Source organism: Mixophyes fleayi, chromosome 4, assembly GCF_038048845.1.
Source record: "Mixophyes fleayi isolate aMixFle1 chromosome 4, aMixFle1.hap1, whole genome shotgun sequence".
NCBI classification, from domain to species: Eukaryota; Metazoa; Chordata; class Amphibia; order Anura; family Limnodynastidae; genus Mixophyes; species Mixophyes fleayi.
Window position 1 is genome coordinate 48135251 of NC_134405.1, and position 61729 is coordinate 48196979.

The window sequence follows — 61729 nt, forward strand, 5'->3', positions numbered from 1 at the left end:
CCATTTTCAAGAATATATAGCCTATTAAATTAGCAAAGTAAGGCAGTTAAGATATGATAAAATAGGACACAGCAAATACATGCACACATTCCTTTACACAGTGTTTTGGGAAAAAAGATCATACAGTACAGCTATTCAATTAGTGATACCACAGATCAATAACCAGCCCTACTTCATATAAAGGCTACAAGGCTGAGAGCAATAAACATTCCGCAAAACCACATATAATTAAAAGATAGTAGACCCATAGTATTCATAAAACTTAAATGCACTCGGGTGACGGGTGTTTGGAGCCTACACAACTGCTATGCATAGGGAAATTGAGTATGTTAATACAGGTTTTATTAGGACTCAAATAAATGGCCATACAACAAGTCCATGTGCAGGGTGGATGCTATAAATTTAGAACCCAAACACATGCAATTGACAGCGAAAGGAGGAGTTTATCCATACAGATCAAGATTCTATACAACAGACTCCTTTGTAAATGAAAAATAGGTAAAAAAAAAAAAGGGCCTGCCAAGAGAAGGAAGGTTGGGAAGTATGTATAATATGCAGACATGAATAAACTCTTCAACTGGCCCCCAGTAGTGTGGACTATTTTATAGTAGGTGGACATTAGAAGTGTGTTCTAAGAAATTTATATACACCGATCAGTCACAACATTAAAACCATCTGTCTAATATTGTGTAGGTGCCCCCCGTACCGCCAAAACAGCTCTGACCCATTGAGGTATGGACTCCACAAGATCTCTGAAGGTGACCTGTGGTATCTGGCACCAAAACGTTAGCACCAGATCCTTTAAGTCATGTAAGTTGCAAGGTATCGCCTCCATGACTATGACTTGTTTTTCCAGTACATCCCATAGATGTTCAATGAGATTGAGATCTAGGGAATTCAATACCTTGAACTCTTGAATTAATGAATGCCTGGACCCAAGGTTTCCCAGAAGAACATTGCCCAGAACATCACACTGCCTCCGTCGGCTTGTCTTCTTCCCATATACCTCCTGGTGTCATCTCTTCCCCAGGTAACCAACACACACGCACCCGGCCATTCACATGATGCAAAAGAAAACGTGATTCATCATCATACAGATAAGAACAATGGTACAGAGAAGCAGAATAAGAAACTCATTGATGCAATTACTGGAAAAAAATTCATGACATACAGAAACAATTCAGCATAAGACAAAACAGGGAGAGAGAGGAAGGCAGAGAATGCGCAGACATGAGACATAGAGGGCAGATATGAGAAACAGGGTAGAGGATCCAGCATGTGTGAGATTACAATTTAAAGGGAGGGTGTAAGGAGACACAAAAGGAGAAAATGGGATGAATAGGCATAGTGGGGTCTCACTATGGTACATTGGTCTGCAAGATGCTGAGTCCATGATGTAAAAAGGCCTAGATTGGTGCAGGGGCCTAGAAGGTGCAGGGGCTGATATGATGCCTGGGTGTATGTATAGCATAGTTGCCTACTCTCCCGGAATGTTCGAGAGACTTCTGAACTTTTGAGAGTTCTCCGGCAGGGCAACCTCCCGCATCCTGCCCACTTCGTTAGTGAAATGAGTGGGCGGGGCCAATTGTGTCATCCTGGCCCCACCCCCTGCTGTAATAGGCTGGAATTGTCATGTTTGACAGATAGGCGGGACCAGGATGACGCAATTGTGTGGTCACGTCCCCAGGACACGGCACGCCAGCCCAGATCTAATCCTATGGGCAGAGCATCACAGCATGCCATTGCTAGAAGGGGCGATTGCTCCGATCCTCCCCATTCCTCCGTTCCCTGGATCAGACACTGGCATGCAGGTCAGGAAGAATGTACAATAAGGAAGTGGTTTCCAAATCCAGTTCTCAGAGAGCTCTAACTGCATGTTTTCAAGATTACGTGAAATAATTAGTACCACCTACATCTGCGGATCTTTTAAAATGTGTCAGTCAGTAATGAATACAGCTGTGCCCCATGTACAAAGTAAAAAGAGCCATTATGGGCAACACAGTGGCCTAGTGGTCAGCACTTCTGCCTCACAGCACTGGGGTCATGAGTTCGATTCCCAACCATGGCCTTATCTGTGTGGAGTTTGTATGTTCTCCCGTGTTTGCGTGGGTTTCCTCCGGGTGCTCCGGTTTCCTCCCACACTCCAAAAACATACTGGTAGGTTAATTGGCTGCTATCAAAATTGACCGTAGTCTCTGTCTGTCTGCCTCCCTCTGTGTCTGTGTGTGAGTGTGTGTCTATATTAGGGAATTTAGACTAGCGTGTGACACCTCAGACGGGAGTTGCAATTTAAAGTCTATGATACTACAGTTAAAGGTTGACCAACAACATGGCAACTCATGGTATCCAAAGCTCTCAGAAAGAAGACAGCAACTGTATGTTAAGGAACATTAATGTGTGGGTCCAGTGTAATAGTGTAATAGTGCCTATCAAGCTTACAAGAATATTGGAAGAATTTCTGTAAGGGAATCTTGGCACACTGAAAATTAAGGCCTTAGCTAGAAGATATGTATGGTGGACTGGAATCAATGGTCAGATTGAATCAATAACTGTGAAGGATATCAAGAGATTCCAAACGCACCTCTACCAATTCCATTACACCATTGGGAATGGCTCTCCTCTACATGGCAAATAGTTCATATTGATTGTGCATTCATGGATGACATGTTTCTGATTGTGGTGAATGCACATTCTAAGTGGCCTGAAGTGCACAAGATGAAGTCTATGTTGTCTGAGAAAACTATTGCTGTTTTGAGAACTGCATTCTCTAGAAATGGGTTACCCAGACAAATCTGTACTGACAATGGATGTCAGTTGGTTTCAGGAGAATTCCACAGATTCCGGTAAAATAGTGGCTTAAAGTACTTCCCTTTAGCACCATACCACACCAGCCACAAATTGATTAGCAGAAACACTTGTTCAAACAGTCAAGAAAGTTATCAAGGTCAGGAGACCCAAGCAAATTACTGTAAAACACAAAATTGACATTTTTTTATTTGTTTATCGAAATAGTGAACATGCTACTACAGGGCAATCTCCAGCAATAATGTTCATCAATAGGAACCTGAGATGTACATAAAGAAGTCCATAACAAGAAATTCAAAAATATGTATCAAAAACAGAAATGTCAATGTTGGTTATGAGATTATCGTGAGGAAACCGGGGAAAATCATTTCAAGGTCTGATCCCTTAATGTATACTGTTGATGATGGAGACAGCTAAAGAAGTCGTCATGTAGACGAAATCCTTAATGCACAAGGGAGAGGTTACAAGCTCAAATGTCTAACCAATTCAAAAGAGCGGAAATGTTGTTGAATGAATTCAAGAGTCAAATGTAATGCTAGTCTAAATGAATAAATAACTACCGTATTTTTCGCTCCATAATACGCACCTGACCATAAGACGCACCTAGTTTTTAGAGGAGGAAAACAGGGAAAAAATTATTCTGAACCAAATCTCAAATCTCAAATATTCTGAACCAAATGGCACTGCTAATATGGCTATGAGTTTTAAAATATAGTCCAACAACTAATTCATCATACATAAGAGGTCAGAGAATGTATTATAATTACCACTTAGAAATTGCACTACCCATCAATAAAGTTTAACTTCTAAAAACCTATCCAAACTAAAATACAATTCACTGTCCCTCCTGTCTCGAGTCTATAGGGAGTATTTACTAGTAAGGTGTAAATGTGCAATGATGCAGCAAGCCATCTTTGAGGCACCTAGTGCACGTTCTGTAATAAAGGCAAATATCTTACTGATTGCTATGTGTAGAGGGAGTCCAATGGTTCCTATAGGGTGACCAAGATGCAGGGATCCCCGTTGAAACGGACAGTGCTATCCGCACTCACAGAGCAGGTTCCCAGTGGTGTTCTGGGGCCGATCAGCGGGAGAGACGGCGTGCGTTCCGCAGTGGAACGCACTTCACTTCCAGATTGACGTAGTGTTATTCTCAACACCACTGACACGTTCAGCGCTTACCACGTCACTAACATGCGCACACCACTGCAGAATGGAGACATCCGCCCGGCAGCAGGACGCTGGAGCGTCCCCACGGCAACCAGGTATTCTGTACAAGGCTTTTTTTTTAGTATTCGCTCCATAAGACGCACACACTTTTTTCCCCACTTTTTTGGGGGGAAAAAGTGCGTCTTATGGAGCGAAAAATACGGTATATTATAAATCACTATATTAAAGGAACTAAAAAATTTCTTTATATGCTACATTATATGTATAAGTTCTCCCATCAAAGTTACATTGCTGGCCATGGTCAACTTTAATTTTGGTAGATGCTTCGGGATAATGCAACGTAAAGCTATCCATGTGTAAAGACCGGTTCTGGCCAACCTTTTGAAGGGTTTGAGCTTGACTCTTGTTTACTGCCATGGCGAATGCGATAATTACGTGGAATTGCAAGGGATCCATCATGTTGATGTCCTTGAGGGCAGCCTCTTGGGATTTTTGTTGTAAACAAAGCGAGGATAAGTGAATAATGAAATGAGACAGCAGTCTGTTATTGAGGTCCCCCCACACGCTGATATACGTGCAAATAACTGTCACAGTTTCCAGACCACCCAGCAGGTCACATGTTCCAGGTCACCCAGCAGGTGCACAGGGAGAGTTCACTAAGGTGAAAAAAGAAAAAAATTGGGAACCTACCACAATCCGATGCAGCTTAAATATACCTCATACACCCATACACCTATACACTATACCATCTTTGACTGGGACTAATCCTTGCAGCTGTTTCCTATCCCGGGAAGGATATAAGATCTTATTCTGCCTGAATGAGCAGCACGGCGGCATAGTGGTTAGCACTTCTGCCTCACAGCACTGGGTTCATGAGTTCAATTCCCAACCATGGCCTTTCCCGTGTATGTTCTCCCCGTGTTTGCGTGGGTTTCCTCCGGGTGCTCCGGTTTACTCCCACACTCCAAAAACATACTGGTAGGTTAATTGGCTGCTAAAAAATTGACCCTAGTCTGTGTGTTTCTCTCTGTGTCTGTGTGTGTGTATGTTAGGAAATTTAGACTGTAAGCCCCAATGGGGCAGGGACTGATGTGAGCATGTTCTATGTACAGCGCTGCAGAATTATTGGCGCTATATAAATAAATGGTGATAAATAGTGATGATAAATACTCCCAGCATTCGGTATGAGTTATCTGTACACCTAATTTAGGATTTTTTTTTATGCTGTTTTTATTTTGACTCTGTGAGTGAATTTTACTATTAAAATCTGTTTGCCATACAATATCACACAAGGCTTTCTCCCCGATTTTTTCGTTGTCTTTCTCTAATATGATCGACTAATGAGGGGAAGAGAGCCATCCAGTCTTTCAACATCTACATAAGATAGGAATTCAAGAAATATTCTTAAGGCGTCTTTCTTTACTTAGTGAGTGTGATACTATTGGGGGCATCGGAATAGCTACCCCAGAAAAAATTGAACAGCACATATTATATATATTCTTTACTACTCTTGGATGCATTAATTTTCATTGACATTATCACGCTATTTTGATGTTTAGATTTGTTTCATGGTCTGCACTGGATATGTATATCCAATATAAGAAGAACACTTGGAGTTTACATCAACAATCAATATAAGTATATTTTTATTGATTATATAGATATTTGACATCTTCTATGGGGGATATCTGGAGAGTTCACTAACTGTCACAATTTCCAGAGCAACCGAGGACAATGGTAATGCACTGTTGTAAATAACGCTCAGACGTTTTGTGACATTACTCTGAAACGATGCAACTGACTACAACGTCAATATTTTTCTGCAAATCTATAAATCAAGAACTTTAATTTGGTATATGATGTACTCTGCTCAGAAAATGGAATCATAGAAATAAGTCATTCATAAAAATCGTACTTATACTATTAATACATAGATGTAACCCCAGAGACTTTACACCACCTACCCAACAAGAATGTGGATCTTCAACTGTACTTGAGAAAGTCCGAGTCCACAAAGGAAATACAACTTACAGAGTCCCATGACTCAAGGTTTCAAAACCGTTATCCTGAAAGGCAACAGAGACCTCCTAAAGAGCTCAATCTTTATAACAGCGGGGTAGATGTTAGGATTGTGTTCTAACAAATGTATTGTCACGGAGGAGGTATTAGCACCTGCAAGTATTGGCACAACTACACAAGGAGGCGCGGAGTCTAACACGCCGCCGGTTTTCACCAGGGACCCCCGCAAGGAGGTTTGGACTTCGCGTACTCACCAAAGGTACCTGTCTCTGGTGTGTGCCGCACCCACTCACTATCGTAAGTGGGGACATACCTCCCAATTTGTATGAGTCGGGACAAATGTCCTAATGGTGGGACATTCCCATAAAATCGGGACAGTTGGGAGGTATGATACACTACAGTGTGACTCCAAATTAGCAACAAAATCCAACATATGTCCAGCTGACTTTGTCAGAGGCTCTACCACTGATTAAATGAGAGACTACTGTGGGAGCAAAATTTTTAGGGGGGACAAATTGGCATGAAGGGCAATGTGGCCTAGTAGTGGGGCTGTATGGTATACAGAGCATGATAAAGCTGTACTATACCTGGCAAGAAGAAGATAATACTGTTTATTTTACTATCCCTGGCCTACCTTCCTTCACAAGCAGCAAGCTGTTATATTGGTGCAACTGTCTATGTTTGTGAATAAAATGCATTAGGCAATGTGTCTTGCTTTTACCCTTCCAAATATTATAACTTCAACTCCTTGTATATTAGTAAAAGCAAAGCAGAGGATTATTAATGGTCCCGTCCCCCCCACAGAACCCTTGAAATGTTTATTTATTTCAATATGTTTATCATAGGCACTCTGCCCATATTCAAAATGGTATCTGGGCGTTCCTGGCAAGGCTGGTCATAAACACATCACTGCTCTGTCTTCTTAGTGGTCGAATCTCTGTCTGATATCCTCCGTTCACCAATCAGCTTGTGCACGGCTACTACACAGCTGAAAGGGGACAGCGATTGGGCAGAGACTCCAGTGCACTGATTGGCTGTGATTTCATACTGTATTAGTCGTTTGACTGTGATTGGCCTACATCTGCTTTCCGAGGGCCGCGATTGGTCAGGAGAAGGAGCCAGTTCACGAAGTTTCTGGAGTGCGGAAGAAAGATCTGGAAGGTTCTGGAGGTGGAGCTGAGTCTATAGAAGAGAGGACTGTCACTGTGCTGGGACAGAGGAGTTCCCACCAGCGGTATACACAGGTATGTACATAGGGGCCAGCGCTGTACGTGGGTTACTGCTTCAATAATGGGGACACGTAAGAGGACATTATTGTCAGCACTGTATAGGGGAGAGGGGTCATGTACTGCATAATAGCCGAGTGATTAGGGGACACAGTCAGCTGGTGCATTGTATTCATTGTATTGGGGATACTGCTGTATAATGTGGGGGAACAGAGAAAGCATTATAAGGGTGGTAGATGTGCTAGGTGGTTGCTGTATGAGGAGCATATGTAATAATATTTTTTCATAAGGGGAACATTCAGGACTGAATAAAGTGGGGTCATACAGATAGGAGTGCAGAAGGGGGGATACAGTGTGGGTTTTATAAAGTGGAGCACACAATCAGATAACATGGTATATGGAGGCACAAGCATTGCTGTATAAAGTGGGGTACACTGTCATATATGAAGTGGTGCACACAATCAGATATGGGGGCACAGACAGGTGTGTATAAAGTGGGGCACACAATCAGATATGCCATATGGGGTCACAATCAGGGCTGTATAAAAGGGGCTCACACTGTAATATTGCTGTAGCTGGGACACAGTTGGATGTTGCTGTATAAAGAAATAACATGATTGCCTAGTTGCTGAATAAGTAGTAGGAGAGACTACTGGGAGATTGTGACGTAAAAAGGGATATTTGTGAGTACTGGGAAATAACTGTATAATGAGGGTTTGTACTTGACTAGAGGTTTGCTGTACACAGAAAGGCATACATCAGCGATTGCTGCATGTACAGATGGGCATACATCAGCGATTGCTGCATGTACAGATGGGCATACATCAGCGATTGCTGCATGTACAGATGGGCAGACATCAGAGATTGCTGCATGTACAGATGGGCATACATCAGCGATTGCTGCATGTACAGATGGGCAGACATCAGAGATTGCTGCATGTACAGATGGGCAGACATCAGAGATTGCTGCATGTACAGATGGGCATACTTTAGAACACTTTACAGGCGGATTTCTGTAAAGGAAGGAGTTCAGTGTAATGGGTTGTTCAATAAATGCTTTTGAAAGTCATGGATATATAAAAAAAAAGACTGCATGAGATATATACAGATGTCCATCTATAGTTGCAGCTATGAATCGGCGTGCAGGACAACTTGGACCTATAGGTATATAAATGAAATCCTCATTTTTGCTGTCATTCTCCACAAATTGTTTGTGTATCTCAAGCCTGCTTCAGTTTTGTGTTTCTAGCTATTTGATTGTCTAAGGTGTACACAGTATACCTAATTGTTTACCTTTGAAGTTGCTTTTGTTTGCTTATCCACCCCCAGGCACCCTATCAGATAGCTTGCTGGTTTCAACAGTCTTTAATATTTAGTATGTGCCGAAATGGAAACAATGGTGTATCGCTACAACATGCCTACTGTTATTGGCTGCTAGGCCAGTATAATTGAACTCTAGCTGCTTACACAGGAATGATGTGGATGGGAGATGCATTTATCTGTCCTCCCATGTGGTCTGCAATGGGTAATATGTTTTTACAGTGGGAGAATGTCAATGTTCCACCTATATGTGGAATAGGACAGGCTTTCATTTAATTCTTTTAAATGGATATAGACCTAGTGCTGATATGCCCCATATTGGAATGTGTTGCTGTCATCCAATACGCATGCAAATACCAGCAACCATTGTTAGAGATGTATGATAGGCAAATTCTTTTGTCCACCACTTGCATTATAGTCTTGATCATGATGTTTATTCTTCCTATTTTAAGAACTCTGTGCTATTTAGCTGTACTTGTTCTCAAATTATTGAGAAACTATTGAAAACACGTCATCAAATTAATACACTACTCTGGGTAAACTACCGGGTAAATTTTAAAAATAGAGAAGAATATATTTATTAATATACAAATTCTGTACTTCCGCAGTTGACTGTGCATTGATCTACCCGTGACCAAAAACCCAAAAGTATGGGAAAGGATTACTACAAGACTCTTGGACTAGTACGGGGAGCCTCTGAGGAGGATATTAAGAAGGCATACAGAAAACAAGCCCTGAAATATCATCCTGATAAGAACAAGGATCCTGGAGCTGAGGAGCGGTTTAAAGAGATTGCTGAGGCCTATGATGTGCTCAGCGACCCTAAAAAGAAAGAGATATTTGACAAGTATGGGGAGGAAGGTATGTATGTGTATTACAATCAATATGACTGTACCTTGTACCCAGATAGGATAAGGTGGAAATGAGAAGCAAGTTTGTATATTGGATAAGAGATTGTTGTGAGAAACCTAGCCATTCTAATCACATGGAACAGAGGATGTGTACTGGGTCAGGCTATTTTAAAAGTATATTTGTAGCATTAAAGAAAGAAAAGTGCAAATGTTGGTTCTATAAAAGAACATTTGGGGGTAAATGTATCATACTCAAGTTTCTTCAAGTCGCCGGAAATCGGCGAGTTGACGGCTAAAATTTAAAGCGGCGCTGCCTTGTAAAGGCAAGTTTCCCTTTACAAGGCAGCGCCGCTTTAAATTTTAGCTGTCAACTCGCCGATTTCCGGCGACTTGAAGAAACCGGAGTATGATACATTTACCCCTTAGACTTGTGGTACTGCAATGCAAAATCGCACATTTTCGCTTGTTAAGCCATGGGTGCATGTGTTAGGCCAGTTGCCCAAGATTCAGAACCAGGCTAGAGGTGGTCAGGATAATCATTTCACCATTTATGAACCTCTGTAGAGCCAACTTTAAGTATATATGTTTTATTGATCAAATAAATGTTTTCGGGTGTAGTGGTACTTTACTTTACATTTAGGGCTAGATTTACTAAGCTGAGGGTTTGAAAAAGTGGGGATGTTGCCTATAGCAACCAATCAGATTCTAGCTGTCATTTTGTAGAAAGTACTATATAAACGAAAGCTAGAATCTGATTGGTTGCTATAAGCAACATCCCCACTTTTTCAAACCCGCAGCTTAGTAAATCTTGCCCTTAGTGTCTTTTTAAAAGTAGCTAAATAAATGCATAGAATTGGTCATAAAATATGTACTTCTGTAAAATATATTTCTTAAATATTAAGTTGTTCAACATGAACTCTGAACAAGTTCTTGCTCACATATTGGGTGATTAATTACAGGATGTCACAGCCAGCTAACTAGAATATTCTGAATATATCTTTAGTCGTGGCTTCAGGTGTGGTATTAGAATTTCCCATAGTGTGTGTACATCATGAGTATGACACGTTTACAAACCACTCTGCTATGGCACTGCAGGAATATCTATGGTGCCTCCCACTAGACCAGTGTGGACATGTTTTACTTGGACTCGATGTGTAAAGTGGAAAATAGTATATGAACATTTCATGTTGGGACGTACTGCTTGACAACCAAACATTCAGTTTTGTATGAAATATCCTAATACAATGATCACTCAGTCTGGCTTTCCTCGCTCCTGCCGGTGACCTGATCTTTGTTCAGACAGTCACAACGGCTGCCAATGGGAGGGAGGTCAGCAGTGGTGTGACATATGCTTTAACACTGGACCCCAAGGCAACTATTAACCTTTTAGGACTAGGTTGTACTGTGCGTATTCCACCCAAAATATTTTTTTTTTTTTACATTTGGACCAAATTATTCTTTAAACAAGATTGGTAATTGACCTTAAAGATTGGTGACAGGAGACATGCTTGCTAGGTGTGTCTATGTAGAAAGCTCAGTCTGCTGATCCCAACCTGTCTTAAGCGTTCAGTATTCTTGCAGATCCGGGCATGTCTGATATGTAGTCTTTAGCCGCGTCACCTTTTTTTATGCTCTTCCCCTGCCTGTCCAACTGTGTGTGTGTGTGTGTGTGTTGACTGATATAAAAAGCATGTAATATAGACAAAACATCCATGCTTATTTAATAACATACAGAGAGTAAGTAGGTGCAACATGACAACCTTTGTCCCTTGCTATTCTTTTTGCACTAAACTTTTAATTGCTGTGACTAGATGGTTTTCTGGACTACACTTCGCCATGTTATTAAACATGTTCCCTAGACTGATCAGATATTTAAAGCCAGACATCTGATCTATACATGCTGTGTGGATCCGAAATAACCATTGCTAGCATGCATGTGTCTGAATGAACTCCAGTGTATATTCTTGTAATGTGGCATTCCAGACATGTGCTGTATCAGCCTTGGTTCTCATGGGGGCCTGATATTTTGTGACCTTTGGGCACATGTATGTCATGTCTAGCTTTAGTAGTCTGACCTTGCAATCCTAAATACACCTCTAATTTTTATCTACCTCAAGTGTAAACTCAAAGCCCACTCCTGATAATGTCTCCAGTTTAATTGTTCTTTTTTTATACTGTTAACAGGTCTAAAGGGAACTCCAGGTGGTGGAGGATGTGGTGGTACCAATGGTCCTTCATACAGTTATTCTTTCCACGGAGATCCTCATGCCATGTTTGCAGAGTTCTTTGGGGGTCGTAACCCATTTGACAACTTTTTTGGACGTAACGAGGAGGACATGGACACGGATGACCCTTTTTCAGGGTTTGGTATGGGTGGTATGGGTGGCTTTGGTCATTTAGGTGGCTTCCCCAGGTCTGTCCCAGGTCGACGTGAACCAGTTTCTAAGAAGCAAGACCCTCCAGTGATCAGGGAGCTTCCAGTCTCTCTTGAAGAGGTTTTTAGTGGCTGCACCAAGAAAATGAAAATCTCACACAAACGTGTGGGCCCAGATGGGAGGAGTGTTCACACAGAGGACAAGATCTTAACCATTCAGGTGAAAAGAGGCTGGAAAGAAGGCACAAAGATCACTTTCCCCAAGGAGGGCGATGAGACACCAACCAACATTCCTGCAGATATTGTGTTTGTGCTGAAAGACAAACCTCATTCAATGTTCAAAAGAGATTCCTCCAACTTGGTATACACTGCAAAGATCAGCCTACGGGAGGTGAGCAAGGCTACATTTTATCTTTAGAGGTTTAGCAGGATTAATGCTTTGTAACTTTGGGGGACACTTGTCATGAGAGCTGTCACCTGGGAAGTGAACTCTGAACATCTATGAAAAGAACTGCTTAGGGGAGGGTTGGACACATCCCAGGAGTCATGTAGCCAAAGCGTTTAAGCAAAATGGTGACTACATTTTGACAGGCATTTCTACTGATGTCATTGGATACACATCATTCCTGATTCCTTAAGTTACTAACCAGCTCCTAGATTTGACCCATTGCTGAATTCTACATTGTTTTGTCCACTTGTCTCATTAGGCATTTTTTTGCTTATATTTGTAACTTAGTATAGTTATGTGTAATATCCATCTTAATGGTCTACTGAGCCTAAACTAGAAGCTGGTTTGTATTAAAAAAAAAAAAATACCAATCATTTACAAGCAAGTAAAAAGGTCAACTGCTGATCTGAACTGAAGATGTGTTTAGGTGGAAGATATGTGCCCTATGCACAGCAAATTTCCTGTCTTTAATCCTATTAAAAGACACAGCAGCCATCCCCTCCCTTCCGCCAACAGAAAATGGCTGAAAGCAGTCATAAAATTCACATGCAGTATGCAGCCGTTTACTTTTAAGATTAAGCAGGAGTAATCTAAGGACAATTATTTTCATATTAATAAACCACTTAAGTTGGTTTAATGCGCAGTGTTGCTGACTTCTGTCACTGATAAATCCTGAGGCATGTTATATCTGACCATTGCTGTTCCTTCTCTTATCAGGCTCTCTGCGGCTGCTCCATCAATGTCCCTACCTTGGACGGTCGCACCATTCAAAATGTCATCAAGGATGTAGTCAACCCAGGGACCAAGCGCAGAATCAGCGGAGAAGGACTCCCGTTACCCAAATCTCCTGACCAGCGAGGGGATCTAATAGTGGAGTTTGACATACGTTTTCCTGAACGTCTCTCTGCTTCTTCTCGGGAAACACTAGAAAGGGTCCTGCCTGCGTAGTGACCTCTGTCACCCCACTTAAGATAACATAGACCAAAGCGGTGTTGAAGGGTCAACTTTAAAGGCCTTCAGTCCTAAAGAAACTGGAAAAAGGTGGTGGTAATTTTTAGAGCACATGATTAGTTTCAGCTCCTCTATTTGTTAATCAGTCCTATAAAAAGGAATGATACACCAACCTTTGCTCACTTAGAGATCCCTGAAAGCTGCACTCGCACAAGGAATAATCATGGAGATACTTGTATTTCTTAAATATTCTGCTTGTGTTGCATTTGCAAATTTAAAAATATCAGATTTATATACAGGGAACGATGCACCTATGACCAAACTGGGTTTTCTCGGTTCACCATGTATTTTTTTTTTTTCCATTTTCATCCATTCCTATTGTTAAAGTATATTGAATATATTGTTATTTGGCAGTTTTGTTTAAATCACTTCAGTCCATATAGCGATATATCTGAGTCTTTATTCACATCCTACAAACATTATGCCAACATAATCCCTGTGTATTAATAGAAGTATATGTGCTGTGTCTTAAATAGGGATGTTGTTGATCCAAGACTCTGAGCTATCTCTATATCTACCTAATTTGTGTTCTAAGGCTAGGTACACACTACAAACTTTTCAGCTGATTATTGGGCCAATCACACTAAAAACCTACCGTTCGCCCAATATCGCATTAGCGTGTACGCTCCAACTATTATCATTCCAAAGCACATCCTATCGTTTAATTTGATTTTTAAGCTGAACTAAAAATCTTGTTCAACGATGGTACAATGTCGTTCCAATTCTGCAGTGTGTATTCACTCGCTACTGACAGTGTTCATAGATCTTTGTGGAGTCCCCATCTTTTCAGCTGATGGTTATATCAGTTGAAGAGCATGAATCTGCATGCTGATCCCTTTTTTTTTTTTTTTTTTTTTTTCCCCCAGTTGTTGGTAAAATCATTAATTAGATCATATCGGGGGACATTTTCTGTAGTGTGTACCCAGCCTTCGTCCTCGTTCTCTTTCAGCCAATGTTTGTTTACTCCGTTTTAACTGGAGCACTCGTTATGTAACGTAAATGATGCAAGCTTATTATCTCAATTTATATGGGAGGCATGCCTGGAAATGTATAGATTATTTTTATTTAGTTTATGCTTTTGTTTTTTAAATATCTTTCTGTTAATCAACCGTTGCAATTAGTGGACCCAGCCTGCAGTTGGCACTATGGAGCAGAGATTTGCCTCCACTCTGAAAGCTTAGGAACTTATGTGTCATTTAAGTGAGGATGGGACTTCCTTACTTTGAAGTAAGGAAATAACTGGCTCAAACCAGTGTCTCTTATATAAATACATTTGTATTTGTGGTGTAAATATTATATATATTCATTTTAATCGCATTGTTCTGTGTTTAAAGTTTCACGCTGTAAATAAGTGATTTGCACACTAATAAGAGCTGTGTGACAGGGCTGGGTTGATGAATGACTTGTGATGTATGGAGGTTGTATGCAGGAGTTTATCTTGTAATGTTTGTATCCGAGAATGAGACTTCATAGTGCTGCCTATGGCCAGGAACTCTGTAGGCCTTGTGAAGCACTGCATGGTTGCAGAGTTGTTAGGCCACATGTAAACATCTCCAAGAGAAGGCGAAACGTCTCCTCAATACTCAATAAAATATTTTCAATACTATTGTTTCATTGGTCTTTTTTTTTTTTTTTAATTCTCATGGATACTTGTTCATCTGAATAGGAGAAAAAAAACATGAGAAAGCGGTCTACTTTAAAAGCTAAACATCCACAACTTATTTATTTGAAACTGTATTGTAATATGTATGTTCTCCAAGACTAGCCTGTAGTCCATACTTGCCAACTTTGGAGATAATGCCTCAGGGAGACTTCCAAGGTTTACTGTGCCTTGGTGGCGGCCACGCGAATTGCGTCATTAAGCTCCACCCCCTGCTATACCATATCAATTTCGTCCGTTTATAGCAGAGAGCAGGGACAGGCTGCTGCAATTATTTTTCCTCAGAGATTACATCCTGTGCATCAGTGCGATCTCCGTGAACTGTTCCACCTATATTTTGGATCACTCTCAGGGGTCTGTTATGAGCACTCAGCTTTTGTCTTTTATACATATTCTTTTGGTGAACTAATATGCCCCTGAAGCCCTCTTCTATACAGATGACACCCAAATCTACCACCAGGGTCATTTCACATAAGATCACCCAAAAAAAAAATGAAATGTCCACCACCCATCTCAGATTTTATCGAAAAATTTTTAGTTGAGAGGATGTCAAAACAACTATTTCTGCAAAATATCTCTGTTTTGTGGAGAAAAGAAATAACTACATTATTTATTTTCTCCACAATGAAACAGTACCGCGCTGATTTTTTTTCTTTTATGATAGTAATGTATACGTTTTTTTAAGCACCTCCCCCAAAAAATGGGAACCATAATGTCAATTGAACCTAATTGTTTTTAATTCTATCTGAAAAATGTGCGTTTTTGCCATAACGCTAAAGGAGTATTACCAGATAAAGTAATTTGGTTTGGATTCGGGAGGAAGATTTACCTTAGGGGTCCGAATTTTGTGGTGATTCCTTAATAAATACCCGTGATACTTCAAATAAACTGGATAAAGCCGTGATTAGTAAATTATGTAATAAATTAAAAATCAATATTTAATCAACTAATTGTCACAGTGTTTTGACATCCTCTCAAATAAAAAATGTTTTGTATAAATCTGAGATGGGTGGTGGACACCTCTGGTTGAACTGACATGGAATGAATGACCCACCACTCTTTGTCCTGTGTCCAACTGTGTCTCTGCCATGTCTACTTGCATGCACCAGTTCTAACTAAAGCTCAACCTGGTTTAAGCTGAGCTCATCATCTTACCCCCTCCCAATGTCACTATCATTACCCTCCGCCCCCCTCCCCCTAGTCTTCATAGTTGTTGACAAAATCATACTCTTAACCTGTCCTTGATCAATCGTATCCATAATCTTTTAAAATATTGCTAGAATATGCCTATCACTCTGGATGTTATTCATGATCTCCTCACTTCGCTACTGCAGATGCCTTACAAATAAATGTTGATACTTGCAATCCTCTCTTGCTTGGTTGAGATAATTATTATTATATCTACCCTCCCAGATAGCAGGCTCATTAACTTCTTTGAAATTCCCATTCAATATTATGACATTAGTTTAATAAAAGCCTGCCTGAACAGGAGAATTGTTACTCGATTGTTAAATCCACTGGGGAATCTGCCAAAACCAATGAATCACTAACCGTGCAAATGTGGAGTAAACTATAGGATAGTATTTACAAAGTGCATATTGCAGCCAATGTATTTGCCTTTGTTCAATAAAACCGTGTTATGTGAGATGTTTTAGTTTAGAAGAGATTTCTGGATAATGCAAGCAATTCATTCTACAATGTTTAATAAAGTTTGGTGTGCTGATACTGGCTATAATGTATGGTCCTCTGGAGCACTGTCCTTGTCACCACATCACACTATTAGCTTGGCTGTAAGGTAGAGACCAAGCCCAATGTTCTCCTGCTTTTTGCAGTTTCATAAAGTCAACTGAGACTTAACACATCCGATCCTTGACACAATCCTGGATCACTCCAACAGGAGTCATACCGAAGTAAAAGGTAGAACTGGGACCAGGTGGCCGAGTGCTTTCTTTAAGTCAGGTCTGGTTCCCACAATGGTGGTCTCCAATAACATTTCCAAACTGGACTGGATACCTTCATCACGGAGGATAGCCAAAGAGCCTTCCCTAATTCTCCTGATTGCAGCAGACACACTGTGGAGAAAGGTACTAGTACGTCTGGCTGAAGCTGTAGAAAATCACTGGGCACATTTTTGTTTGGTCATAAAAGATAACTGAAGCCCAGCTCCCATCCCTGAATTAACCAACCCATGAGTGTATTTTCACATACACATGATGGAGGAAGGACTGCACAAAGTCTTTATCCAGTCTTTAACAGTCGGTGCAACTTGTCCTGATAACCCCAGAGGAAGATTTATTTCAATATGTACACTGCTTTTGCCACATTTGCCCCATCGTGACAATGCTCCATTGAATGCATTACATCTTAATTGACATAAACAAATGTTTATCTTTACAGATATGTGCATTGTACTGTATACATTTTTTACACACAGACTGACTTCATTTAAACACATGGATTTAGTGGGGTAGTTTAGGAGAATAAACTTGACATGTTTTCTCTTATATACATTCATATTAGTGTATTTAACATAAAGTTGTTTTTAAAAAATATAGAATGTTTGTAATTATACCTTCCACATTGTTCGCAGAGCAGAAGTTTAAACAACCTATAAACATGTTAGGGCTCATGTCCACCTAGATGAGCTTTTAGAACAGATAGAGTAGAGGCCTTCGCCTTTAGCAGCCGCCTTTCCTGAGCTTTAAATGCTCACAGGTACTCAGATGCCCCCAGGTCTTAAGCTCAGAGTAGTAAAAGCTCATCAATGATGGCCGTAGTGCAGATGAAACCGGAAGCGTTAACCCAGACTGGAGCAGGTGGTCAGTGGCAGACCGAGGTCAGAAGTCCATAGCAGACAGACAAATCGATATCCAGGCAGAGGTCAGGGTCACAGGCAAACAGCGAAGTCCAAAATACAGCCAAAAGGTCAGGGTCACAGGCAAATGGCGAAGTCCAGAATACAAGCCAAATGGTCAGGGTCATAGGCAAAATCCGAGGTATAGGCAAAGGTCACAATGGAAGATCAGGCAGACAGGAATCCAACAGCAGGTCAGCAACAGCACAGGACTGGAACGCTATAACCGGCAGGGAGGCTAAGCCCTCCCTGCCTTAAATACAGAAGACAGCCAATCAGGACCCTGCCCTACAAATATCCCAAGGGGCTGCCTAACAAATTAATTACCATATTAATTAGCCCACAGGCTGTTAGACCGAAATGCGCGCGCGCCCGGCTGTCAGTGTTGCCGGGACGCGGCGCTGCTGTGGGAAGTACCCGACCATTGTCGTGAAAACGGTCGGGATTACGGAAAGTAGAAGTGACATCCCGGCTGTCATCGCAACATCCGGGATGTCGATGGAAGAGACGAGCCACGGATCGCTGCGGGTCGTAACAAAATCCTAAAATTGACTTTCACATATTTGGTAAGAAGGTCAAATATATTAGTGCTACCCTGTCATCACATTACAGCTCTGTTACATTGTAAACTTATATTTCCTCACCACTCCATTACAGACCACTCATGGCACATCTTATGGACAGTATAATAATAAAATCAGATACAGTTCATAAAGCTGATATTTCAGTCAGTCAAGCTGCGGTGAGATCACTGTCCTTGTCCCTGTGGATGAATCACAGCATTTCTGGAGAGCAATTCTGTAAGCTTGTTACTGACACTCTGCTCACTCAGATAGAAGAGCACCCTCTCCTGATATGGAAACCTGTTACAGAGGGGTAAACAATGATGGGCATAAGTGTTTATCTTATTTAGATCAGTTATTAGACATAAATGCACATAGGACTGACTTATGAGTTACACTATTAGAATGCCTACCAATAAGTAAGGCCTGTCACCAAAGTAAATGGGACTAGCGGAATGGGAACAAGTACAATATAGATAGCATTGGATTTATTATTGAATCGGATACAGTATAATATAAGCAAATTTTACTCACTGATATTTTAATTTCCTTGAATGACTTCATGCAGCCTAACAAATGTTATAATCCCTAATTAGCTGAGTAGTGACAGAAATAAAAGTTGACACTACTGCAAGGTATATAAAGTGACTTCGCCTTCCCTTGTTATCTTTAAATGACCAGCGCTGTCTCTGAAAAACATATAAACAGATAACATTGAAAGGAATATTTGGCCATGGAAAACCATAGTTAAGTATAATTTGCTTATTTATTCCTCAAACACCAATGCAGGATGATCCCAAGCAATAACACAGAGTGGGTTCCAGAAATCAAGCAAACACTGGGCAATCCATCCATATAATTATTTTATTGATCAGCTGCGTGAAGAATTTTCCCTTCAAACTGAGTGACAGCCGAAGCTATGACATCTAGAAGGTAATGTCTGGAGACGGCATGAAGCGATGATCAGCCTGCTGCTCTACATTTGCTGAAGCATGAGCTGTGGAGGTCGCCACCACCCTTGTTGAATGCGCCATCAGTATTTTTGGCACCTCAGATCCATTCCTCTTGTAAGCCTGTGAAATAACTTCTCAAATCCTTCTTCGTCTTCGGAGCTTACCCTTTATGTGGACCTTCAGGATGTACAAAGTGAGTATCTGCCTTTCTGAATTTTGTTCTCAAGGGATACACAAAACTGCTTTAACCATATGTAGAGTATTATTATTATTATTAATATTCTTTATTTATATGACGCCACAAGGTATGTAATGTTTTATCATTTTCTTTAGATGGCTTAGGACAAAAGAACGGAAGTACAATTGATTGATATAAAATGTGGAAACTACCTTAGGAAAAGGTGCAAAATTTGTTCTTAGTTCTACCTTATCAGTGTACATGTGTTAAAAAAGGTTTCTTTCACCATAAAGCCTTATGTTCTACTATTCTAGCAAATGTGATTTCCACTAATACCTTGGGTGTAAGCTATTTAATTAAAACTTCATGTAAGGGTTCAAATGGTTGTGATACTAGAGCCTCCAAAACAAAATTAAGGTCCCAACGTGCACCAAAATATAGGATCTTTTAACTGCTTGGAAAAAAAAAGTTCCCACTAAAATCTGATCCCAGGAAAGCGCTAAGTGCCGAAATATGTATTAAGGGCAAGGCCCTTCTGCAAACCTTCTTGAAGGAAATCCAGCATCTGTGGTATGTTAACAGCAACTGGATTGACAAATCTCCCAAAAAATTTTTATTGTTACTTATTTATTCCAATAACAACCCAAACACTTTTGTCAGAAATTCCTTTGCTCTTGAACACTCTCAACTCAATCTACATACCTTTAAGAAGAGAGTCTCCGGATTTGGGTGAAAAATAGGCCCTTGATAAAGAAGCTGTGTGTGCAGGAGTGCACCACCGCTACCTGCATCTCCCCCGCAGGTTGCTCGGTTACAGTGCATGCTTCCGAGCAGCCTGGCTAGTGGGTCAACGTGCTCTGCTCTTAAGGAGTCATTTCATTTGCTGCTCCCAACTAGTCTGTCTTGTTCTTCACCTGTGATAGCTGTTTTTTTCTGGCACAGTAGTTACTGTTTATTGACACTGTTACTCCTTCTATTGTTGCCTGTGTCGTGAATATAGAGAACTTACCGTTATAAGGATTAACCCATCACATAATTGTGGGAAATAAGGCCTAAACCATAACTGCAATGTAAATATGGTATATCAAATGAATCCAATGATAAATTGAGCTACTAAAATGTAAAATGTGAAGTCAGAGAGTCTGTTGTGTGTGTATTCGGTGGCTCTGCATATCCCGGTGTTAAAAGATAGCTGTGTCACCTGTGGCAGCTTCAAAGACCCCTGCGGTGAGCTATATCTTGGCATAAGATGGAGTTTTGACACCTGAATAGACTTTTAGGAACCACTCAGCATGGTGTCTGGCTCAAGGAGACCATGTGGTGACTGGCTATATTTTATATAGACAAAAATAATTGAGTTTTAAATATGCCACTTAAAATCAATAAAAGTAGTGATCAACCACATATTCTTCAAAAGCATGATGAAGGGCAGCTCATATGTCAAATTAAGAATTTTGCCACACAGAGAATTTGAGGAAATGAGTATAAGCTCAACTGATACAGTGTACCTAAGTCTGTTTGGTATCAATAGATGGGTAAATTCATAGGGGATCTATTAATATTAAAATTGGGTCTGTGTGACACTCCACAGAAAAGTTAAGTCACATAGTAGAATTGGGCAGTATATCAGACAACATGCAAATGGTGATTGTAAAAAGGTGGGGAAAGGTGTTTTTAAAAAGCTGAGACCAGTTACAACAAATTGTCAGTCTTTTGGGAAATCAATAATTCATTGATAAGCTGTCCATCTTCAAGACAATTTCCCTTGGCTTAGAATATACCACTTCGATGTAAGTTATACTCTGAATTTAATTCCTTTATTTTAAACTGTTTTGCTTGTGTATGTTATGTCAATTGTTTATTGGTTTATTTTATTAAACTATAAGCATTGTACTTTTTGTATATTAAATCTAAAAATGTAATAGTTTATGTCCTTATTGCTCTAAATGAACTCATTGTGTGTGAAGCGTGTTTCTGTGTTGGGAAAAGGACCAGTAAATCTGTAGCCTTAGAGAAAGAGGTGAGTGTGGGATTTAGGCTGGAATCCTGTGTGTTCCCTAACAGTAAGCTTCCATGTCACGAGTGCACAGAGGGCGGTTTGTGACATAAAGGAGTTAGAGGTGATATATTGTATGACTTTTGGAATATATGATAAGATATTAAATTAGGGAGTAGCCAGAGGGGGTTATCCCTGACAGCCTGGCTGTTAACATTTGCCCTAACATTTTGCCTAGATTTGACCATTCTCTTCATTGCCATCTGCCCTGACCCTATGCCTAGACTTACCTATTCTTTGTCTGAAGCCGGCCCTGATTGCCTGAACTTACCAGTCTCTAGGTTGCCGCCTGTCTTGAACAGTCATTTGGATATTGGCCTCTCCTATATTGTCACCAGCCTAAATTTTTGCTTGGACAGTGAACCCCATTCCAGCTAGTGAGTGACAATATTTTCCACTATTTTGGTCCTCAGTATGGTTTCATTCGCCTGTTTCAGAATAACCCACCACTATTGTGTGCATAATACCTGAGGGCAACTAAATATCAGTGAGCATGTTCAGCTTAATATGCGAAGACCACGTGCAACCTGGTTCTAGGGGTTTATTTTGTGAATTCGGCGACTGGTGTAGCATCCACTGAGATACTTATCATGATGAAACTATACTATTCAAAGAATGCACAGGGACCAGCTGAAAAGATTGACTAGTAGCAAGGCAAATATGTTAATGGCCATTTAATAACTAATCCCATTACTTAACCATCCACAACGACAGTTTTAAGTTTATCCAGAACTACGGTTCCTTTTCTGCGCTGGGTTAATTCCGTGTTAGACGTATGTATCTATATATAATATACCATAGCAGAAATCTTAGTGGAACTTACAATCATACATACAGTGGGCCTGATAAATTAAGGCACGTATACTGAGCACAACGTGCGTTTGTTTTAAAACACACGTATATCAGGTACCTGAATTCAAATAGAAGCGTATGTGAAGATACATGTGGTCATGAATACAGTTGTGGGTCTGCTCTGCTCTACTAGGCAATACACTGCAGGATACATCCAATACATATGTGGAATATAAAATCACAAAAGAATGCACAGAAAAACAATTAATGCCATAATATAGACATTAATGATAAAACATAAAAAAATTAAAATAAGTGGTTTTATTTTTTACTCCATGAAATACATTGATTAGTATGTTATGAACATCTAAATAAAATAAAAGTTTAGAGTGATTGCAAACACATATAACAGCATGCATACACAGCTATGATCATTAGTAATTGGCACTTAGACTAGACCTGTAACTGGTGCAAGTGATACACCTGAAAAACAAGTACCTGAGAGATGCCCAGGGCATCAGATACTGCTGCATGCGCTCGAGATTAGTACGCCCTTACTGTACGTTGACTATGGGTAAACACCACTCTCCCCCACTGTTCTCTTCCTGAAATTGTAGGCTGTATTAAGTGTCCTTAGCGCTAATGTCACAAATCACCCTACGAGTTGAGTTATCAGAACCTGTTGTTGACGAGAGCTTCACCTATTGCAACCCTTTTCCCATAGAACCAGATATGTTCGTCGGTACTCGGTTGTCCCCAGGACTTATTCTCGAGTAGTGATAACTCAACTCCAGTGGGTAGGCTCCACAGAGGAATTGACAGTGGGATGCTGAGTAGGGATACTCCTTGACCAGATAAAGCAGGAACTCCGAATTAGCAACAGGATGCAGTACCAACTTCCACCAGTATAACAGATTGGCAGTGTGGAGTAGAGGTGTAGTACCAGCTGTGGCCTGAGTGAGATGGAGCTAGAGAGCAGCACAGGTGTCAGGGAAAATGCTGAAGCAAGATAGAGCAGAAAATCTATACTGTGAAACACTGCAGACACAGGTGAGTCTGATGGAGCGAATGGCTGGCACTACGTTCCTGCGGATGGGAGGAGATCTCTCATACGAAAAGGCAGAGTCCGAATCCAAGCAGAAGTCAGGGCCACGAGCAAACAAGCAAGGTCAGTATCCAGGCAGAGGTCAGAACGGGTATAAATCAGAAAAACTGGCAGACTTTTCACAGAACCAGGAGTACGGAGAAGCAAGAGTGTGAACCCTATAACCGGCAAAGGCAGAGTGTTGCTGACAGGTATTTAAACCAGTAGTAGCCAATCAGGGCAGGTGTCAGAAAGAGCTGCAGGTGAGAGGAGTTCAGGTGATCACACTCAAGCTGAAAACAACACTGCAGCAGCCAAAAAGAAACCAGCAGTTACCTGCTGTTCCTAACACCCAGTAGTGAGTATAATTTCCTTCTAGTCACTTACACACAGATTCTGCTATACATTTATACAGTACACATAGCTAGCTATATATACTTAAATGCACACAGCATTACAGAGATAATTATATTTATCAAGAAAGATTGCACATGGATGTAGAGCTTCATTTAAGATATTCTCTTTGACATTCTCTTCAATAACAATCTTGCACATAATATTAGACTGTTTCGTAGTGATGGTACAAAACACTATCCAGTTTCTTTTACTCCAAATCCTTTGCTTGTTTTATAGATGTCTATGAATACCTTCTTCATGTATGTGCAACTTCCAGATTCCATTACAATTCCCAATACAACACGCTTTCTTATGCATAGTATAACTACTATTATTACACATACTTCGATATAGGACTCCTATTCTTATGCAGAGTATAAACTACACTGCTTCTAGTATAAATCACTGCTCGATACAATATGACTGCTTGTATACAAACACCACCACTGCATCTAGTTCCCAACTCCACATTATGCTATAAATGCAAATTCCGTTATTGCCATGAATGCAAACTCTGTGATGATTGCCACTTTTGCAAAAACCATTATTATTTACACATATGCAAACTATTATTATATGCACCAGTGTCCTATATGTCTCAATCACAAACTCCATATATCTCAATCACAGACTCCTTAAAACGGCAATGTGTTCAAAGGCAAATCTTGCCTTTAAACACATTGCCGCTTTAAATTGAGCTGTCAAAGTCGCCGAATATCGTTGATTTGCAAAAATCGGTGCTTAATACATTTACCCCCATATGTCCTAAGCACAAACTCATATACAGTACATCCCTATACACCGATCAGACACATTAAAACTACTGACGAGTGAAGTGAATAACATTGATTATCTCGTTACTATGGCACTTCAAGGGGTGGGATATATTAGGCAGCAAGTGAACAGTCAGTTCTTGAAACTGATGTGTTGGAAGCAGGAAAAATGGGCAAGCATAAGGATCTGAGCCAGTTTGACAAGGCCCAAATTCTGATGACTAGACTACTGGGTCAGCGCATCTCCAGAACGGCGGGAGGTGTTCCCGATATGCAGTGGTTAGTAACTACCAAAAGTGCTACAAAGAAGGACAACCAGTGAATCAGCAACTAAGTCATGGGCGCCCAAGGCTCAATGATGTGCATGGAGAGCGAAGGCTAGCCTGTCTGGTCCAAGCCAACAGAGCTACTGTAGCACAAACTGCTGAAAAAGTTAATGCTAGCTATGATAAAAAGGTGTCAGAACACACAGTGCATTGCATTATTCTGCGTATGGAACTGCATTGTTGCAGACCGGTCAGAGAGCCCATGTTGACCGTTATCAACTGCCAAGAGTGCCTACAATGGGCACATGAGCGCCAGATCTGGACCATTGATCAATGAAAGAAGTGGCCTGGTCTGATGAATCACGTTTTCTTTTAGATCATGTGGGTGGTTAGGTGCGTGTGCATTATTTACCTGGGGAAGAGGTGGCACCAGGATGTACTATGAGAAGAGGGCCAACTGGTAGAGGCAGTGTAATGCTCTGGGCAATGTTCTGCTGGGAAACCTTGGGCCCTGGCATTCATGTAGATGTTCCTTTGACACATACCACCTACCTAAACATTGTTGCAGACCAAGTACACCCCTTCATGGCAATGGTATTCTCTGATGGCAGTGGCCTCTTTCAGCAGGATAATGTGCTCTGCCACACTGCAAAAATTGATCAGGAATGAAAAAAAGTTCAAAGTTGTTGACTTGGCCTCCAAATTCCAGTTGTCAATCCGATTCACCATCTGTGGGATGTGCTGGAAAACAAGTCAGAGACATGGAGGCCCCACCTCGCAACTTACAGGACTTAAAGGATCTGCTGCTAATGTCTTGGTGCCAGCTACCAAGGACTCTGAAGGACATCTGCTTGGAGACACAGCAATCTCTCCTCTCCTTCTTCCCTTCTACATCCTTACCCCTCTCCCCCACTACCACTGAAGTGCTACATACATTGGAGTGATTGATATATGGGAAAATTGATATACGGATACTAAAATTTTGACCTACTGAGATATGGGAATGCTGATATACTGAGATTGGAAGGAATGTCATAGCTAGGCTAGAATATTAATAAGCATATGAGCCCTGCATTTGCAATGTACTGTCAGTAAGATTATTTTATTGAAGATATCTGTTGTAATGCTATTGTATGTGTGTGTATACTGATTGAATCCAGAATGGTAAGGCAAAATATCTGCCAAAAGATCTAAGAGGATATGTACAAACTAATAACACAGGTCTGCGATGAAAAAGCTTTTTTAACAAATTTATGTGATACTTAGATTTTTGGCTTCTGAAGACGAAAAGGACTCCCGATTTTGCACATCACATCACGTTTTTCTGCAAAACTTGTATTTATGAATAAGTCATTTTTTTCATATTCTCTAAAATAATAAATGTATTCTGCCTACATTTATTATAAAACATTGTCTTAAATTAATTCAGTCAATAGTATAGAATGTTGCAATTCAGTTCTCATCATAAAACTTCCCCCCACCAAGTGCCAGATTAAGGTCCACATGGGCCTGGAGCTGAAATTTACAAAGGGCCTAAACCCCATACTGCCTAAAGGAACATTGCACCCACACAACTACAACTACAAGGTGAGCTGACGAAGGTGGAACCAAATACAACAGATGCAACACAGTTTTGCCTAGTGTCGGCTCATTTTAACCCCTGCCTACCACCACATACACACAGTACACACTACACACACACACAGTACATATACATTCATAGAGTCTTCAAAAAGAAGTTTAAAAGCGGTTTTATTGCACAATGGCAACACATACACGTCAATACCATTCCATACTTACCAACTTTACAATGTTGGTATCCGGGAGCCTGCGGGGGAGGTGGGCGTCATGGGGGGGCGGGCCTCCAAAATCCGTGTCATTTTGGACCCGCCCCCATGACGTCATGACGCAAAATGCGTCATTTGACAGAGGGGGCGGGGCCAAACGCCGCGATTCACCAGGAATCGCGGCGTTTGTGACCTAATTCTGCCCACTTCACTAGGAAGTGGGCAGATCCGGGATTTTGCCACACTCGCCCGGGAGTCCGGGAGACTCTCTCAAAATGCGGGAGTCTCCCGGACATTCCGGGAGAGTTGGCAAGTATGTACCATTCGCACATTCAGTCTATCTTAAAGAAACATGAAAATTTGAAAACTGTTTTAGTACTGATTGGATATGTAAGACACAACTGGTTAATATGTGGAGATCTTAAAATGTTATGCATGGTACTTGGCCAGCAACAAGGTTACACCAAATGTCCATGTTTTCTCTGTGAATGGGATAGCAGAGCTAAAAATTTACATTTGCAAAAAAACAATTGGCCAGCTCAAAAAAGTTTAGAAATTAGAAAAAATAATGTCTTTTAGTAGATCCAAATAAAGTTTTACTTCCACCTCTACATATAAAATTAGGACTGATGAAATAATTTGTAAAAGCACTGCCTAAAGATGGAGAAACATTAAAATATCTTTGTACCAAATTCCCTAACATATCTGATGCTAAACTGAAGGAAGACATTTTTACAGGCCCTGACATTAGAAAGTTAATAAAAGATGAACATTTCGGGCATGTATTGAATATTGTGGAACTTTCGGCGAAGACTTCGTTCAAACAAATGAATTCAAAATTATTAGGCAATATCAAGGATCCAAACTACAAAGAAATTGTCAGGGAAATGCTAAATAGTTACAGAAACCCTGGCTGCAATATGAGTTTATAGGTACATTTTTTGAATTCCCATATTGAGCATTTCCCGAATAATCTCAGAGACTACAGTGAAAAACAGGGTGACCAGTTCCACCATGACGTTAAAGATGTAGAAAGATCATACTTACCAACTTTCTTCTACTTGTTTCCGGGAGCTGCCGTGGGGAGGTGGGCGTGCGGGGGGCAGGGCTCCAAAATCGCGTCACTTTGGACCGGAGAATCGCAGTATTTTGGCACTAATTCTCCAGAGAGTCCAGGAGACTCACCCAAAATGCGGGAGTCTCCCAGACATTCCGGGAGAGTTGGCAAGTATGAGAAAGATACCAGGGCACTGGATGATACACAGAGACGACACAGAAAAAAAACTTATAAGCGAAAAAGCGACAAAACAAAGTTTGAAGACAAAAAAAAACAAGATAGTAACAATTTTTTTTCAATCATTATGGTTTTGTTTCTATTGTCGTTTGATTTTATTGTTATTTTATTATGTAATTAAGACAAAAACAGTGATATCATCTACACTTCTTCGTATTTCACAATAAATATTTCAATAACAATTAAACTTCTTGTTTTTTTTAAAAAAAATATTTAACCCCCTTATACGTAAATGTGATGGGGTAATTTTTTTTATATACTATTTATTGATGTACACAGAAGTATAATTATTAAAAATATTATTAAAAATCTTTTTTGACAGTCAAATAATACTTTACATAGGTAATGGCAGTGATGTCACCAGAGACACACACACACACACACACACACTTCTTGTCATAAAATCAAAGGAAAATTGTGTATGCAAGAAGCAACCTGAAATGTGGCAGGTATGTTAATGTATCACAAGGTACAAGGGAGGATGGCTGCTACTACACTCAAATCCTCAGTGAGACAAGCAAGAAAAGCATATGATGTGCACTCCCTCTAACCACCTGTCTGCCACTATGTACTTAATCATTGTTACTTGTCTGACATTCCCAGTTAACACATTTTGTGATACTATGTGTAAACCGGGAATGTCAGACAAGTTACAATGATTAAGTACATAGTGGCAGACATGTGGTTAGAGGGAGTGCACATCATATGCTTTTCTTGCTTGTATCAGTGAGGATTTGAGTGTAGTAGCAGCCAAAGCCCTACAGGAGCAAAGGTGCAACTCATAAAAATACTTGCTCATAGATGTCTCAGCAATACCAGCTTTACTAGTCTTTCCTTTATCACGGCACTGAGCCAACTCACCCTTTAACATCACAACATTTCAAATGAGTTCTCATAATACTGACTACATAGAGGTGACATTTGGGCGTAGCCCTTTATCCTGAGGACCTTTTCTATAATGGCGACAACGGCCTCATCGCCATCTGTTCCATAATCACCATGGTTACAAGGAAACCTATCGTCCTTCCCGACAAGCTTTATTTATTGTTTTTCTCAAACACAGAACACGCCCTCCTCGTACAGCTGAAGCCACAGCCTTCTTCCAACCAGCCGGCGTCTCTGATTGGTCAACCACTAACACAGCTTCCTTTGGAGCCACGCCCAAGCTGGTTAATGTTGGGAATCTCGGGATAGTCACCGAAACCGGAAGCGGTACCGGGAAGAGACAGATACAAGCGGAAGTGCAGTGATAACATCGGTGTTATAACCACAGACAAGAAATTCGGTATATTCATTTTATTTAATGCTCTTGTACATAGTTATACACATTCTAATATAATGTACCTATGTATTTACAGTAATGCCGTGTATATCCACTAATATGATATATAATGTATACACACCATGCAAATCATATTTACTAATATTACGTAGATATATATTATACATTATATGAACTCCAATATATAATCTGCTATGTAATATAGATACATTGTATATACTGATCTAAAATATGCTATATACACAGATAAATAACACGTTCATTAAATGAGAACTATTTGCTTATAGTCTGATATATATGTACTTATTTAAAATAATGAATATGAAATATATATTCTATATACATACATGTACACACTCTTATATTGGTAAGACATAATACGAGTCTTCTACATGAAACTGGCCCATGTTTGCTGTATATACAAACTCCACATTATTATAGATTACCTGTCGGCAGTTTTTGGGTGTGTGCTAGTGACGGGTACATAGAGTCATGCCATAAATGTATCTGTAATGAAGGACACTGAAACAGAATGTCTAGTTGTATGGTTATAAATTGAATTCTGATAACTTTTGATCTACTTACCAGCTTCTTCTATGTCCTTAAACTACAATCTAATAGCTAGTTTACCACTATTTGGGTGTTTCATGGGTAAAAGGGGGGCACTGCATGTAGAAACACACATACTCACACTTTAGTTCACATTGATGTTTAGTTTTGTACCATGTGCCCCTGATGTCCTCAATTTTCTTCCCCACAGATTCTTATTTGGGTTTTTGTTCCTCAAGGCGGGATATAGAGGAGTCCTAATGCCGCTGGGTCTGGGACGTAGAAAGAAGGCTTCTCCTCTAATGGAGGAAGATGATGTGGGGGAGCGCAGTGCTTTGGGAATATCCCAGGCTGGGGGTGTGTCTGCTGGGTCTCTTTCACCCCAAACACCCGGTCTTCCACCCCCTGCCCCTGCCCTGCGACCACGTCTGGTTTTCCATGCTCAGCTTGCACACGGGAGCCCAACAGGGAGGATTGAGGGTTTCGGCAACGTGAAGGAGTTATATGCAAAGATAGCAGAGGCGTTCAATATACCTGCCGGGGAGGTAAGTACACGCACCCTGGATGCAGTGATATGCTAAAAATAAATCGTTCATAATGAATTCTATTTCCTTATAAATCGATCTGATTCAGCTATATATGTTTTACCATGTTACAATTAAGGCTGCCATGCAAATGTTATACCCAAAAGTCTTTTCTCCTCACTAGCAATGAGTTATGTGCATGTTGGTCCCTGCTGATCTGCTGTAAAATCTCTTAAAAGGTGTCCAATTTTGAACTGTCCCCGTAATATAAAATGCCCTGTCATATAGCAATCACACACCACATTACCTGAAACTGAGAACCGGCTGCCGTTGGAGTCTTAGCAGGCTGTGATGTGTTTTTTTTTTTTTTTCTCTTTCTGTCATCTTAGCTGGCACTTGTTCCGTTGCATTCCTATTATTTTTCTTTGACTCTCAGGTGATGTTTTGCACCCTGAACACTCACCGGTTGGACATGGACAAGCTCCTGGGTGGTCAGATAGGACTTGAGGACTTCATTTTCGCTCACGTGCGTGGGCAGAAGAAGGAACTCGAGGTCTACAAGTCTGAGGACTCGCTTGGTCTCACCATCACTGACAATGGTGCAGGTTATGCCTTTATTAAGGTACTTATTAAAATGGGAGTTAACATGCGTTTAACCTGATGTCCTTCAATTCCAAATCTTTCTAACCAGTGACCACTTCCTATTCATCTTCAGCGCATTAAAGAAGGCAGCATTATACACCGCATGCAACTCATCAGTGTCGGGGACGTGATTGAAGCCATCAACGGGAAGAATCTGGTGGGCTGCCGTCACTTTGAGGTGGCCCGGACTCTGAAAGAACTGCCTCGAGGGAGAACCTTCACAATTAAACTGTGTGAACCCAGGAAGGCATTTGGTAAATTTTATTTTTTTTGCCTTATAGTTTTGGTTTCCTTGTTCAGTTTCCGCAGTGAAGTACTGCTTTTTTATGCTAGTATGTTCCCAATTTTTCTTCACAACACCTGCCGCTGACTCACAGAGGAGGTGACTTGACAGTTCTCTGGGAACTAATGACATCAATGAGGCATGAGGTTCTCTGGAATCTATGAACCATGCCTCACTGATATTCCCTTGTGAATTGATAGGCTGCAGTATCATGGATATAGGACCAGCCCACAAAATGTTTGCCGCCAGTATGCAGTGGGTGTAGACCACTGGTACGCTCTTTGTATCAGCTGTAGTGATGATGGCATAATGGTCTCATTAATGATGTTCTTGAAAGAGAAAGTAGTGTGGACATAGCACTTACTAATTTATATCTCCTCTGCAACAATATATTGCCCAAAGGTGTTCATAGTTTGCAAGTGCAGTTGTGTTTAGCATTTCATATAATTGTTGTACCTGCTCTGTACACATAGCAAAACAGTTGGCTCTAAAATGAATTGGTGAATGTGTAGTTAGACCACTGGATAAGCTGTAATTTATATTACAGAATGGATGTATACACTGGTTGCTGGTTACCAGTCTTGGAGATAAGTGTGATTTATATTCCTGCAGCAGTCAGGGAGTGAGTCTGGTGATACTGGTGCAATTACTGGTAAAGTCACTAGTGTAGCACAGTAGCCACTGTGATAAGATAAGACAACAATAAACCTGAGTGTAAGGTGCAGAGATTACTTGTCTTGTGAGTGTTTCTGTGTTTGTTGAAGGAGTGTAATGGAAGTTAGAAAGCACACTGACTGTACGTTGTATTCTACCATAGATATGATCGGTCAGCGCTCCAGCTCCACCACTAATAGTTCTGGAATATCATCGGGTAAAGGAACTTTACGGCTGAGAGCCAAGGGACCGCCGACTGTAGAGGAGATGGTGAAAGAGGTGGGCATGGTGTAGAGAGAATTTTTTTTTGGGGGAGGGGGCATTGTTATGGGGTAAGGGTTTAATTATGTGTAGATAGATGAGCGGTGTACAAAACTTGTTTGGGGGAGATACCTTTGTATACAGAGATATTTTGGAGGGGGTGGGGCACTAGTATGTGTACATAGTGAGGGGAGGGGTGATACATTTGTGGGGTATAGAGTTGGATATTTGTGAATTGTCCTCTCTTCCTTTTAACCAGGTATCTGTTATTGAGGAGAGAGCTGTACAGAAAGTGGATGATCTCTTGGAGAGTTACATGGGGATCAGAGACAGTGAGCTGGGTGAGTTTATTATCTGTGTACATATACTGCACTGAGGTGTTTCTATATGATAGAAATGCTATTTATATAGCGCCTTTTTTTTGTCCCATTTAAAGCTTTTCTTTGCAGTTTATGAGCAATTATAATCTGTCATTGTGATGAAGTTGTATCTCTCTTCTATCTCTGGGCCAATAGGTGTCTATGGAGACTATAGATGACACCTCTGTGGTGGTATGGATTGAGTGTAACTGCTGTCTGGCAAACAATTTTGAGGCCTAGAGGATTTCAATTGCGAGGTGTCTTTTTAGTGTATCTGTCCCTGAAGATAAAAGGGATTGAGTGGTAATATAAGATGCCAAGTATTCTCTCCAGTAACTGGCCCTGGAGGATTTAACCCTTTCACTACTACCTAGAAGGCGTCTCCTGCTGCAACAGCAGTTTGGATTCCTGCTCACAGGGGTTTCATACTAGGACTTAGGAACTAAATGTGCTCACACACAATACAATTTAATTATACAATTTTATTGAATTGTATAAAAGTCTTTGTGTGTGAGATGTTTGCAATAAAGATTATACAATCAGATTAGGTGAGTTAAAATTGTTCTGCCAAGGTGAACAGGATAACGTTTGCATGTGGGATCATCTTTATTTTTCAGATGTATATCAGAGTGTGCCATGTGTTGGAAGCTTACAAAGCAGTTGATACAATCTGCATTCACAAAAATGTGACTTGTTTTGTAAAAGATTTTCACATGTGTGGGTAGCTTAATATTGAATTTAGGTTCACGTTTGCGCTAAACCATAGAAGCCGATCAGACAGTTAAATGCTGAATGTTTGACTTCAGTGCAAATGTTGCACCAAATTGCAGTGTTGTTACATGAGCCCCTCCCAGAGCTCCTGTTGGAGCATTTGTTTACATGCTAGCGTAGTGTTAAAAATAAAGAGATCGCTATCAAAACCAAGGCATGATTGGAAATGTCAAAATAAAAATGATGGTGGCACATGAGGTGTAAAATTGGCACAGAGTAGAGTTAAAGCTGCACCCCTGTATACAAGAACATATAGGTGACTCTAAAACATATTTGTCTGGTTTACGGTGTTGAACTACCAGTAAACCTAAAATGCAAGTTGCTTTGTAAATGAAAAAGCTACTTATACCATTTGTTTGTAAAACATTTGGATATAATCTTTTCAGAAGCCTATCGGAGCTAAATTTATGTAAAGCGTCATGAACAAAAAAAAAATATATATATATACCGCTTTCTATGAATGGCCTGGGCCTCAGCTGAACCTTTCCTGGACACTGGACCTGATTCCTGGTAGTCAGGTCATATTGTGCTGTGCAGGAACAGAGTGGTGCGATTGTATTTGGAGCAAGTGCACTGCTCTCCTCATAGACAACAGAAGAAGATGCTGTTACAATCAGGTGAGTTTAATGGTGGCCAAACAGCCATGGAAATGGTTTACTGCCTCTGCCTGTGCTATGTAGTAAGTGGTTCCATGCCAGAGGTAGGCAGTCTGTGATTGTCCTGCCATTGTGGCACTACTAGTCCCAGCATGCAATAGTTGCAGCAACATCGTTTGCCTAAGCTTAATGCACAGTATGTGTGAACGGGTAGGTGAGTGAGTGTTTTGTTGGTAGTGTTAGTGTAGAGTGTGTGTGTGTGTGTGTGTTACCTGAAACAGATCAGTCACCACTAGAAAACTATGAGCATTTCATCTCCTTTCCCTTAAAGTGTTTCCATAATTCCCCTGAACAGATCCATGGTTGGACCAAACTGCTTTATATGTGTTTCTAGATGGACTTTTGTCTTCATTACTTAAGTTAAGCATTTTTTGGTACAAATGGTAGATACACCATATACTGTGTGTAATTCAGAGCTCAGAAAGACCAATTTTTAAGGATCTATGATCCAACCTAAAAGTGTATTTGTCAATTTTAAGAATGTTTTTATAATGTATCTGCCAATAATTAGCAGACCATGAACAGAGCCCTCACTCACTTTACACACACAGCGCCCTCCCCCCCATCCTGACATTGCACCCACTTCAATTTACATCAGGACTCTTCTCTATCCCCATCTCATTCCTCATCTTCATCTCACTCCTGTGTCCCCCCCCAGTCACTCTCACTCCTGTACCCCCTCCTCTGTATCAACAGTGCCCACACAATTCTTTTGACCCCTCCGCTCTGAATAATCCCCTTTTTATAAAGCCCCCTTCATCACTATTGCCACTCTGTCCCCCTTCATTATCACCTTCCTGTCCCTATAATCTCCCCTTCATTTTTATAATCGGCCATTAATTCCCCCATCAACAGTCCTCTTTAACCCATCTAATCTTCGATCCTTATTAACATTCTACCTGCATCATCATTAACCCCAATCCTCCTTTATTAACCAATGCATTGTGCATCATTATTAATCTGTCATCCTATCATTAACTCCCTCATATTTTATTCTCATCCCCTCTCCAATGCCTGCTGTGCACCTTCACATTTACGCAGAAGGGTACTGATCATAGACCAGTTCCCCTCTGAGTCCTTCTGTGCCACTGTGGTGTCTTAGCCTGATTTGATCAGAGGAAATGAACTGTAATCAGCTCCCCTCTGAGCAAGATTACATTGGGCACTGCAGAATACCAGTTGTTGTCTGCACAGCAGTATGGGGTGTCGGAGGTCTCTGCTGCAATGTATGCCATGCCTTTTCCAAGTTCTGCGTGATACAACAGAGCTACGAGGACAATGGTAAATGTCCTGGTTCATTCAGGGTATATGGTTCCCCAGCAGTCAGACGACCTGGAACTCGCAATTTATTGAGACTTGATGTAGTTGAATAAACAATGGTAACGTATTGTCACACAGGTTTGTATTAATCAAGTCTCGGGCTGCCCTAGCAATGGGCACTGTTTATCTTCCAATACTTATTTGTGTGCCTGGTCATTCGCTGCCACAATCCTATACAATATCAGGTTGCAGTTCTCTGGCTTCATTTGCCACAGGCACCATACCATCACAAGTACGTCCCAATAGGAATAATTGCAGCAGTTTTGTGGCCCCGGATACCGCCACCATTATGGTCCACTACTGCAAGCACTTTAAATGAATTTTGTTGGCAAATTATGCGAACAAAGTAGTTTTCTACTGTTTATTGTATTTTGTACTCTTTATTGTGTGCATCCCTGAGAAATGAATGCCAGGGATTCTTCCTTTATGTGACCTGTCTCTACTTCTCACCACAGCTGGCACCATGGTGGAGCTAGGCATGGACAAACAGAACCCTGATGACTTCTCTCAGGCCTTGGACCGCTCGCTAGGTGACTTTGCTTTCCCAGATGAGTTTGTATTTGACGTCTGGGGGGCGATAGGTGATGCCAAAGCCGGGCGCTGCTGAACTACCTTAACTGCTGCACCTCCCCTAAAGGGGATATATCTGCTGCTGCCCCATCCACATCTCCATCATCCAATACCAGGAGATACTTCTGCAACGACACTGGAGAGGGATGATCTTATAAGGGCTAAACCACTGAAAATGTCTCTGTGGAGATTTGCTATCCAATATCCTGCCCTGGTTAAGTCTCACCTGTTGCTCACTTGTGCTATTACGTCAGCAACCGGAACTGCTCCTCACACTTGTCAAGTGTGGTTTGTTATCCTCTGTAAAGCAGCACTGATGTTGAAAGTCTTTGCAGTGGGCTGGGATTTAAATTGACATATTCTAACGCCAACTAGGGCCCTGCTGACTGGAGATAACGCATGCTAAGGACAATGCTATTTAATGCAAATAACAGCACACTACAACCTCTAGTAACTCCACTACATTCCATGGTCTCTCCTGTGGTTGGATGGATGAAAACAAAGTATGGACTAGAGTTCAAGAACAAATTTTATGGATTCAGAGATTATCTAGTGAAATGGGTTTAAACTAAACGTTTATGGGATAGTTGGAATCCTCCTCTGAAAGAGGACATCTCAAGGGATTCCTATAAATATAGGCTCATTGTAAATGTAAAGGATAATATAAACAGGTGAATCTTCCTTTTATAAGAGGAAACTTTTCTAATGTTTAAAGTCTTTAACTGCTAAAAGAGTTGTATGTTACAGACCCTCTGTTCTCACAAGTCATTAGCACCACTCCGTGGAGTATGGTGTTGCAATAACGAGAGCGCGATCACTGACCTAGTTAATTTATTTTAACACTCATAGATTTATTTTCTGTGTGCTCCATTATGACTGTAAGAGGGGGGGATATGAGTTTATTAAAAGATTTTATACACAAATGTGTACAGTTCCATTTATTTATAAGTTAGAAGGTATTTATGAGTAATATGTATGTGCTTCTTATCTGCCTTCGTAAAAACTAGAGTGCACTCGTTTTGGAGTGTTGAGGGCTACCCTATGCTTGTGGCCTCTTACCTTGTAGTGATAACATTGACTCCTCCACACTTTCTTTCTACTGTGTTGGAGAAAATACACCTATGGTCCATTCTAACTAACTTCCCCCTGGGCTTTCTGATAAAAAATAAATGCTTCCTCTGGCCATCGAACCCCACCTCCTTCCTGTCTTCACCTTATGTGTAGATGACTAAATATCCTCTTTGACCACTGTGTATATATATTTATATATTATTTAATTATTTCTTATATTATCACGCTAATATCATTTATAATATTAATAGTAATGGGACCTACAAATAAACATTCATGTTATAACACACAATAGTGTCCACAGTTCCTCCTATGCCTCATAGTTGTGCCCCTAGTTCCTCCTATACCTCATAGTTGTGCCCCTAATTCCTCCTATGCCTCATAGTTGTGCCCCTAGTTCCTCCTATACCTCATAGTTGTGCCCCTAGTTCCTCCTATGCCTCATAGTTGTGCCCCTAGTTCCTCCTATGCCTCATAGTTGTGCCCCTAGTTCCTCCTATACCTCATAGTTGTGCCCCTAGTTACTCTTGTGCTTCACAGATGTGCCCCTAGTTCCTCCTATGCCTCATAGTTGTGCCCCTAGTTCCTCCTGTGCTTCACAGATGTGCCCCTAGTTCCTCCTGTGCCCCTAGTTCCTCCTATGCCTCACAGTTGTGCCCCCAGATATCCTATGCCTCATAGTTGTGCCCCCAGTTCTAACTATGCCTCATAGTTGTGCCCTCAGTCCCTCCTATGCCTCATAGTTGTGCCCCCAGTTCCTCCTATGCCTCACGGATGTGCCCCTAGTTCCTCCTATGCCTCACGGATGTGCCCCTAGTTCCTCCTATGCCTCACGGATGTGCCCCTAGTTCCTCCTATGCCTCACGGATGTGCCCCTCGTTCCTCCTATGCCTCACGGATGTGCCCCTCGTTCCTCCTATGCCTCACGGATGTGCCCCTCGTTCCTCCTATGCCTCACGGATGTGCCCCTCGTTCCTCCTATGCCTCACGGTTGTGCCCCTCGTTCCTCCTATGCCTCACGGTTGTGCCCCTCGTTCCTCTTATGCCTCACGGTTGTGCCCCTCGTTCTTCCTATGCCTCACGGTTGTGCCTCCCAGTTCCTCCTATGCCTCACGGTTGTGCCTCCCAGTTCCTCCTATGCCTCACGGATGTGCCCCTAGTTCCTCCTATGCCTCACGGATGTGCCCCTAGTTCCTCCTATGCCTCACGGATGTGCCCCTCGTTCCTCCTATGCCTCACGGATGTGCCCCTCGTTCCTCCTATGCCTCACGGATGTGCCCCTCGTTCCTCCTATGCCTCGCGGTTGTGCCCCTCGTTCCTCCTATGCCTCGCGGTTGTGCCCCTCGTTCCTCCTATGCCTCACGGTTGTGCCTCCCAGTTCCTCCTATGCCTCCCGGTTGTGCCTCCCAGTTCCTCCTATGCCTCACGGTTGTGCCTCCCAGTTCCTCCTATGCCTCACGGTTGTGCCTCCCAGTTCCTCCTATGCCTCACGGTTGTGCCTCCCAGTTCCTCCTATGCCTCACGGTTGTGCCTCCCAGTTCCTCCTATGCCTCACGGTTGTGCCTCCCAGTTCCTCCTATGCCTCACGGTTGTGCCTCCCAGTTCCTCCTATGCCTCACGGTTGTGCCTCCCAGTTCCTCCTATGCCTCACGGTTGTGCCTCCCAGTTCCTCCTATGCCTTTCACTTACCTTTTGGGATCCGCATCTTCATCCACGGGACCTGCTTCACTAAAGGGGATGCAGCAGCTCCGTTTTAGGTATCTTCGACTTCTTTAGTCTGACAGCTGCAGTGTCAGTGTGTCGGGGGTTGCCAACCCCTGGTCTAGGAGATTGTCCATGAGGTGACACTTAAAATCCTTCCATCTCTATGATGTTCACAGATAAGAATGTTGCAATCTATACTATCCAAAATATTTTAAAAAGACTTGTGCAGGCATCATATAGATAGAAATGCATTGGACCTAAAAGTCACATATTAATAACCGAAATCTACTCTGCACTAATACTTATTTTGAACACTTTAAAAAAAAAAAAAAAAAAAAAAAAAAAAAAGAGGTGGCAAAGTAGGAATGATAATCATCACCATCATCACCATTTATTTATTTATAGCGCCACTAATTCCACAGCGCTGTACAGAGAACTCACATCAGTCCCTGCCCCATTGGGCTTATAGTCTAAATTCACACACACGTCAATTTATTAGCAGCCAAATAACCTACTAGTTTGTTTTTGGAGTGTGGGAGGAAACCCACACAAACACTGGGAGAACATACAAACTCCTGACAGATATGGCCATGGTCGGGATATACATGTTTTTAAAATGGTTGGTCTGCCATAACTTGGGCAATGGTTTTATGTTTTGTTAAATGTTCAAGGAACGCAGAACAATATATAATAATTTTTGATATTAAAAATGCTGAACTTTTTTTGACCTCCATCTCCAATCTTCTAATTGGAGCCACGGCATTGATCTACACAGTGATATCCTCCCAGATCTGCATTTTAGTTGTGCCGGAAAGCTACCGATTGGTAGTGTGCACCTCTCCACCACCAACTCTACCAACACTTTCACCTCTCCTGATGAAACCTTTGTCTGCCTTCACTTAGAAGCAGAGGGATCCAGAACCTTGGCTTGGCCATGTTGCTAAACCCATCATTCTAAACAAGGAAAGGCAGTAGTGACTAAAAGACATGGTATATACACTGTCCCATGTTTGTCCTTCTACTCGCCAATAGAAGCAAATGGAGGGCACACAGGAATAACTGATTTGGCAGTTATATGAAGCCATATCACAAGGTAGCTAAACCTGTACATTATGATCACAAAATGGCAGGGCTGAATGATAACCTCTTTAGCTGTTATATACAGGTGCATTCTCACCTCCGATTGCTTAAGAGTGGACGGCTAGGCGTTGTCACGCCCCATAATTACCTGGGTGCGGCTATTGTGATTGACAGATTAAAGTCAGCCATTTTAGATCTGGTATAGAGGGATCAGTGACTGATGTTCCTAAGCCCACACATGGCCCGGGAGCCAACCTTTGAGAAGAATGTTGAAAAGTCTCATTCACTTGCAAACATGCAGGATGCCATGTTCAAGTATGGCTCTGCGGGCCCTAACTAACAATGAAGCGTATTCTCGTTACATTAGTTATAAGGAGAAAAACGCAGCCTGCAGGGCAGCAGGTGAACAAATGTTCAACTCCAGCCGCCTGGAGTGATTTGAGGAGGCACCAACCGCATCTCCATGCAAAATTGAGGAGCGATAGTCGAAGGTGTAAGTTCACAATTAATAATTTTTTATTTTTCCCCCAACATATAATTATTATTGTATCTGACCCATTATAAAGCAATATAGCTTGTAATAACCTTCATTGGACAAATTACAAGGCCTGCTATGTTATAGTGATGTTTCAGAATCCATATGTGATTAATATACGAGGTATGTCTATTAAATAACGAGACTGTGATTCCACCTAGTAAACAAAGCAGTCAGAACCGGTTATAACTGCTTACGTAGTAATCTTGAACCTGTCTGAACCTGCATGACAAGCTGCAATACTCTATGATGATCAGTTAATTGTGAGTCGCCATTTAGTTTAGTTGTGATTTCTGTAGAGTGCCGAAAAAATGCTAAGTTTAAAAGTTGAACAACGTGTCAATTTGAATTTTTTTGTAAAATTGCACTAAACACCAACAGAATGTTTTCAAATGCTTACTACGGCCTATGCGAGTGACTGCCTGTCTCGTGCACGTGTGTTTGAGTGGCACAAAATGTTTAACGAGGGACGTGAGAATGTCGAAGATGATGAACACCCTGGACGACCTTGCACTTCAAGAACCGAAGAAAATGTAGAAAACATCAGTCAGATTGTTCGAAAAGACCGTCGACTCAACGTTCGAATGATAGCTGAATCCGTGAACATCGACAAAGATACCGTATGGAAAATTTTGTGTGAGGATCTTAACATGACAAAAGTTTGTGCAAAGATGGTCCCAAGGGTTCTCACACCAGAGCAAAAAGAACATTGCAAGGAATGTTGTGTTGACATTCTGCAGCAACTTGACACAGTTCCAAACCTGTTTCATAAAGTAATCACTTGTGATGAGAGCTGGATCTTTCAGTACGATCCTGAAACCAAAAGACAGTCAATGCACTGGAAAACACCGTCATCACCAAGAATTAAAAAAGCTAGTCAAAGCAAGTCAAAATTCAAAGCAATGCTCATTGTTTTTTTCAATATCAAGGGTGTAATTTTGGAAGAATGGGTTCCAGAAGGCACAAGAGTTAATCAGCATTATAAGGAAGTTTTGCAAAAGGTGAGAGAAAGAGTCAGAAAGAAACGGCCGCAACTGTGGAAAAATGGTTTCTTTCTTCGCCAGGACAATTCTGTGAAGCAGTTTTTGACCGACAAACACATTACTACACTTGAACATCCTCCATATTCGCCCGATTTAGCACCTTGTGATTTTTATCTTTTCCCAAAAGTTAAATCAGTTCTTAAAGGGACACATTTTGAGTCAGTTGATGCTGTAAAGAAAAAAACGTCAGATATGCTGAAACAAGTGACAGAAATTGATTTGCTCCATGCCTTCGACCAGTGTAAAACTAGACTACAGCGATATATTAGTGCATATGGGGAGTATATTGAAGGGGACAAACATTAAATTTGTAGTACCAATACATAAAGGTGAGTTATTTAATCGGTCTCGTTATTTAATAGACATACCTCGTAGACCTCATAGGTAAAGTCCATATGAAAGTGGTGTAGAGTTGTGTTTATTTGGCCAATGATGGTCCATGTGTGGCATTGGATATTTCACATTGCGGCCTAACATATGTATGTATGTATCTATGTATGTCTGAGACAGAGATAACATTTATAAATAAACTGTTATATTTATTCAAACAGAACGCCTTTGCCGCCACCTGGACTCCCAGAATCATTGGTGGAGTACCAGGAAGTGGGACTGGACGAGTGTCAGGAGGAGGCAGTAGAACAGTGTTGGCTAACCTGTGACACTACAGAGGGTAAATGTATCAATCTGCGGGTTCTTCAACACCCGCGTGTTCAACCTCTTCCGCGATTAAATTTCAAGCAGCGCTGCATTGTAAAGGGAAGTTAACCCTTTACAATGCAGCGCCGCTTGAAATTTAATCGCGGAAGAGGCTGAACACGCGGGTGTTGAAGAACCCGCAGATTGATACATTTACCCCCAGGTGTTTGTGAAACTACAAGCCCCAGCATGCTTTGCCAAAAAATAGCAGCTTATTGCTGGAAGGGTATGCTTGGACTTGTAGTTTCACAACACCTGGAGAGTCACAGGTTAGCCAACACTGCAGTAGAACAATCTCTTTCCCCAGGAACCCTTCTGTCCATTTTCCCAACCCACCACTAATCCCATTCCCAGGCCCTTGAGGAGGCCAAAGTGGAGGAAGCAGGAACATCCCAGGGCCCTGCAGAAGAATGTTAGTATATTGATTGAATAATCTAGTTCTAGTCTGATTTCAATAATTTTGTTTTGTAACATAAAAGTGTAGGCCTCAGAAAGCCTTTTTTTTCTAAATGTGTTTTTCCCTAGGCCTAGGCAAAGTTTGCCATTCGACTGGTGTCTGACATCATGGGCCTAATAAGTGTTTATAGCCAAGCAATTTCTCCCCCAATATATCTAATGTGCCTCCAAGATATAGTTCTCTGGCTACTACTGTGTTCAGCATAACATGAACCTTTGCAGAGATTTTCACTTAATGTACAACCCCTGATCTATGCTGATCTTGGAAAATGTATGAGCAAACTACCCCTATAGAGCTAAGATATGTTTACAAACCATGAGTGTAAGGAAAGAATTGCAAACGTGTCAAACTCTGTCAATCGGCAACACACATGCATGTCGTACACAAATGTAAGTCTGCCAGTGAATTAACAGAGGGGCAAATACGTGCACCAGTTTTTAAGTCACGTTAGTGAATTAGTACTGTATTCACCAAGGAATGTATTGCCTACATATGCTTGAATACCTATTCAACAAAAGATGTCTCTTCAGATCCGCTCCTTGTTGAATATGGACGTGCATATGCTCGATGTAAATGTACATTACGTTCCCTTCTCGTACCTTGATGAATGTGGCCCAGGATGAGCAGCCCTCCTCCGCCCTTTATATAGGGAGCTGGTTGTCTTTGTATCTTACTGTGCACACATCTGTCATCCTCATCATTAATTCATGTCCCTCAGGATCCATTTGTAAACAGACATCAGTACTGAGCTATTAACACCCATCATTACAGGAAACAGCTCAGTGTGTGATATATAGATTGATACAAATATGGGGGCTGTAATAGTTGTGTGTGGTTAGCGATGTGTCCCGGCTGTATGTATGGGATATAAATATATATAATATAGTTGTAGGACTTGTTATGGTAGAACGTGACAACACAGGATTGATGTAGGCTGTTGCATGAATCTGTCCTGTATTCTGGTTTTTGTCTGCATGTTTCCATGTGTATGTACTTGTATGTGTTGTGTTCAGCGACGTGTTCGGTGTGTGGGAATCTATCAGCCGCCTCTGTGAGAAGATTAGCAGTTCCCTAAACACTGAGAGCCCTTAAATCCCCAGAGACCCGCAGAACGTTGCTCCATTAACCCTTCCCCTGCCGGTGACCTGCATGGTGCCTGCGCTGTCTCAGCCGTTTGGGGAAGGAGACAGACTCTAAAAGACTGGGGTCACTTCGTGTGTCATTGCCATACCGCTCCTCTCAGACACGCAGCACGTCATGAAGTGAGAGGCCTTGAATCATCAAAGGCTGTTATTGTAACTGCTCATACACCCAGCTGCCTTTGCAATCAACTCACATTTGTCACTGTGATCTGCCATTGCGCTATTCTGCACGCTACTCTGTACCTCACTGTTATTTACTACATGTATAAGTTGCATTATCGTCTTCCTTCTATTCCATGTACCTCTGCGCTCTGCTTTTTCTGTTGCCAAGTACCTACCATACTATTTTTGTTTATAATTTTAATACTGCCCTCTAAGGGGTATATTTACTAAGCGGCGGTAATTGGCATTTTAAAAAATGAAGGCAAAGTGCAGAGAATCGTCTGTTCGTCGAAACTGCCGCTTAGTAAATATACCCCCAAGTCTTGTTATCCAACATAAAGTAGTGCACACTGATATCCACGATTTACATCTCTAAATTTGCTCTTGATATTTCTATTATTTAAGTATTATTTGCTTTAACACTTCACTCTGCTGTTCCTGTAATACAGCTCTAGCATATCCTCACTCTTTCCCCTGAATATACCTCCAACTATTGACTCTTATATTCCTGTTATACACCTCTAGCATTGCAGTATTCCTATAATGTGTCTCTAGCATATGCTGACCCTTCCCCAATAGATCTCTGCCATTCCTGTAATACACCTCTAACGCTGACACTTCCCCAATAATAGACCTCAAACTCCATACTCTGCTACTGCTGTAATACACCTCTCACACTACACTCAGCATATGCTAGAAATATATTAAAAGAATAGCAGAAACTTCCCCATACATCTCTAACTCTACACACTGAAATTTCTGTAATACACCTCTAACACTACACTCTGCTATTCTTATAATATGTCTCTAGCATATATTTACCCATCCCCAAAAATAGACCTTTAACTCCATACGTTGCTATTCCTGTGATACATCTCTAACACTACACTCTACTATTTCTGTGATACACCTGTAACGCTACACTCTGCTATTCCTGTAATACACCTCTAACACTACTCTGCTACTCCTGTAATACATCTCTAACACTACACTCTGCTGTTCCTGTAATACACTTCTAACACTATTCTACTATTCCTGTAATACATCTCTAACACTACACTGTCCTACTCCTGTGATACATCTCTAACACTACACTCTGCTATTCTATACATGTATATCATTTGCTGACACTTCCCCAATAATATACCTCTAACTCTGCACTCTATTCCTGTAACCCACATCAAAGTTCCTTCTTGCTATTTCACTGCCCCCCTGATATTTGTATTTGCTCTTTATAAAGATAGAGCGCACACACACACACCTCTGTCATTGCTGTCTTGGTTTAGGGAGTGTTGCAAAGAATGAAGTTTTCCAGGGTCCCGGAATTGGGGAATCTCCAGGGACTCAACGCCTTATTAGGAGCGGCACCCTCTGTGTAGAGGAGTGTGTCTGCGCCTGAGAGGTGGGGGCTATATTTGATATCATAAAAAAGAAGTCATGATAAACAGGAATATCTGCCAGGGAGGAAACAGAAAAGCCAGAACCAGGCAGATAGTGAAAGAGATTGGAGAAATGAGGAGGGCAGAACAAAGATATGGATGAACTGATTTAAATACAAGTAATACAGTACAGTATGTGTGGTGAGGACAGATTGCAGATGTACACAACTGCACACACTGAGGAAGGTGACAGAAGAGCAGAAGATTGTGATGATAACACCAAGAGAGCGGGACAGACTTGATTAAAGTGTAAGAGGTAGACTGTAACAGGTGCAGATGCAAGCACATGGTAACGGCAGGAGATAACTGGCTGTAGAACAGGTGTACAGGAATATTGTACTACTAGAGGTGATGGTTTCAGTACTTAATAACAGAATAGAATTAACACTCTTACTTTGTCTTTTATGCCCACCAACAGGCAGAGCAAAACACAAATGCTAACCTATGTCTCTACTTCCACTATCTACTCACCTGTGTGTAACATCTTTCCCTTCTGTCCCAGTGCTTTCAGTAATTTATATGAGTGTCCCTTGCTTCAATTCCTTCCTCTAAAATCTATTCTCCCTTCTTCTTTTGTTTTCTTTTACTCTGTAGATATCTCTCCTCACTTCCCCCATCTTTATCCTTCTCATCGCTCTCTCACCCCATTCTCTCACTTCTGGTCCTTTTGGGAGGAGTAGGAGGCACCATCCAGGGGAGGATGAGAGAAACATCGCAGAACAGTGCGAGTGAGACAGGGAGAGTGCACAAAGAGGGGAAACACAAGTGCAGAGAACAGGCTGAGCTGCGAGACATTGGGAATAGGAGAAACAGAGCAAGTTCATGAAAGAAGAAAAGTAGGGGAGAGAAACACTGATAAAATCAGGAGAGACGGTGACCAGGAAAGGACGGGAATCACAAGTGAAGCTGAGGAGGACGCAGCATGACATTCCTGCTGTCAAACAGAGTGTAAGGAGACATCATGGACTGTGGCTAAATCTGAGACACACCCCAGGATTGCTACACAAGTGAGAAGAAGACTTATCCACAGGAGACACCAGACTCCACACACCGAGGTGATTATCTGTATGAAAGATGCTTCATAAAAGTGTGTGCGCTTGGGTTAATATTTGTGCTATAGCTGCGTGTGTGGAGGAAGAGCAGAGTGTTGTTCAGTGTTATATATATTCTGTGCGTGAGATTTAAATATTAATAACAAAAATAAACTTTAGTTTCTCTTTGTTTTTCTCACCCTTTCCATCCTTTTTCAATTATGCCTTTGATGTTTCCATGCCTATCTTCTATCTTCCATCGTCTCTTCCTTTAAAACCTTTTGTTTCTTCTCTTTCACCATTATAATCACTTTTACCATCTCTCTCTTCCAGAGTGAAATATTTTTCTCTCTTAAACTCACTTTTCCTAAGCACCTCATAAAACCTAAAGCTGTCTTATCCTCCAATGTCCCCACCACTGTACCCCAACTCCTCTGTTTACTCAATGTTTTCCCCCTTGCCTTCAACATCTCCCTTCTACTCCACTCCATCGTCATCGCTTTCAACTTCATCTACCCCACTCCTTCCATCCCTCTCCATGGCTATAGGGACATTTTCAAATGCTCTGGGCCTCTGGATCCTGTCTCGAGCCTATTCCCACTCCCACCGCCTCCGACGTTCCAGAGCACAGTTTCTCCTCTTGGCTTCAGGACTCCTTTTGACAGACTTGGCTGGACATCTCATAACCGGATCCTTTGTGCTGTGGCTCTATTCGTATGGAGGGTTACCAATGGCTGGATGTCAGTTCCTTGGGGGCTGCATGGTATTTTTTGGCCTTTCCCCACTTCTGCTTGGCCTTCTCATGGCATGTGAGCGCTGCCTTGGCCTTACAAGACCACTCTGGCATTCAGCTGTCGTTACTCCAACCCGTGCTCGGATTAGCCTAGCTTTGGCATGGGCTGTAGCTCTTCTGGTATCCACTCTGCCCCTTCTTGGTTATGGCACATATGGTCTGCAACCTTCAGGGACCTGGTGTTTTCTACAGGAGCCCCCAGGATTTTGCTTACTGTTCTCTGGACTGGGTCTGGGATCACTGGTGGCTGCTTTGGTGTGTAACGTGGTTGTTGGAAGTACTTTGCTTAGAGCTCGGCTCCTGCGATCCTCAGGAGTGGATCGTAGAAGGCGACATCGAAGAGCCCGTTCACATGACTTGGAAATGATGGTACAGCTGTTGGCGATTACACTTGTGTCATGTGTGTGCTGGAGCCCCCTACTGGTGAGATCTTTTATTTGACCTATTGACTTTTTTTCTTTCAGGTGTACTGATTCTCTGTTGCAGTGGCAGAACCAGGGAGGCGATCGCCCCCCCTAGCAGGGGCTTGCTCCCGGCGGAGAGTGTGCTGCCCTGCTGCTCTGATTGTTAAAACACAGTCAGAGCAGCAGGGCAGCACACTCTCCCTGCCTGTCTCTGCCGAACGGACCTGCACACAGAGTGCAGCCGCAGGCAGCCTTAGGTGTCAAAAAGGGGGCGGGGACTAATTCGTCCCCCGTAAAATAAACTTCTAGATTCGCCCCTGCTCTGTTGTAATATGTAGCAACAACATAATAAATATAATGCCTGCTTCCTGGCCTCATAAAGAACCTCTAGATGAATTAAATGTAATGTAACTGAGTCACTTAATAGTAAATAGGTTTAGGACCATGGAAGAGAGAAACCACTGTCACTTTATAGATGCTGATGATGAGCCAAGTGGTAACAATTTTTGATACAATTGCTGTCAAAATAAATTATTAACTTGAAGCATTGCCTCAATTTGATGAACAAGAAATAATGCATGATCAAGATAGTAGCAGTAGCTACCAAACAGACAAACTTGAATATAAATTATACATTTTGTGAGTAAAATAGTTTTACTGATATTGCATAATTTAAGGACACAGTAGATCATTGCCTGGAGTTAGCATTTTAAATATGTAAACAAAAATCGGAATATAAAAGTAAAAGAAGGACGCACTGCTGTAATATATAATAGGTAGACACCAGGGGCTGGGGAGCAGGGGTGCATCCGCCCCCCCAAGGCCAGTTCCATAATGGGCTACCTTGGGTTATGTCACTGGGATATCTTCATTTGTTTTTCCTTTAAAATGTTCCTAATAGGCTGTTGAGCTGAGTCTCGCCCCCCTGTTCTATAATTTGTCAGCCCGTCCCCAGTAGACACTGCTGTGCTGCAGAAAGAAATATACAGCGATATTCATACTACTACACAATAATACACAGGCAGGGGCGCACGCAGGATTTTTTAGGGGGGTTTCCCCCCCCCACCCAAAAAAACAAAAAAAACCCCATAGCATGCGCAGCAGCTCTGTTTCGGCAGCACTGTACTATACCGCAGCCGCGGCGCTGTCAAAGAAGCGACCGCGGCGGTGCTGTATACAATATAGCACCGCCGCGGACGCTTCTTTGACAGCGCCGCGGCTGCTGTATAGTACAGTGCCGCTATGTAGGGGCACTTCTTTAGCGGAGGGGAGGGGTTTCTGGAGACCCAGAAACTTCCCCCTGCGTGCGCCCCTGACAGAGATACTTATACTACTATGGTACACAGTCATACATAGAGATATTCATACTGCTACTCTACACCGTAATACACAGAGATATTCCTACGGTACACAGTAATATAGATATAATAAATATACAAAGAAACTAATACCGCTGAATATGGAGAGTAACATGCAGAGAGACTCATCCAGTTGCAATACATAGAGTAAAGCTAACACACTGAAAGACAGGCACTACTGCATACAAGACTAATGCACAGAGTGGCCGGTATTGCTGCAATGCACATAGTAATAAAAAGAGTAATGCAGAGATATTACTGCAATACACAGAACAACAATAAGATAGATAAGCATTGCTGAAGCACGCAGGATAAAACCTAGCTGTCTTGTAGCATAATCAGTATCTCTGGGTATTATAAATGTACAATCCCCTAATTCTGCATATGGTAGTGAGAGTTTATATCACTCATTAGCGGTTTTATATGGAAACAAAAGGTGTAAAAATGGTAATGAAAGTAGAAATGTATTGCTTAAGTGTTTTTGATTAGAAACAGATGCTGGACAGAGTATCATATTGTGCAGTTAAAATGGATAAATAAAATGTAAAAATAATGTAACGCAATATGCAATAAATGCAACTTGCATTAAAATGCATAATATTGAACTGTACAACTGTACGTTAATAAGGGTAAATCCTGCAATGACAAATAGAGCAGGTTAGAAGTCTTACTGAGGTGTATAACAGGATTTAGTAATCCTTTTGTTGCACGTGATGAACTGATGTATTGTTCAGTATGTGCTTCTTCTGTCTTGGTGCATGTGGCCTGTTGTAATGACATGGACAGTAGGATCCAGATGTTAGTGTAAATAATGGAACTGTAAAACAGCTCCTTAATCAGTAGAGGTATCGTCCATGTGAAGCAGGTGTGATCAGAGCAGCTTTCATCACCAGCAGGTGGCGGCGAATAAAGACACTATAGCTCCTTCCTGTTGCTTATTGCTATTTGAGTTATAATTGAAGCCTGTTGCTGCAACAAAGTTAGAAACAAGGTATTTCGTATGAGCACTGTATCAGACCTCCTCAGTGGCTTAATAGTTTTTGTATCCATTCTCCATTTGATTAGAGCCACAGCAGTGTTAGTGCTTTATTTATAATTGCCATTATTAAACTTTTATCCACAATGTAGCATATTTTAACAAACTGTATTCTGCATGTGAACATTCTAATCATAAAATAAACATAATAAACACTCTTACATAGAACAAAACAAAATAAAAGTGACAAAATTCATGCATCTTTCCACTTGTTTGATAACCACAAAAGAAGACAGATGGATTCTGCTTATGTTTCATAGGAAAATGGTTGGTGACACTGTGGGTTATAATACCATGCCATGTGTTTGACAGCCCTAACTCTCACTTTTTTCTTTTGGTTTATCTGCTTACATGCCTACTCGAGGGGTGACTCCTGAATTTTGGGGAGTTCTCTTTGACTCCCCGGAGAATAGGCCATCCTCCCTGATCTCGCATGTGGCCTTGATGATGTGATTCGATGTGAATTGGGATAGCTTGGCCCCGCCCCCAAGAGGCGGGATGACATGAGTAACGCCATTGCACAGTGGTGAGCAAGCCATGATGATGCAAATCATTATGTCACGCCCCCGGCACTCTTCTTCCTTGGACCTCCTCTCTGGGGTCTCCTGGATGGGAGGTTAAGTATGTTTGGCTGAAGTACTGTAGCCCACAGAGACACTATAATAGATAAATAAACCCTTCCCTGTTACACATTGGCCTGTCTGTCATTTTAAAACTCTGTTTAGTTGTACTCAAAGAAGGAAATGGAGTTTGCTCTGGAATTTTTAATTTTGGGTAGGTGAAACATCTTTAAAAGGTCATCCAGAATTTGCCAATCTTTTCCCAGGACGCTTTAAAGTATTTCAGATGAACTGTTTAGTTGTGTGATTATGAGAACTTCCTCCTTTTGTTCAGGAGATGCATCACTAGTTTTGAACAAAAGTTTTGTCAACACTCCTATATTAGCATTGGATAAGCAATATTCTTCTCTGAAGATCAGAATTAAGAAAAGTCAGCACCCACTTTTTCAGCAAACTGGTTGATTGTAATCATTTTGTCCCAGCAAATAGTAGCCATCATCCTAAATGGTTGCACAACATTCTTAGATAGCAAGGCCTTTAATTTAGAGCAAGGAAATGCTGCACTTTACTTTCCTTCAAAAATAGGGATGCATTTCCTGAACAAAAGGAAGTTCTTTTAGTCACACAAAGTACTTGAAGACTCCTGGGAAAACACCGTCCTATTCTGCTGAAAGATGACGCTTAAAAGATGTTTTACCTGCCCATAATGATAATGTAGTAGAGCACCGAATATTAAAAATGACCTTGTTTTTAGTTGTACCCCTTGCAAGCCAGGGACCTGGTTAAACAACTATATTTTTTTTCCATTACAACAATTACAAGTGTTCTGCCAGAAGGAGATTACTTTGTGTACAGCTATACAGGGTTTTATAATAACAGACAGGATAACGTCTAACACAGAAGGCCTATTTAATAAGTACAGTGTCTTCGGGGCCTACAGTATGTTGGCCACAACCATAAGGATATTGAGAGTTGCCTATAGCAACCAATCAGATTCTAGCTGTCATTTTGTAGAATGTACTAAATAAATGATGGCTAGAATCTGATTGGTTGCTACAGGCAACATCTCCACTTTTTCAAACCCACAGTTTAGTAAATATACCCATTAGTGTCCCTTTTGAACAACTAGAAATAAAACTATTCAAGGATGTTTTCTTTCCCTCGTTCTTTCTTTCCTTCTTCCCTTCTTTCTTTCCTTCTTCCCTTCTTGTTTTCTTTCCTTCTTTCTTTTCTTTATCTCCTTTCTTTATTTCCTTCCATTCTTCTTACTTTCTTTTCTTTTCTCTTTTTTTCTTTTCTTTTCCTTTTTTTTTCCTTTCTTTTTTCCTTTCTTTTTTCTTTTCTTTTTTTTCTTTTCTCTTTTTTTCTTTTCTTCTTTTCTCTTTTTTTTTCTTTTCTCTTTTCTCTTTTTTCTTTTTCCTTTTTCTTTTCCTTTTCCTTTTTTCTTTTTTCTTTTTTTCCTTTTTTTTCCTTTTTTCCTTTCAGTGTTCAGAATAGAAATATTATGTTTATTTTATCTTTATAAGTAGTGCACTGCTGTGGTTCTAAGCAAAAATAGGGAGTCCGATGCAAAACTTTTATGAAATGCCTTGGGGATAACTTTGTCACAGGCATTGTGGTAACAACAGACTTCTATTGTACATAAATAGCACTAAGCTATGGGTAGCATCCACATTCTACTCATTGCCGCCTGTTGCTGGTGACACCGCTGTTTCACAAGGACTACGGTATATTTCTGCCTTAATAAAGAGCTGCTTCCGAGCTCTGTTGTCATTATTTACACTGATAATTGTCTACTTCTGTTCATGTCATTAAATGTTCTAATGAGCGATATATCCTAAGACAGAGGACCCACATACAGGGCAATACATCAGTTTATTACGGACTGTATTACTAAAAGACTTCTAGCCTGCTGTGTTCATAATTGCAGGATGTATTCTATTACATTTTAATATTATTTTAATGCAACTTTTTTTTATAGGTACATATTGTATTAAATCATTTGTAAGTTTTATTTTATTGAAGCTTTCTAACTACACCGTCTGCTACTCATATCTACTGCTGGAACTGTTTTTATTTAAAAACAATGAAGCAATAGATTTATACATTCATTACCCTTTTTCCGCCTTCGGGTCCCATATATTTATCTCCGGGTATTAATCTGTTACATACAGATTAATACATATAAATACTGATCCTACACAATATACAGAGTAATACACAGACAAACAGGCAATGCCTAATGTACGGAGTAATATAGAGAAAGACCGAAACTGCTGCAATACACAGCAGGGGCGCACGCAGGATTTTAAAAGGGAAAAATCCTCCCGGAAAAAAATATGTGCAGCAGCTCCATTTCGGCGCCACTGTATTTTACAGCAGCAGCAGCGCTGTCAAAGAAGCGTCCGCGGCGGTGCTGTATACAATACAGCACCGCCGCGGGCGCTTCTTTGAACGCGCCGCGGCTGCTGTACAGTACAGTGCCGCTATATAGGGGGAACTGTATAGCCCCTGATCTTTGCGGAGGGGAAGGGTTAATGGAGAATCAGAAACACCCCCTGCGTGCGCCCCTGCACAGAGACCGGCAATACAGACACTAAAACTGCTGCAATACACAGACACTGAAACTGCTGCAATACACAGATTAATAGACAGAGAGACCGAAATGGCTGCAATACACAGAGAAACAGAAACTGCTGCAATACACAGAGTAATATTGAGACCGAAACGGCTGCATTACACAGAGTAATGCACAGAAAGAGACAGGGATCCTAATCCACCTGTGGGGCGAAGGTGCAAAGCTTTGTAAACTTACACCTATACAGTGCATACTTTACTAACCCCTGAGGTATGTGACAATCCTGCACTCAAATACAGGCTTTTCATATACCTAATTTTTTATGCACCCCAGGACTAATGCCTGAAGAAGTCCAACAACTGGAAGGGAGCCTTAAAAACAAAGAGTTCAGAACCTCTATCACCGCCCTGTTGTCAGATTGAATTACCATTTGCTTGTTTTGCTAACTCATCCCCCCACAGCCTATTATCCACCAAAGCCAGAGTTGAGATCTTTAACCAAGGAATTTGGGGGCACTCAACATCCTAGTGACACCTCCTTAGCTAACTATTTCAGCACCACTTCTCATTCCATGCAGACCCCCAACTTCCCATGGGAATGATAAAACTCTGTACAAATCCATCCAAAAACAGATGGGCATAGGCTCATCCGAATAACGACGAGTCAAATGGCCATTCTTTCCACCCTCACTGGTTTTGGGTCCATTGCCCTTAATTCCTCGGGAATACCATTTACCCATTGCTGCGCTACTTCTCTTAAAGCACCTTATAACCTTTTTGGAATCATTTGCCAAATGTCTTTAATACCTGGTTCTTGGCTGTACATAAAACAATGTGGAATTGCGAGTTTCATCATCATCATTTATTTATATAGCGCCACTGATTCTGAAGCGCTGTACAGAGAACCCACTCACATCAGTCCCTGCCCCATTGGAGCTTGCAGTCTAAATTCCCTAATACACACACAGACAGAGAGAGACTAGGGTCAATTTTTGATAGCAGCCAATTAAACTACCTGTATGTTTTTAGAGTGTGGGAGGAAACTGGAGCACCCGGAGGAAACCAACACAAACACGGGGAGAACATACAAACTCCACACAGATAAGGCCATGGTCGGGAATTGAACTCATGACCCCCAGTGCTGTGAGGCAGAAGTGCTAACCACTGGCCCACCTTGCTGCCCTAGCAGCAACTTACACGGAGTGTCATGTAAGTTGCACTTGTTGCCCCCTCTGTGTGGAGAGGAAGATCAGGGGTGTGCAAGTGCGACTGAAGTACAATATTCTGAGTAGGCCGAATCTCTAGATACACCTGTTTCCAGGCATATCTGTTGTGAATGCTTTAGTATGATCATCAGCTTGGATCATTGCTGTGCAACTTGGCCTGGGCTTGTTACAGTTAATGTTGAGGAGGGAAGACGATTCAATAACATGGGGTCACTCTACATCAGACTCTTTGGGGTATATTTACTAAACTGCGGGTTTGAAAAAGTGGAGATGTTGCCTATAGCAGCCAACCAACCAGATTCTAGTTCTCATTTATTTATTCTGCAAAATTACAGCTAGAATCTGATTGGTTGCTATAGGCAACATCTCCACTTTTTCAAACCCACAGTTTAGTAAATATACCTCTTTGTGTTCGGAAACCTTACAATATTAATGGAATTCTTTGACCAACAAGAATTATTTTGCTGTTCAAATGTGTTTTCTGTTATGAAATTTATCATGCTTCTGTTCTATTGGCTGACACAAATATGGTCTTATGGTCTTTCATTCAAAGAATATTCCTGCATTGTTGCACACTCACCACCTTCATTCTTCTGTTCTGTTTTTCCTCATTGTCTGTACTCCCCTTTCTGCTCACTCTTAGTTGTCTTCGTGTTTATTGTAGAAATCTATTCACTCTCATATGCCTGTGTTTTGTCATTCTCATAAGCTCACATAGACACTGAGGCTAAAAAAGCTTATGTATTTCAAATCTTCATTTCACGACAAAAATAATATTTTTTTGTTTATCATTGCTTATATCTGTACCAAGGTTCGAGGGCTAATCACTGCTGTACCCTGTAACAATCCGGTATTGCTATACTGGTATCAAACAGTTAGGCAGAAAGCCAAGCTTAAATATAACAATTATTTATTTACCATTAACAGTTACCATATAATCACCACATTGCAACCCTATGTAATAACATTATTACTGAGCAAACGGGTATACACATACAATAATCAGAGAGTTTTACTGGTGACTGGGCACTGTGGAGGCACTTCCCCCACTTATCCCTGTTTTTTGGGGGCACACAACTACACAAAGGCCCACGAACCAGTACCTATTGTACTTTCCTTGGATTAGCCATTTCTTAATCTCTTCATGGTAGCTCAGACCAACGGGAAATGTAGTTTCCAGCCAGTGCTAATTCCAGCAATCACAAACCAAACTCCTTTTCTTTCCCAGGGCTGGGATAGGTAATGTGGATTCCCTGGATCTAGAACTTATTGGAAGTTCTTATCTGTTGTGTACTAGTACAAAGTAGAGAAATGGGTATTGCCTGCCTCCCAATCTACTCGTGCTGGGATCGGTTCCAGAAATTCTAGAAATGGGATTATAAAACAAATGCGGTACAAGCACAGGGAACAATACCTGGTCAATCTCTTTAGCTGGGAAGTGGTAAGTTTCTGTCACGTTCCACTTCCATCTCCACTATCCATCCCAGTCACAAGACTGCTATTGAAAATCATTGATATTTGTTAGCACAACAAAGGACATCAACAAAGAAGCCTAATCACTGGAGATGTTGTTACCAATGGCATCCCCCCTGTTTATGGCATGCGGCAGCTGTGTGTGCTCCAGGTTGACCTGCTCTGCTGATGAAGTCTGGTCCTCTGCTACCAGCAGTTTATCGCACCTTTGGAGCAGGTTGGGTCAGTCTTTGTGGGATCTAGAGTTCTTTCAGAGACATTTTACACTGTCCATGCATAAAATCACAGCTTACATGATATCATGTACACATACAACATTGGGAAATAATATTGTGGGTCACAACCCTGCGGTATGTCAGGATTTTGTCCAGGCTTATTTAGATCATAAAGCCATCTTTGATAACTCCTTGACAACTAAAACATGTTGCCATGGTGCTGGCCCACACCCAAGAGGCAGGACTGATGAGCTAGGTATTATATTTATAACGTAGGGTTGGAGGAGAAAACATTAGGCCTTAACTGGCATAACGTTGAGGCCAACATGAATTGGCCTCAAACCTCCAACCAGAGACACATGTGGGCTTTCCCAGGCACTGATACCTACTATTGAATTTTTATTCCCCCAGATAGCACCATTGCTAAACCGCTAACAGACCTGACTGCTAACAAATGTGCAAAAATTATTTTCTGGTCCAAGCATGAACAGACCTTCAAACAACTTGAAACAGCCTTGGTTGAGGCTCCGATACTGTCAAATCAAGACTGATTCCTCTGGCTGTATACCTGAAGCAGTACTGAGCCAAGCAGTGATAAATGGGCAAGGCCATCCCATAGTACGCCTCTCCCGGAAACTCTTGAATTGGGAAATGGCCTATGGCATCTTTGTAAATAAAAAAACAAAACGTTACTATTGTATGGGTCTTTAAGAACCTCCAATTTTGCCTTTTATAGCTGTAATGTTTCAATGATTACTGTGCATAAGCTGCTGAGTTGCCTCCACCATTTTTCCCTGGTAATTCTTAAATGTTGCCCTGTGGTACTATAGTATGTATAATAAAAACATACGCACTGGTTATTTAATGTACTTGTGATAATGGCCTGCAATGAATATTTACCCCAATAAATTTCAAGGACTTCACTTGCTTTCCAGTCTGACAGACACACACCATTACCATTATGGGCACAAAGAAGTTGTGCTTCAGTGTTCAGTCAACACATTCATTAGCAAATGACAAGTGTTGATTGGTCCAGAACACTGAATAGCCTCAAAACCCACAAATGAGATAACTGGGAGGTGAACATTACTCATCTGGTATCATTATGCCCCATTGTGAAAGAATGATGATGACCATTGTGTATACCTTGTCTCCACACTTCAGAGACCCATCTTTAGCAGGGAGTCTACATTGACAAGAGTCAGGTATTAAGCCCTGAAAACAAGGAGGTGAGGGCTGCCAGGAATGTGGTTTCTCCTCTTTACCCAGTTCTTTTGGGAGCTAGAGAGGTTATAAAAAAAGCCAGACTGGGGCATAAAAAACAGAGGCGTTATGAAAAGCGATGCCCAGGATAGTTTTGGCAGAACTGGCTGGAGATTACGGTTCTTACTGTCTTGAGACTTGGAGAAGGGGATACAGAGGAATATACCTTTGCTGATCTCTACCCATGTGTATGCCTGCAAAAAGTGGGCTGACATTGAACTTGATCACTGTCTTGCTGGCAGAAAGAGAGCTTGCGACTGTGACCATGCAAATAGTGTCTACACTAGGAAATCCAGGGTGGCTGCTCATCAAGCTTATATTATATTGTATGTTTCCCTTCGACATATTGTTATAATGTGCAATTAGTAATAAATATTCTTAAGAGTGCTATTGCCTCTTTAGTGGATTATTTTATGTTTAGCATATTTGCCTTGGTATGCAATTTATATCCATGTTGGCAGTACCAGGTAAAGAAGATAAGTCTAGTGCTAGGACAATCATTTTCACACAGTGACCATTGTGAACAGTGATGGAGAACCCCAGTTACACCTAGCTATAGTTATTTCATAGTGAGCAGCTGGATCCAATTGGTATTTTTGCCAGCATGCTCTGGCAGCCATGGGTAGACTGGTACTTATAGTTCTACAAGCACCAGCATACTCAAGCAATTTAGGTCTGCCCAAGCTTGCTGGGACTTGTTTTAAAAATATATCTATATCCAGTATATTTATTTATTTATTTATTTTATTCTACATTACATTGCCAGTCATGATTGGCAACTTGCTGTGTCCAACTCTACAGGAAGCCCAGTAATGTGCCTAATATGTTCATATAGGAAAACCTGAGTGTGGTGTCTGAAGGAGAGCGGTTACTGGCAGCTTGTCCCCTCAATCTCGTGATTAAATTAAGCCATAAATGAAAAGAAACTGGGGGGTAAATGTATCAAGTTGAGAGTTTTCCGGCGAGTTTGAAAAGTGGAGATGTTGCCTATAGAAACCAATCAGATTGCAGCTATCATTTTGTAGAATGTACTAAATAAATGATAGCTAGAATCTGATTGGTTTTTCAAACCTGCCAAAAAACCCTCAGCTTGATACATTTACCCCTGGGCAGTATTTTAGGTGTTCATTTTATTAATGGGTAATAAAGAGGGTATTTTTGAAGAACTTTTGAAGAATGAGCCTTTTCATTTACATTTTTGCACAGAGGTGGATTGAGGGGGCCTTCCAGACCAGGGGGGGTACCGTGCAACAGCACCTGTTCACGAGCAGATGCCAACATGGCTGTTAAGGCAGTAGCTACCCCTCAAAGCCTTCAGCTTCCTGACTCCTTGTGCACCTAGGTGCACGTCTAGGTTATAGAGGTGGCTCCTGACAGCAGAGGGTTGATGTGTCCTTGAGATGTGCTGGGCTGACTGTTCAGGATCACCATGGCATCATTGTAAATGACCTTCCCTTTTGATTAATCTTTCCATTCTCTTCCATAAAATCTCTTATTCCTTTTTGTGTTGTTTAATGAAATGTTGCTGAGATTATAAAATGTGAAGCTACAGTCATATTGTTTATATACTTCTAATGTTAATGAGTACATTTTTACTTTTCCCCATTGCAACCTAGCTGGATGTATCAAACTGCTATTGTCCTATAAATTGTAAGCTTGTGAGCTGAGCCCACTTATCTCTTTGTTAGCATCCAGACTTGTTTTATCGCTATCTCAAATGTAAAGCTCTGTGGATTACACTAGCACCATATACTGTACATAAATGTTAATAATGATAATAATATTAATATATATGTAATTCCACTCTTATATTCTCACTCTTATGCATAGGTATCTGTGGTGATGTTACAGGCTGGTATGCCTCTCCCTCGCCCTAACTGGCTACTTTTCACAGTACGCTTAGCTTCATGTAACCAGATCCTGGATCCATGGGTTTACATTCTGCTGCGACGCGCTGTTCTCCGCCGTCTCTGCAGTATCTTTGTGCGAGTGGCACGTGTGCGAGGAGGGAAACCAATCCGCTGGGATCCAGGGGATTTTCAAAGCTCTGACCGCAGCGAAATCAGCCACCTATAAGCTCCACACATGAAAATAATGTACATGGACAACATGGAACCTCTGCTGAGAGGACAGCCCCTTGCCCTATGTATAGGACCTTCAACGGAATGCAAAGATCCCTTTTTTGAGAGATGGTCAATGCACCAATTATTGGGCCTTGTCTTTGCATGGTACTACTGCCTAAGAGAGATACAAAGGATATATATATATATATATATATATATATATATATACACACACACACACATACATACATACATACTCTTGCACAAGAGCAACATAGAAGAGAAAAAGTTGCTGTTGCATAAGTAGTGAGTCTTTGTAGAAGTGAAAAGATCACATTGTGAATACACAACACACACAGATGCTGGCAGGTAACAGATCTGCACGATTCATTTGCACAATTTTCACTTCAGTTGAGAGATATCACGATGTCTGTGTAACCTCACAAAATGTTTTATATCTGTATAAAAGAGTAATAAAATAGTATCTCAATCTCATTTCACTCAGTTATTTTATAATAAGCCTCAGTAGGAATTGCAACCATTGTGTAGCCCTGAGTAGATAAACCTAATATCGTTGCTTAAGACCGAAGATCTTGACTTGAGGTATCAGATGTTAATGAGCTGGCATTGGTAGTGGGCAGTGCTGTCTGTGAGGTTATGTCGCCACCCCAGAAAGTGTACAAGCAAGTCTGTGGCCACAGTATGGGAAGGCTCATAGAAAGCCACTGTAAGTAGAGGATGAAGCCATGTAGAAGGCTGTGAGCACAGAATCCTAAAAGAAAATTGAGGCAGAAATAAAACAGATTAACGTCATAAATCAAAGAAAACAAATGTGGGGAGGCAATACATGGCAATTGGAGTGCAAATACCTTCCATAATAATTTTGTTTGATATTCTATGTAGGTTTTTTTGCGTGGGGTGGGGGGTAAAAGGACTAGTGGGTCTTTAAAGTTCACATTATGTGAATAAGAAGTGTAGAGAATGCCTTCTGTATCCCTGAACAAAATTTCTTCCTTTTAAAATCCAAGTTTGTCAATCTGAAGGCAATTGTGTGAGGGTCACTATCACTGACATCTGAACTATTTAGTGGATAAAAAACAGGGCGCTGTTTGACACTGAGAAGCACTCCCCCACCCCACAAAAAAAATCTCCAAAAACACAAACCAAAGAATATTTTTTTAAGAACTAATTGTATAAATTTTAATCATATGCTGGAGAAGTGTCTGAAAAATTAAGGTAACCGTCTCTCCTTTCCTCATCTCATTGGGTGTTCACCTGGTTTGGTGGCAGCTACAAGTTGCTCCAACTTCAAGTAGTTTTAATCCAATTTTCAATGACGTATCGGTCTAGGATCAGTAGAAATACTTTTACAACCTCTAGTAAATAAGATCATGTGGGAAAGTGTAGGAAAGCGGACTTCAAATCCAAATACTGTTTATTAATCTCAAAGAAAACATCAACTCTTGATGATTATGATTTGTCTAAAAAAATGAAAATAACTTACATTCCATACTTCATCCGCAGTGGCAAGAAAAGGCTCAGACCATGGCCACGTTTTTCTAGTAGTGGTTATACTACTGCTGTTACACAGACTAGAATGCCCATTGCAAAAGTGAGTGCCCAACAAGTTCATGCATCTTCTGTAACTTCCCATGTACCACCATCTCACTCTGAGAGCTGGTCTGTCACCTCCAAAACAGCCACATAGGTGCATGACACGAACACTGAGACTAAAATACAAATTGGACATTCAAAGATTCCTGAGGAGAGTCTAATGATGTCCATGAGTGCTGACATTTCATATTCTGACACTGTAACTATAGAGCAGCATCCTTTCAAAGTTTCATAAACATTTGGAAATGGGAGGATAAGTAGTAATGATGATTATTTAGACACAGAAATTGAGAGTGCTACATTGGAACTTGCTAATGTGCACAGTATGAGGGGGGTAATTGTGAATATGAAAATGATGAATGTGGTGTGCTTGAACAAGATAAAGAGGATGATGATGATTGTGTCCAAGTAAGGCAGCCACCAGTTGTACACCTCATGCCCTTCATCACAATTTCATTACCATTTATTTATATAGCGCCACCAATTCCTCAGTGCTGTACAGAGAATATTTGTCAGTCACACCAGTTCCTGCCCCATAGGAGCTTACATTCTAAATAAGCGCATTGTCATGATAAGTGCATTGCGTGTGGAAATATTTTTATCCCAGTGCAGACAACATTTGTCAAAGCATCTGTAGCCTTTGTGGTTCCACAATAAGTAGAGATAGGGATGTTGACCATCTAGCCACACCTTTGGCAGCTAGTTCATTCAAGTAGTTTATCAAAAGTGTGAAATCAAGTATAGTAACAAGCGGTCCAGGATCAGCTAGCAGAATGGTTAGAAACCTCATTCAATCGCCACCATCAACACCTTCATCATTATTAGAACATAGTCCAGTAGTTAATTTAAAAATGCAAACTGACTCCCCTAATGCAACCCATTATTACCAAGAGGTATCCTTGTGCCCTACAGCTGCTGCAGGGGGTGAAACTTTTAAACAGAAGGGGAGTAAGAATATTTTGAATAGTTTAAAATAACAATTGTCTGTGAAGCAAGCTTTTGCAAGAGGAACCAAATATGACAGTCAGGATCATGT

General features: G+C 41.2%; 3 protein-coding genes across 3 annotated transcripts; all 3 read left to right on the plus strand.

Annotated features, from left to right (window-relative positions):
* Positions 1–7137: 7137 nt before the first annotated feature.
* Positions 7138–14830, plus strand: DNAJB1 (DnaJ heat shock protein family (Hsp40) member B1). The gene is made up of 4 exons (XM_075206889.1): positions 7138–7238; positions 9149–9401; positions 11576–12156; positions 12931–14830. Exons 2-4 carry the CDS (start codon positions 9191–9193, stop codon positions 13159–13161), a joined length of 1023 nt encoding a protein of 340 aa, XP_075062990.1. The 5' UTR covers positions 7138–7238; positions 9149–9190; the 3' UTR covers positions 13162–14830.
* Positions 14831–29012: 14182 nt separating this feature from the next.
* On the plus strand, positions 29013–36674 carry GIPC1 (GIPC PDZ domain containing family member 1). The gene is made up of 7 exons (XM_075206890.1): positions 29013–29165; positions 29951–30256; positions 30672–30857; positions 30951–31131; positions 31978–32093; positions 32335–32416; positions 35637–36674. The coding sequence occupies exons 2-7, from the start codon at positions 29972–29974 to the stop codon at positions 35786–35788; spliced, it is 1002 nt and encodes a 333-aa protein (XP_075062991.1). The 5' UTR covers positions 29013–29165; positions 29951–29971; the 3' UTR covers positions 35789–36674.
* Positions 36675–45550: 8876 nt separating this feature from the next.
* PTGER1 (prostaglandin E receptor 1) lies at positions 45551–59530 on the plus strand. Its single transcript, XM_075205104.1, has 3 exons — positions 45551–46135; positions 46445–47327; positions 58847–59530. The coding sequence occupies exons 2-3, from the start codon at positions 46518–46520 to the stop codon at positions 59090–59092; spliced, it is 1056 nt and encodes a 351-aa protein (XP_075061205.1). The 5' UTR covers positions 45551–46135; positions 46445–46517; the 3' UTR covers positions 59093–59530.
* The last annotated feature ends 2199 nt before the right edge of the window (positions 59531–61729 follow it).

Coding starts and splice junctions, on each gene's coding strand:
- DNAJB1 (XM_075206889.1), top strand. CDS start 9,191: ATGGGAAAGGATTACTACAAGACTCTTGGACTAGTACGGGGAGCCTCT. Junction 9,402..11,575: donor TGACAAGTATGGGGAGGAAG/GTATGTATGTGT, acceptor TACTGTTAACAG/GTCTAAAGGGAACTCCAGGT. Junction 12,157..12,930: donor CAAAGATCAGCCTACGGGAG/GTGAGCAAGGCT, acceptor TTCTCTTATCAG/GCTCTCTGCGGCTGCTCCAT.
- GIPC1 (XM_075206890.1), top strand. CDS start 29,972: ATGCCGCTGGGTCTGGGACGTAGAAAGAAGGCTTCTCCTCTAATGGAG. Junction 30,858..30,950: donor CAGGTTATGCCTTTATTAAG/GTACTTATTAAA, acceptor ATTCATCTTCAG/CGCATTAAAGAAGGCAGCAT. Junction 31,132..31,977: donor TGAACCCAGGAAGGCATTTG/GTAAATTTTATT, acceptor ATTCTACCATAG/ATATGATCGGTCAGCGCTCC.
- PTGER1 (XM_075205104.1), top strand. CDS start 46,518: ATGTCCCCACCACTGTACCCCAACTCCTCTGTTTACTCAATGTTTTCC. Junction 47,328..58,846: donor TGTGCTGGAGCCCCCTACTG/GTGAGATCTTTT, acceptor TCTTATGCATAG/GTATCTGTGGTGATGTTACA.